Source organism: Phalangium opilio, unplaced genomic scaffold, assembly GCF_054372755.1.
Source record: "Phalangium opilio isolate 3A_F unplaced genomic scaffold, DU_Popi_V2 ptg000055l_1, whole genome shotgun sequence".
Lineage (NCBI taxonomy): Eukaryota > Metazoa > Arthropoda > Arachnida > Opiliones > Phalangiidae > Phalangium > Phalangium opilio.
This window is the reverse complement of record NW_028324174.1, coordinates 1684433-1756521: the sequence shown is the minus strand read 5'-3', so window position 1 is coordinate 1756521 and position 72089 is coordinate 1684433. Positions and strand designations below refer to the sequence as shown.

Genomic DNA, 72089 nt, shown 5'->3' with positions numbered 1-72089 from the left:
GTTTGTAAGTAGTCGTCTTGACTCGGAGAGGTAATATTTTGGTTTTCCCAACTTGTATACTCTAAAAAGGTATTAACATAATCTTTAAACAGTCCTCCCTGTTTTGTTTTGGGGTCGTATTGCGTCACTTTGTTTGACCAAGCCTCGTACATTCGTGTGATTGTGTAACCATTCTCTACTGCATGACGTAACTCGTCGACTACCCATGTACCTCTCAATTCTCTTTTTTCAGGAGTATGTTCACAATCACCTTGAAACTGGGTTTTACAACAGGTGTAGCATAATGGAAATGTTAATTTTCCATTAATACGAGCGGGCAGAACGGGATGAACTAGGTTTTGGGCCGGTAATACGTCGCATTTTAGAAGACCATCGAACGAAAATATGTCTGGAAAGTTGTCTAATATGATTTCAGGATGTCCTATAGGTATCTTGGAGGTTTTGTTAATGAAAGGGTATAAACTTGTGAAATCAACGTAATGAATTCGCTCTGATCCTGTTGTTTTATGATATAGTTTTGTTGCGCAACATCTTCCACCGAAGAATGCATCACGGGGGTCTAATCTTTTTACTATTTTAGGCTTAATATCATTACATTTTAAAAACTCTATTATTTCTGGTTTATTTACTTTTTCCTTCTGCCATTCACACTCCCATTTGACATTTACTTTATAGTTGAGTGATTCTAGCTTGGTCAACACGTTCATGCTACTAATATATCTAGAATTCAAAGTTTGCGCAGGGTCTCCATGCAAAGGCTTGTTTCTGTTTAAGGGAAAGTGTATTTTACACCCATGATAGAAACACCCCCAATACTCGAATATTTCCTTGTTGATTTCACAAAATCCGTCTACTGTAAGTTTTTGTATTCTGGTTTCTCTCCCTCCAAAGGAGGATTCGATAGATCTATTTCTTTTTTGGGCGGTCCACTCCAGCCATTCTATAGCCCCTAATGATTGATTTTCGCTAAGTCTATAATAATTAGAGGGTATGATGCCTATAGTATTTGGCTTTAGATAATTTCGGCGAAATACATAAGAGCACACGCCGGGAAGAGTAATTGCACCGCAATTAAATGGATCAACGCCTGTTGCTTTAAGCAGTAGTGTACGAAACGTTATACATCCTTGGAATAGTAAAACCGTGTCGTTCTCACAATAACTATTGAGTTCGTTCAGGAAGTAGAAACCTTTACCTTTACTATCTTCGAAGCTATGCCATTTTAAGAAGGCATCTAAATTTTTTCTTGTAAAATATTGACAACCATAAGCTTCGATAGGGGGCAGATTAGTTTCTATAACATAGTTGGTTTCAATCTGTCTCTATTACATTGAATAAAAAATGTGGAAAATACCCTTTGGCAGTATTGGGTATACCGAAAGTGGCGGGAAACTTTGCTAAAGCTATAGGGATGAAATTATAGGAGTCCAAGAATAGCAAGTTAAACAATTTCATCTCCAAAATTCGAGTTCCATTAATTTTCAAAGATGGGACAAATTTTTCATCTCGATTAATGATTTCTCTATTTAGTAGTTGATTATCATAATTGTTGCCAAAATGTGAAAGTATGATGACGTTCTTAACGGTATGCAATTGCATTAAATAATCTAAAAATAAAAATATAGGATTCCCGACTGAAAAGTTTTGTTTACGCTTACCAAACTGACTACACAAAATACAGTTGAAATTTAGGGATGTTTCGTCTATACAAAACTCACACACGGTTATACTGACTAATAGGATAGCCTGGTGTTCATAGTCTCCTAACTTTTCCTGACACACCTTCGTTTGTACGCATTCTACGTCAAAGAAAATGTACACAAGGTTAGGCTGATAAGGTCTAGTTTTTTAACGGAAGGCACTTTCAGGGGTTTATCTTTGATAACCTGGATATAACATAAGTGATTACTGGGCTGATATTTCTAACAGACCTGACAAAATATCTCCCCACACGTATGCGTTTCCGTTCTTCGGGAAAAATCAATAATTTTTAAGCAATCTTTACAGTGAAAAAGACATAGGGACTTTTTATTGCTTGAAGATGCTAAGTGGCTTTGATAGCAATCATCGCCTAAGAATTTTCGTAAACATGACCCACAAGCTATCTTGGGGCTTTGGCAGATAATGGGTCTCATGCAACTAAAACAAAAGTCATTACATTTATGAGATTGTATTCGCCAATAGGGTACGAGACATTTCTCGCAAAAATTATCATGGTTGAAAAGTGGTTTTAATTTTGTAATAACGTTATAATGATTATTATCATTCAATAAAAAGAGGCGGGGCCTAGTATCATCGGGATCGTTTTCGCCTAAAATCAAGATAGGGACGCTATTTTCGAATTTGTATACGAAAATCGAATATTGATTTAAATAAATTTTGAACTTATTAAAAGATTCAGCCGTCCCACACTCACTAACCCTTACGTCTGCCTTACGGCATAGCTCTAAAGCAGCTTCTTTTTGCGCTTTATTTGCTGGTTGTTGAATGGTTAATTTGAAAATATGCACTGAACGCCCTCCGGTGACATTAAATACGATTATGTATAGTCCATGTAGATCTTTAGTTTATGGAATATTATCGGCTGTATGAGTTGATTAATTTTGGATTTTTGTAGATTGTTGGGCGCTAGCCATGAATTAACAAATTAACTTAAATGATATAAATAAACTTAATTTATACTAACTTAAGCCACGGAATTATTATTTAATTAGAATTTCCAACAAAAATGGTAGCAGAGCGTGGTTGCGAGAAGTAAACAGTAATGGACTAAGGCTTAAGTTAGGGATACTATTAAATGCGATTATGGCGGCAGCGGAACCTGGAACGTTTTCTTTTCCGAAATTAAACCATGTAAATTATAAAAGATGGAAGGCAGATATGCGAATGGCGTTACTGGATTTTGGTTTGTGGAAATTCGCCGAAGGGACAGCGGTTCAACCTAGTGCAGAGGCAAGATCGGAGGAGATTGAAAGGTATGAGACGAGAAGTGAACGTGCGTTGTCGAAAATAACTCTTGCCCTCGATAATGAACACAAGGATATTATTGCACATTGTATTGCAAACTTTGCAAGACGTTCATGAACCGAAAACCATGGCTAGGATAGGGGCATTACGTACTGAATTTGTTAGCCTACGGTATACACCCCCGGAAACAATGGCTGGTTACATAGCAAGGGTAGCAGCGGTTGCTGAACAATTGAAGAATTCTGGAAAGACGGTCCCTGATGATGAGATTGCTCATCAGATGATCTATAAGTTACCCCCACAGTACGCGATTACGGCTAATATTCCTTATGGACTGGATAAAGCATCATTTACGTCTCAGAAAGTGAAATCCTTATTATTAGCGGAGGCTGACCGTTTAAAGCATTTAGAAGGTGATGACGTCGTGACGACGCAAGCAGGATATTCATCTACAATTAAAGAGACTCAGAACATTGCAGTACACAATAAACAAGGGCAGAAAAGGTGTTATCGTTGTAACAAGCTTGGACATTTTGCTCGAAATTGTAGAGCGAAGCCAGCCCGGAATCAGGATGATAGCAATAAAAGAGATAGGACACAAGGAGGAAGAAAAGATATATCCTTCTTATCAGCGATGCTTACGGTAGCAAAATCGGATGTATGGATTTATGATTGTGGAGCGACCCACCATTTTTGTACCAAGAAAGAATGGATGTTTAATTACCAAGAACTATCTACCACAGTTGATACGGCAGAAAAACAAGCTAAAGCGGTGGGAAAAGGAGACGTGGCTTTAATGGTTAATAGCCCCTCGGGAATAAGAAAAATATACTTGCGTAATGTTTACCACATGCCACACTACAAGAGGAATTTAATATCCGCCCGCATGATTGATGAAAAAGGCTTTCGATCTGTTTTTAATAACGGTGAAATCAGAGTTTACACACCAGAAGGGCCATTACTTATGGTATCAAAGCTTAAAGATGATAAGTTGTATGAGATAGATGCCTATGCTGAAATGGTTGAGGAGCGTCAATGTCATGTTAGCGTGTCAAAGGAAATGGGCATATGGCATCAAAGGCTTGGGCATCCCAGTATTAATCGCATGAAAAAGTTATCACAGATAGAGATGGTGTACGGGTTGCCAACGCTGAAAGGAGATTTGGGTGTCTGTGCCTCCTGCAGACTATCAAAAGCGACAAAGGCCGTCTGTAAAGAAAGAAGCTCCATTGTTACGAAGAAACCTCTCGAGCTTGTTCATAGCGATGTGTGGGGGCCATCACCGGTCACAACACGAGCCGGAGCAAAATATTTCATATCATTTATTGATGATTTCTCTCGACTGGCCATGGTGAACACAATGACGTCAAAAGGTCAAGGATTTGAGTACTACACCATTTATAAAGCATGGGCAGAACGACAAACGGGAAATCGTCTACAACGACTTCGAACAGATAATGGCATGGAATATTGCTGTAAGAATTTTGAGGACGATTGCATTAAAAATGGGATACAGATAGAAAGAACCAACATTTATACACCGGAAATGAATGGCATTGCTGAGCGATATAACAGAACAATCATGGAAGGGGTTCGTACACTCATAGAAGATGCTCATTTACCTCAAAATTTGTGGGGTGAAGCTCTCCATGCATATGCGTATTTGGCAAATCGTCTACCTCATTTGAAAGGGGAAAACAAGGTACCAGAAGAACGATGGTCCGACAGAAAACCATCCGTACGACATTTAAAGAGATATGGTTGTCTACCTTACCGAAATAAACTAGAGAGATGTGCAACACCAGGTGTTCTTGTCGGATATGTCTTAAACACTCGTGGCTACCGGATCTGGTTACCAACAGAGAAGAGAGTTCTTGAGACGAAGCATGTTAAATTTGATGAAACAAAACTGGGTATCGACAACATTAGTGGAGCGGATGACATCTTTGATCCGGTGTATAATGATCTCTGGCCTGACCCAAGCAATATTCTGGAAGACGAAGGAGTAGCAGACGAATTGGACGTAGTCGTAACAGAAGAAGATAAGATAGAGCAGGCCAAAGATATGGAAAATGTGAAGCCCCGTTGGAAGAGAATAGAAAGACCCCGGAAAAAGGGATCGGAGAAGGGAAGAATCGATGTAAATTATTATGATCAATACAGCGAAGGGGCTAAACTACGCATTCGCTCGCAGGACGAAATGAGAAGATAATTACAGGACTATGGAGAAGTATATAGTCCTGAACATTTTAATTTTAAGCCGACAGTGGAAATTGCACCAAACGTTATTGAAGCCCATTGTATAGAAATTCCATCAACCTACGAACAGGCTACAAACAGTAAAGAAAAAGCAAATTGGAAAAAGGCTATGGAAACAGAACTAACAACTATAAAGGAACGGAATGTATGGGAACTAGTGGAGAGACCAGATAATAGGAGTATTATTGGAAGCCGCTGGGTCTTTGACGTGAAGCGTATGGCATCTGGGGAGATTGTCAGATATAGAGCAAGATTGGTAGCTCGGGGATTTACGCAGAAAGCGGGACAAGACTATTACGATACCTATGCTCCAGTAGTTAACTTCACACTGGTTCGATTGTTCATTTTTATATTTGTGGTATGCTTGAGATGGGTACATATACAGGTCGATGTAAAAGGAGCATATTTATATGGCAAGCTGGACGAAGACATCTATGTAACGCAACCCATTGGATTTGTGGAACCCGGGAAGGACGATTGGGTATGGAAGTTAAAAAGAGCCTTATATGGGCTAAAACAAAGTGGCAGACAATGGTTCTCTGAATTAGACGCTACATTACTCATTTTTGGATGTACGCGACTAAACGCGTGTAATTGTATATACACCTATGGATGTGATGCACTAATTATAGTATATGTTGATGATATTATAATTTTGGCCAAAACACTAGACGTGAAGAATGATGTTACACGACTGCTCAATAACCATTATGAGCTTACGTTTCTCGGAAATTTACATTATTTCCTTGGTGTGGAATTTGAGTTCCTACAAAATGGTTCGCTACGAATACATCAAGCAAATTACATAGAGAAACTCAAGGGGGAATTCAAGATTGAAGAAACGAGTAAGAAGTTGCTAGTTCCACTTCCAAAGGACATCATCTTAACAAGGAAAGATAATCACACAACTACAGACTCGATAGAACAATTGTATCGAAGATTAATAGGATCATTGAATTACCTATCCCAACATACAAGACCTGATATAGCGTTCATTGTATCAAGCTTGTCACGGTTTACGTCAAGTCCTGGGAAGAAGCATCTAAATTATTTAGAAAATGTATTGAAATATGTCTTTGATACCGCAGAGTATAGCTTAACATATATTCCTTCGAGCAAGCTCAATTTAGAGGTATACTCCGACTCATCATGGGCCTCAGATGTTGATGACCGGAAGTCGACAAGTGGGTTATTGGTCAACATCAGCGAGAACCCCATATACTGGAAATCAGTTAAGCAAACAGTTCTAGCGCTTTCCTCAATGGAGGCAGAATATGTTGCCATGGCTGAAGCATCAAAAGAACTTGTGTGGATCAATCGTGTCATATTGGAAATAGAACAGCTCATTGGCAATGCGAGAGATGAGCATCTTCCAATTATCAAGTGTGACAACCTTTCCGCGATATATTTTTCGAAAAGTTGTATAGAAAATAACAGATCAAAACATATAGATATAAAATTTCATTATATTCGCGATTGTTTAACGAAAAGATTGTTTAATATTGGATATGTAAATACTAACGATAATTTAGCCGATTTATTTACAAAAATATTACCGAAAAGAAAGTTCCAAGAATTTTGTCTTAAACTAAAGTTATGTTAAAGAAATGCATATTTATCTAATTAAGGGGGAGTGTTGAATGGTTAATTTGAAAATATGCACTGAACGCACTCCGGTGTCATTAAATACGATTATGTATAGTCCATGTTGATCTTTAGTTTATGGAATATTATCGGCTGTATGAGTTGATTAATTTTGGATTTTTGAAGATTGTTGGGCGCTAGCCATGAATTAACAAATTAACTTAATTTATACTAACTTAACCCACGGAAGTATTATTTAATTAGAATTTCCAACACTGGTCTTGCCCTAGATATAGCTTCGTATTGAGTTTTTAAGAGCTTCTGTTGTATCGTCTGTGTAACTTCTATGCGCTTTAGCCACACAAAGGGATTTGGCTAAACACAGGTTATCTGAATTGACTATACGTGCAATACCACGTCTATCTCTACAGAAAAGATTGAAAGGTTTAATGCCTCGGGCTACCGCGAGGGTCTTGCCCTCAGGCAACCTTACAATGCTAAAAATAATTTTAACAGGACCTAGGAAAAATGCTTCCATTTCGTCATCATAGGGAATAACACTAAGTTGGTCAAAAATAATATTAGGGTCGACTTGATCTAATCGTCTAAAAGATAATTCTAGTTCGGATCTGCTAACATTTGCCGCACTCTTTAAAGTAATTTGAACGTAATCTGTAGGCCTGTACCTACTAAGAATGCATTTGGTTACGGTACAAATACTATCGACTGGATCGTCGGTAACTCTAAGAACTACCTCTCGACCATACATGTTAAAATGTTCGTAAAATTTCTCACTTTGTCCTAGTATCTCGCAAGAAGGTACGTTGTCAATAGGTATGGGCTGGTCCGTTTCTCCTCCTCCCCATTGTACGTCGATATCATAGTCAGAAAGCGCCTCTTCAGAACCGTGCTCTCTAGGTAGGGTATCGTTCAATAGTGTCTCCTCTAAGGGTGGTCCTGGGTCCGTTCGGTCTAAAAACTCGGCTATCTCTTTGTCATATTGCGAGTTGTTGAAGTCGGCGATTTGAGCTTCTTGTATACCACGCTCAATTTCTTCCTGTCCTTTCGCTAGACGATATACATATTCGGTTCTTAAGGGACCAGGAATTAGATTCCTTAGGTTTTCCAATTCTTCTAAGTTATTACAATCCTCTGGTCCTCGAGCGACTGTTTTCATATACTCAAGTAAGTCGAGGCAAGCTTGAATAGCATTTAAGTCAGCCTGTACTACGAGTTGTGGTAGAGTCTGAGGTCCGTACAACGGATCTATTCTCAGATAGGCGCATAGGAAGAAATAAAACTCGTAAATCAAACGTAACGGCCAGGGTCTATTTATAGTCAGTTCGTTAAACGTTGTACGGAGAGTTTCAGGATCCATGTTTAACTTTCGGTGTTTGAAGATCGACTGCGTATTTTGATCATTTCCTAAGCCGCTTTTATACTAAATTTCTTAATAGACACGCCCACATTCCTCAATAATATAACAATAGCCTGATTTATTGCCTCCTCAGTCACCAGATGTTTTCTCACAATGCATTTCTGACACACGCCTGTTAATAGTTTACCGATTTTATAACAAAAGAACGTTGGATTTGCTTTATGTCAAATAAATTGTCAAGAAAAGAGTGGTCTATAAATAGATTTTTGTTACAAACGCAACAAATAAGGGGCAATACTTTATTCGGGTAATAAATAAAAAACATGGTGTGTAAAAAGTTTCTAGTGAGTCTCAATTGTGAAAATATCCTTTGTTATCTTCAAGTCTGTTAAATAATAACGTTCCGAATTTCTCTAACAGGTCATAAAAACCCTTGTACACTTTTCAAAAAAATTGTACCTTAAGTTGTGTAGGCGAGAAGTCAGCCTACACAATTAAAAAAAAGCAATGAATCACAAAATAAATTCCGTTCATAACAATTCCGCACGGGTCAACCACCTCCTAAAGCCCTTGCCTTTACGTGTTTACGGAATAGGCAATAAAATATTTTTAATCAACCAGGTAGCAACTAGGCATTTAAATATAACATGGATCAAAATTAAATGTTTCTAATAAATAATTTATTTAATTTATTAAACTATTAAATTAACTTGCAAACCACAACCTGTTTATTTATTACCTATTATATCAGAGGAAGGAATACATTTTTTCGATCAACCTATACGGGCAATCCCACACGTGGTGCGGGCACCCACATCGGTAACACGTTAGATTAAATGGTGCTGCCGGGGTAGGCAACAATGCCCGACCCTGGCCAGACGGAGGAGGAGGCGTCGGCAACAATGCCCGACCCTGGCCAGACGGAGGAGGAGGCGTCGGCAACAATGCCCGACCCTGGCCAGACGGAGGAGGAGGCGTCGGCAACAATGCCCGACCCTGGCCAGACGGAGGAGGAGGCGTCGGCAACAATGCCCGACCCTGGCCAGACGGAGGAGGAGGCGTCGGCAACAATGCCCGACCTTGGCCAGACGGAGGAGGAGGCGTCGGCAACAATGCCCGACCCTGGCCAGACGGAGGAGGAGGCGTCGGCAACAATGCCCGACCCTGGCAAGACGGAGGAGGAGGCGTCGGCAATACGGCAACCGAAGAAGATGGTGTCGTCAACCGTCGCAGGAGTGCCCCTCGAGAAATACCCCGAGAAGGCACCCCAGCAAGGGTTGGAGCGACACCAGGACTAGGTTGTACATTCGGGGCGGTAGAAGTAGTTACCGACACTTTACGTGTCGAAACCGGTGGTCTTGGTGCTACCGTTAATATGTCATCATCTAAGTCCTCGTCATCATGAAGATGCAGCACGTCCTAAATTGTATAAAATATTGAATAAATAACCGACACTTCACGTGTCGAAACCGGTGGTCTTGGTGCTACCGTTAATATGTCTTTGTCATCATCTAAGTCCTCGTCATCATGAAGATGCGGCACGTCCTAAATTGTATAAAATATTGAATAAATAAGGGCAATTTAACGAGCCATCCGGGTTATTTCCCAAGGAGGCGCATAAATCGCTTTCTTGAATAGTCAAAGTCCTCAATGGCTAGTTGAGGGTTCGGGAATTTTCGTAAATGCTTCGCCACGTCGTTCCGGGATCTTAACATGATCCGGCGAGGCCGAGGTGTATAATCTATATCTATATAAATCAAAGTCCTGACTGAGTGATTGACTGACTGACTGACAGACAGACTGACAATCAACGCCCAGCCCAAACCACTTGCCCTAGAAGGCTGAAAATTTGCAGGAACGTTACTCATAAGTAGTAGGCGCGTACTAAGAAAGGTTTTTCAAATCCGCCACCATCTTAAAAAATGGCGCCCAGAAATGTAAAAAATATTTTTTATGCAACAACGTCCGCGCGTTTCAACCGATTTCGCAAATATTTAGTACACTGTTTTCCTTTAACCTATAGACGGGCTGAATGCTCTTTTGGGCTCGATTTGTTGCCATCTTTTAAAATGGCGGCCAGAAATTTAAAAACCCTTCTTTATGGAATAATGTCCGCGTGGAAAGTCATAAAAAAGGTCCCGATGGGCTGACGGGCAACGCCGAGTGCCTTCGCTCCTAGGGTGCTACAAAAAATTGGTCATCAGTAAAATCTGCCCATTCTTTGTATCATTTTGATGGAAGTTCTTATTACACGCGAGCGACGCCGCGGAAAATAGCTAGTTCTTTCATGAATTTCATCTTTAAAAAAAATGGTTAACATTTAAATTTTACAAAACATTTTTACTGTTTGGATTGAGTTTAATATTAAAACATTTATGAAAATGAATGACCTTATTTAAGATACCCACAATGCCATAATTTTCTATTTTTAATTTCATAACTGTGTTTTAAAAGTTTTATTTTACACCGAATTTACACTTTAAATTGGCCACAAAAACTCAAGGTAATAGAGCTCTCTTTTGGGTGTTTTTATGGTGTAAAAAAAGGGTTTTCTTAAATTTCACCCTTTTAACACGTTTTTAACACTTCCCTTTCTTAGAGTGTACGTAACTTGACCCCTATTCGGAGAGTTGCACTGTCAAGGCTAGGGAGCGCGTTCGACGACAGGAAATGTCAGCCACTAACTAAACTCCGCGGACAGGTTATGGCAGCGCCCACAGTAATACCTCTCGCAAATCCCGTATATCATAAGTGAACTAGATATGTTCCAAAAGTTTGTCACTAGTTACTGAGAGCTTGTCATGAAGTGACGTAGTTCATAGATTCTCGTAAAGCGACGCCTGGTGAGGTGCTGTCAAAGGCATCGTACAAACTTAATTGGAAGATGTCTAAAAACCCGCGTGTAGTCAATTCTCATGTTGTTGTAAAACAAGTTCAGCTAGCTAATTGGACCAAGTCATGTTGCGACTTATTGCCACTTATCTAACGCCTTCACAATGCATAGAGGGGTGGTGGCTAGCCCCTATGCCACAGCTAACCGACAGCGCCCTATACTAACTATTACCTTTAAACTCTCAGTAAGTCTCTAGAAGCTTTATCGGAATCTATGACGTTTCACCTTGGTCACTTCATGACAAGCTCTCAGTAACCAGTGATACTTATCGAACATATCTCGTGAAACTATGATACCATTTCATAGGTTATATTTGGCTTTGAAGTAGAATTTTACCTTCAATTACTTCACTTGCTACACTATTTCTAATTTTGCAATCTGGATGTTCAAAAATATATCTTTTACATCTTTTTCAATGAAGTCTATACCTGGAATTGAAGGCAAGGAAATTGACAGTAGACGTATAGACGAGAAACCCGATATGAGAGATTTTATGGCGAGTGTGTCGAAGGGAAAGGGGGTGTATGTTGTCTGGAATGATGAAATAGATGATGTCGAAAACTACTGCAAGGAAACTCTAACGAAAGAAGATGCTCGGCCATTGTTTTACAAGTCGCCATTTCCCATAACAACGGTTTCTGCGGCGCTTCAAATCAAAATAAATAATTCCATCGACAAGGACATGCTGGAGAACATTAATAAGATGTAAAAGCACCCAAAATTGTATTCTTTTTTCCCTAACGTGCAGCCTTTTAGTCGGCGACTAAAATCTAAAATGTAAAGGTTGAGAGATAAGGACTTGTTTTAAACTGGACATGTGACCAGTAGAGCCCAATTATTTAAATAAATGTACTGAAGACAAGCCTGGCCAGAAGGCCTGTAGATCTCCAAACATTTAATTTTTAAGCAGGCTCAACTAATTTTTAAAGTGGACATTTGTCCAAGGCCACCGCCTTATTTCTCAGCCTTATTTGATCTGTAATTAGAGATTTGCTTATAATTATATCTGAAAAGGACGATGTAGTAGATGGAAGAGGCGTATGGTGTTAAAAATTTGTCCCAAACTAAATTTAAATAAACACAAATCAAAGGCTTTGCGAGCAGTCTAGTTTTGAGGGAACATATTCCTTGCGTTACCATTTACCATAAGTTCATAAGATATGTTCCATAAGTCTGTCACTGATTAATGACACCTTGTCATGAAGTGACGTAGGTGAAACGTTATAAATTCTCGCAAAGCGACGTCTGGTGAGGCTCTGTCAAAGGCTTTATACAGACTAAATAAAAAGATGGACTGCAAAGCCGAGTGTACTCAATTCATACATCGTTCTCGAATTAGCTCTCAGTAAGTTTAAGTAGTGTCATAACTATGGAACATATCTTATAAAAGTATGATCAGGAATGTATGGAGGGGCTGGAATGGCTACGGGGGCTCTCGTTGTACCCTTGACGGTGGAAACATAAGGCGAGTCCATTTTTTCTTAGAAGTGTAGCTCCTCCCCCTACGTCTGTTTAGCTGTCTACCGAAGGCGAAAAATGTCATGACAGAAAAAGCATGGCAGAATTGACCTTTTAGATTTTTACCTCTCCGAGTGACGTATGTAACGGAGAGGCTCTGTAACGATCGTATGTGTCTGTGTGTCTGTTGTTACACCCACGTGACCGCGTTCGCAGTTTCCAAATCGGAGCAAACGTGTTCGCCATTTCCGAACTGCTTTCACAGTCACGGAAAAGGGCTCCTCTACTTGAGTTCTCACACCACCATCTTCTGGTCTTTGTCCATCCCACACGGCCCCCAGTCTGTACTTACTGGCTTCTAATCACCACCAACTTTTGGTCTTCGTTCATCCCACATGGACATCAGTCTGTACATACTGGCTTCTAATCACCACCATCTTCTGGTCTTTGTCCATCCCACTTGGTCACCAGTCTGTATATACTGGCTTCTAAACACCACCATCTTCTGGTCTTTGTCCATCCCACCTGGACACCAGTTTGTACATACTGGCTTGCAAGCACCACCATCTGCTGGTCTTCCGTCTATTCCACATAGACACCAATCTGTCTCATTGGCTTCTAAATCCATCGTCGTCGTTTGGTTTAAGACATTCGCGGCGATAAGCTAAGATTAGGAGAAACGTCTAGCCTCCCTAGGTTTTCGCAATTGCGGTTGTTCTTGCTTTTAACTGTAGTTCGACACCCTTATATACTACCTATTTGATTAAGGCGAAGCATCCGGCGAATGCTTCATTTCAAACGCCAATATTAATCAAGTCTCTCAAGAATGTTTAATTGTTCCTTATCGAAGCGATGTAACGCTCAATAAGGCGAACAACTAACGAAGAAAATATTTAATATTAATTATATTTATTTTAATATTTAAGATAATCTTGTTTCTCAACTCAAAATTAATTCGGAAAGAGTTAAAAAGCAGTCTGTGTGTGTCCGTCCATTGTTACACTAGTGCGTCGCGTTAGCATTTAGCCTTGTGTTGATGTGTTAAGAAATCATACAGAACCTTAATATTCCCTTTTTCTATAATATAAAGTGATAATGTGGAAGTAGTTTTCGTAATTACGATGCCTTTAGTAGTTTTGTAACTTGAAAGCTCTGTTTCATTTTGATATTCCAAGGACATTTTTCAATATTACTATTTGAAATGGCTGTTTATATACTACTTAATCTATACTACATCTGTAAATAGAATAATCCTTGCTTTAGTTATATCAAGAAGAACGCATATGTTTACATTCTGTCGGTTAAATCAAGTATTATCCATAATAGGCCTTGTGAACTAAAGAGTAAATAATTGAGGCCCAAGTTGTAGTAAACTATGCGTTTTGATTTTAGTGTCAGTATTGAAGAGACATTAACTGTTCAGAGTGAGCCGAAAGTTAAATACACGTTTAAATAATCAGGTGTAGATATTATATTAGAAGAAAAGATCATGGTGGCAATAAGACCAGTGAAAGGGCTAATGGTAAACGGGTATTAGCTACGGAGTTTTCATTCTTTTTATGGTGCGCAAGACTTTCAGTGCTTCTAGAAACAAATAAGCTTGATGTTATTGAACCTTAACACGCATGTTGCAAACTAAGAACAATGTTGAGGTGAGACAAGACGATAGTGTTTACACTTCAAACCAGTTGTGAATGTAGCTATGAGTATATTGGGTAAACAGATGAAGCAAAGACAATTGGGCCTTTTCAAGCACATAAAGGTTATATCTCTCCAAAATTTATACACTTCATTTCCTGTTCTTTTCCCCATTGACTGATTTCCATGTGTCCAAGATTTATCCTTATTTGATGTAAAATGTTGTCTGCTTTACTGTATATTCACAATGATTGGAATATTGCTTCAATAATTTGTAAATTTTTACTTCAAAAAAAGAGAAATATTTCCATATCTATGTAAATAAGTTTGTAGTAGTAGACCTCTTGACTAGGAGAGGTAATATTTTGGTTTTTCCAACTTGTTTAAAGTTAAATGCGCTGATTCGCCGCCGTTCGCGTTCGTATTCGATTCTCTCAGCTTAGGCAGAGGTCCTTGGGTGGAGAATTATAGCAAACAAGTTTTTTTGGCAGCCAATGAATGAATGAAAATAATTTAAGTGATAAATACGATTTTTACGTCAGGCTATGACGTCACTAGCGTAAATTAAGCCACGCCAGTTGTTTCCAAGATCATTTCACGCCGATTAGGATTTGACCTTAGCCATTCCAACCCCTCCATACATTCCTGGTATGATATACTGAAAACGAATTGATGGGTTTTATAAAGTTTTCTTAATGTCATAAAAAAATTCAAATAATTACTCTGAGAGTAGAAGGTCCTGTTTGCTTAGTTTCGAAAAAACGTTTATTCGAAAATTAGTCTTCATTAAGGCACAATTATGTGTAAGTTTCAATTATCTTATAAAAAAGAAATTATTGATTTCCCAAATATCACTCAAATATCCTGCTGAAGTAACCTTTTAAAACCTGATGCGGAACAAATTCAGTATGATGAAAAATTAAATAACTTTTGCAGAATTCGATTTGCGGCGTCAGCTTGCTTATGCGACAAAGCTTTAGAACTACATTTTTGGTGGGCGGACTCTAGATGCGTTACTTCGGAAACTAATTTGGAAGATGAAGAATTCAACGACAGTGACGACCAAACGCGTCTATTAATAATCAAATTATCAGTCAGTCTTATTCCGGCGGTGTTAGTTTTGATCCATGAAGTCATTAGGGGATTTCTACTGCTCATGTAGTAGATCACGGGAATTGCAATCATATAAGCAAGGTTGATGCTGGCCATGCTGGGATTAGTCGTAATATGAGAGAAATTAGCCTACTAACTGAGGAACAGCTCAGGGCCGGTGGGGCTCTAGAAAATGGGGGCAAATTGGCGGGCAGTCTTCCTGATTCGTCTGACGTAGACCGGCGGCCATTTTTCCGAATATTCCTTCCCTATTTCTAGCGTTCCATCGGACCTGAGTCGTTTCACAGTTTACCTCAGATTACGCATCCTTCTCATCATCAAGGATTTGGTTATAAAAATTGCACGGTTTCAATATTGAACTAAAATTTAATATCTGTTAATTATTTCTTTTGGTTTCACATGGATAAGTGATAAGACTTAAGTCAATTTATTAATGTTAATATATAAAAGTGCAGTCAACTCTTAGCTAACCCCGCACCTTCTCCACTGCTAACACGAATAAGGAAAACCTGGTCACACTTTAACTGTTCAATCCACAAATCACGACAACACTGTCTAGGTTAGCGCAGAAGTGAGATGAGACTAGAAGTACTGAGGTAACCAAATTCTTCATTTAGCGAAATTAAATAATCTTGATAACACACCAACAGTTAATCCTCTGGTGGCGGTTTCAGAATTTCCCATCGAGAACGTGAGACGCTCGCGGCGGTAGACGGCGGAACTAGGTTCAAGCACCCGCGTCCCGCCGCTTTAGGTTGAGGGGAAGGGGGTAAGAAATTTTTTTGGAACTCGACGAATTTTTTTCTCTTTAGTGTAGGCGCGATTGAAGCGGCATAAAATCCTCAAATTTGTTCACTAGTGCCAAGATTTATTACCAATGCTAGAGCCGTTCACTTCTACTCTCATCTCGCTTCTGGTTAGCGTAATAGTAGGATAACAATATATAGCAATTTATTTTTAAGCGAAAATACTTGAGCTTTATTACATGGGCTATCAAACTTTTATTATTTTTTTTGGTCAAATTTGATAGAAAGGAAAACAAATTATAAAACTCCCCTTCAGTTCGTCGGACCTTCGGTAATTTATTTAAAATCTAACTGAATCACAGGTTACGTGATAATATATGTTATTCTTTTCCTCAGCAAAAACTTGATCGATTTCGGTTAGTATTTCTTACGAAACACATGTAGTCTGTACTAAGTCTTTGACAGCGACTCACCAGGCGTCGTTTCACGAGAATCTATGTCGTTTCATCTACGTCACTTCGTGACAAGCTCTCAGTAACCAGTGACAAATTTATTGACCATATTTTATAGACTTATGGACACATCGATTTTCTTAAACTTTGTCTTTTTAAAACCGTTCAGTTTTATCATGAGTAATAATTAAGCCAAAATTCCAAAAAATATTTCTTTGAGACTAAATATTTTTAGAAATTCAACTCGAAAACCAAAACACTTTCAACTGAAAAAATGCCGCCGAAAAAACTAAAGAGGGTAGAAAGAGGGGGAGTAGATTTTTTGTTTGGAGTGTTCTCGCATTGAAAGTTTTCCTCTAAGCTTCCGGTGTGCGCGCGCAGCTTTCTCTACCCTCTTACTGGTTGAAATACGGTTAACCGGATATTAGGAGGAAAATACAAAAAATAAATAAATTGCTAGCATCAACTCCCCTCTTTCTACCCTACTTGAAAACACTTCTCGTGAGCTGACCAAAACCACGCCTATAACGTCACACACATTCGTCGCTTCCTATTGGACACCGCTTTCCTTTTTGTAAAAATCTGAGCAAAATTAGAAAACCAATTTCTTACTTAGCCGCCCAGAACACGCCAAAATATGTTGCAAGTTACATCTGAAAAAACGGCGCGAAAATCGGATTTGTGAAAACCATCTTTTAGATGGAATTATATCTAGGAACGTTTCTAAAAAAAATTCAGTTCTTCCCACTGCTTTGTTTCTGATTAGACCGGCGGAAGTGCACAACCAAAATATTTTATCTTAGACCCAATTTAAAGTGCTTGAATAAAAATGGTAGTTAAATTAAAATCGCGATTATTTCCAACATTAAAAGTCTTTGAATACGCACTTATGGAGCTGAAGGAAAAGTTCACATAACATAGCATGATACCTTAAAAGCACGGCCTTTATCTAAATATAAAAGGAAAAATATTAAAACATAAATCAATGATCTCTTATCACAAAATAATTGCCATTTAATTAGTCTTAAAAGCGAGGACTACTGCGCCATCTGCCATTGGTTTAGTGGCGTCTGCTAAATCGAACTACTTACCCCTTCAGGTTTGGTTCAATTCTGAGAGGCTGAGAGAGGCGGAGTCGTCCCTTTCAACCAAATTCCCAATGGACCGCAATCCCATTCGACCGAATATCCGGCAATGATTTTAGATTTCCAGACCAATGGCTATATTCCCGATGGACCGAAATCCCAATCGTCCGAATATGCCCCTAAAAATACATGAATATAACTTGAAACACTGTAGCCGTCAGCGATTCGGTGGTGTAGTGGATACGAAGTTGGACTGCGAAGCGATAGGTTGTTGGTTCGAATCTCCGAAAGGTATGTTAATAATATTAAAAGTAAATGTTTCATGATACTAAATAAAACGCTCACTTTCATTCCTTTCAAGGCAAGAGATATATAGAATTAATAAACAAATTGTGCTTAAAATGAAGTACAGTCTTAATGGTAGTTCCATCAATGTCTTTAAGTTCTAAATTAAAATTTTAATATTTTGGTTTCGGGTGGGTTAGGTTAGGTTAGGTTCGGTTCAGTCAGGTTAGGTTAGGTTAGGTTTGGTTTGGTTCCAATAATTCGTTAACACCTTTTCCAAAACATTCTCCTATTAATTAGCTACCACCTTTTCCAAAAGATTTTCCTATTAATTAGCTGCAACCTTTTCCAAAACATTCTCCTATTAATTAGCTGCCGCCTTTTCCAAAATATTCTCCTATTAATTTGCTGCAACCTTTTCCAAAATATTCTCCTATTAATTTGCTGCAACCTTTTCCAAAACATTCTCCTACTAATTAGCTGCCACATTTTCCAAAATATTCTCCTTTTAATTAGCTACCACCTTTTCTAAAATATTCCTCTATTAATTAGTTGCCACCTTTTCCAAAAGATTTTCCTATTAATTAAAAATATATTTAATGCAAAACCATACAGTATGTCTTCTTCCAGTTCAATAGAGTTTCGGTCCAATGGGACTATAATAAAATCGCACCTTTTGGCTACGTTCGGTTGAATGGGACACCACAAAAAAGCCGTTCTGTCGAATGGGAATTCGGTTTAATGGGACCAAAGCAGAGAGGCAAGGGGGCATAACTCACTCGATCACGCGTGTAACAGGTTCGATTTAGCGGACACCACTATACCAATGGCGGATGGCGCCGTAGTCCTCGTTTTTGCAAATAATTAAATGCTCATTTTTTGGTTTTTAAAATTTTTCCTTTCATATTTAGAAAAAGGCAGTTCATTTAAGGTATAATGTAACGTTAGCTGAATGTTTCCTTTAATAAAAGTAATGCTGGCTTCTTTAACGTCATTAACCAATAAAAAATTAGGTTTTTATTAAAAGAATTCAAATATTTGGCATTTATTTATCATACAATGAATGAAGCAACACCCAAATTCTAACATTCCTTAAATTTTCATTTTAGTTTATGGATAATGTATCTCACGAACTTTATTGGGAATATTTATTAATTCTAACATAAATTAACATACAAAGTTTGATATATATATCAAATTAATATTTATTTTTCAAGAAGTATTGAATATGTACGATCAAAATTTACAAGCTTAATCCACTTTATTCCCTATGGCCGGAATTTAGGCTAATCTCGGGAATAATATAGGGGTGTTATGCAAAGAAACGCGTCTGTCGTCTACTAAAAAGCCCAAAAATACCTTCTGTAGCAGACGACAGACGGAATTTCTTCCCGTTACTCCTCTCCACAAATCCCGAGATAAGCCTAACTTCCGGCAATACAGAATAAGCTTAATTGTTGCATTAAATGTTTTTAAAACATTTAAAGCGTTAATTTTACAAAAATTATATGTCCCAGTGCAAATTAAAACTGATCATATTACGAATTTAAAGGTTACGTCGGCGCCGTTTATTACCGATCTGGTACGCTAGATGGCGCCAGGAGAAGACAGTGTTGTATAGGATTTCCAAAAAAGTCCATACCCCACGATTGGCTGAATTATATGACGTCATACAAAGACCCTATTCTGGACTGTCCAATACAATATCAATCATGGCTTGCTAGAACCCGCGCGTAGAGCGTCCGTTTAGGGTATATTGTAGGACTGTTCACGAGCCGAGCTGAGCGAGCTTTTTAAAAGCTCGGCTCGGCTCGAGTCAAAAAAACGGCGGCTCGGCTCGAGTCGAGCCGAGCTGGGTCTTGGCTCGGCTCGAGCTCGGCTCGGCTCAAAAATGATCGAGCCGAGCCGAGCTGGCTCGATTAACATATACATGTTTTAAAAAAATTGCTACTACCAACGCCAAACTTGAGAATGACTATAAATGCCATCCCATGTTTAGGAATGTAGTGGTTCAGTAAAACCCGCTCTTTAAAATATGCTCAAGGTTAGAGACGAGAGATTTTTCCCACGCTTTATTTCCTGTAAAAATACAACGGAACGCTAATGGTGGAGAGAATAAAGACTAAAAGGAAAGCACTATATCAGTGACTAAGCTCGCGAGCCGGCTCGCGAGTCGGCTCGGCTCGATGCCTATTGGCTCGGCTCGGCTCGACCATAAAAAAGCTCGCTCGTTAATTAATCGAGCCGCAAAGGTGGCGGCTCGGCTCGGCTCGAACTCGGCTCGCTCGTCACGAGCCCGAGCTGGCTCGAGCTCGTGAACAGTCCTAGTATATTGTCGCGTCTTTTTCTTTCAGGATTCGGCTTCATCCGGTTTTCGCAACGGTTTTCTAAGTTTGAAATTCATTCTAACTTTGCTGTCGTAGAGAGCTGTACTAGACTAGTTCGTTACGATTTGAATATAAAGTTGACACGAATTTGTTGCTGTTTTTATAATTTTTTGTTACATTTATTATAATTTTCATAACATAATTTAAGAATTAATAGTACTAGTAACTGAAATATTAGAAAAATTTTTGTAGTTAAGGAAAATATCACAGTGAGTGAAACGTTTGTTTTGACCAAGGCTTAGGAAACTTGGAAATTTTGGCTTTGGAAATTGATTTATAACTTATATATAAGTAAACTTACTATGAAGACTAAAGGTAAAAAATTTAACTAAACCAACTACTGTCTGACAAATTAGAAATCCATTATGTTTTGCAGAACCTATCCATAGAATAAAGCTTAGTAAAGCAGTTTTTGAAAGATGGACAACGGAGAAGAATCGGTGGGGTATGGGAATCGGATCACAAAATGATAAATTTGTGACATTCCTACTTGACAAACTGCAGTAAGTTTATTAGGCCCCCAACCCTCTTTTTCACAGTAATTATTATGCTGTTAGCTAATATATATTTATATGTTTATTGAAAACAAGCCAGGGGGAAATGTGTCATAAATGGACCCAAAGTGTGTTTGATACCACTGAGAAAAATACTCAACGGACCCCATTACCACATTTGAGATGATGACCTCTCCAGGGTTTCCTCCTCAAAGACATTATCGGCGTGTGACACCAAAAGGTAGATATTCAATGCTTTATTCACCTAACTAAGCCCGGGAGTTTATTTTTTCTTTTATTTGCAGATAAACCAGAGACTCCTACCTATAAGAGGCTAGGTTTGGCTATGGAGTCACCATTGGCTAATACGCCTGTTAAAAGAACTCCAACAAAACGGGCAAAACGTACCTTATTTGAAGTGGAAATGGAAGAGGAGGAAGAGCTTGAAAAGTAAACATGCCCTTTTCATTTGTGTTAAACTTAAAAGAATCCTACAGTCTTGGTTCTTTCTAATTTGGGCAACCTTAATTCAGGGAGGAAGATGGAGATGAAATGGAAAGAGACGCTGATGAACTAGAGCAGGAGGCATTGGGAGACGATCTTGAAAATCTAGAGTAATATTTTTTGGAATATTGTTTAATTAATTTGTTAGAAATTTTCCTAAATCTCCGCAAACACTTATAGTAATGAAGGAGAATGTGATGATCTCAATTTTGAAAATGATTTTACGGAAGATGACGATAAAGATGCTGATTATGAAGAATTAATAATTGAGTACAATGAAGTAAGTTCTCCCACTTTAATTCTTCAATCTTCTTATAATTTCAAATTAATACTTATATGTTACTCTTTTTAGCCTGTGCCGCAAAAACCTAAACATCTAACGGCTGAAGAAATAATAAGGGAGCCTATGTGTTTTGTGTTTACTCCTTTTCTGACATCTCTTGTTCAAAAAGCTTTTGGAACAAAGTGCCAATATTGCAAATCAGCCATCACCTACAAAGTTCATAGGCGAGCTACCGCCTTCATTTATACGTGGAATTGTTGCGAAGGATCAGGTGGAAAACATGCTAAGGTAATTAGTAGATTTCCATTGTTTTCTTTTAACCACAAATGCCTAAGGTATATCTCAACACTTATAGGGCAAATGGGAAAGCCAACCCAATTTTCACGGCCTCTATGCTGGAAATTTATCACTTGCAAGTTCAATAGTTCTTTCTGGTAACCAGTATGGAAAAGTGGCGTTATTTATGCAACATTCCAATGTACATTTTTTTGGAAAAGACACCTTTTTCAGGTAATTCACTCTTTTTCTTTATGGTGCTGGGCCCCATTCTGTAACGTCCATTCAGAGAAGCTACTCTGTTAGAGCCCTATCCTATTATAAGGAGAGAAATACCCCATAGAGTACTTTTCATCATGCCTACAAACATATCCCTAGTAAAGATTCTGCCCAAAAACTATTCTTCCCTTTTTTTTTATTATGATCTACATCCTGTCACAGCCCTCCTCCTCTTTTGCTGTTTATAGTTTTGAAGAGAATTACAAAATAAGCGTCCTTCAAGATAGAAATTCAATTTCCTTTTATAGTTTTTTACAAATTTTTAAAAACAATGGCTTACCCCACACCCGCGCTTACGATTTTCTAGTGGTACCGCAGGGTTTGTACACGACCTGGAAAAGTCTAGGAAATTAGAAGTAGTAATGGATAGGCGGGTACATTAGCCATACAGTCTCTAGGTAACGTAGCTTTGCGCGTGCTGACAAGAGACAAAATCTTGAGGATCATCAGGATTTAAAATATCCGCGAGTTTTTTAGCTCGAGTGCACGGACCTCTAGGCCTTAGTTTCAAATACGTGTAAAAGGCTGTAGGCAATTTCACACGTATTTGAAACTAGGGCCTAGAGTGCACTGGAGCTAAAAAACTGGCGGATATTTTAGATCCTGAAGTTTTTGTCTCTTGACAGCACGTACAAAGCTACGTCACATACAGACGTGGGTTTGCGCGTGCTGACAACCGATGTTGTAACAGAGTATATACAGAATAGGGTCTTTGCGCGTGACGTCAAATTACCTTCCCCCTTTCCTCTCCCCTTGCCGGCTGCCCGCTCTGGCCACGTTAGGACGCCATGTTGACATCCCCTGAAAACCGGTTTTCGCCCCCTATTTCTTCTCCCTTTTTACTCTCGCGGAAACACCCTATAAGCTGCCGTCGGAGATAGGGAGTTGCCTATCCTGTAGAGTGAAAACAAATTTCCTCACGCGCATTCTTTATCCATGGTAATAGTTTCGAAAAGAGGGCTAAAAAAATTGGGAATTTAATTTTTGTTAAAAGGATTCTTTTCATGAACTCCTTCGGTGGAAAGGTAAGAACACCCTTCATCTCTACCCCCCCCCCGCAAAATATTCTCTTCGCGGGAGGGATGAACACCCTTCGGCCACGCTTTCCTCCCCCAGCAACATAGGGATTTTATTTAAAGGCCAATTTCAAAAAGGGACCGGCAGACTAAGCCCCCCCCCATCATTTTTTGACAGCCACGCTTTTGATGGAATCTGATGGGGTAGAACTACAATACTTTGGTCTCAGGCTCTAAACCCAGTGACACACTGAGACATTTCGTGAATTTCAAGGTCGTCCGCCAAACACCAATGTATCACTTGTGTGTAAAATGCATATGCTTTTTGGCTTGAAAGGCTAAATTTTCAGTCGGCACTCTAAATTAAAGGGATGCACAATCCGTTATGTATGGGCGTGTCAATAAGACTCAAGAACTATATTTTGGAGTAGTAGTGTTACTATTTCCTGGAGTAGTGATTAGGCTGTCGTCTGCTTGAACGTCTGTTCACAGTTTCGGCGGTATTGAACAAGCGAGCTCGGGAGTCTAGACGCGTTGTTGTGATAGTTACCGCGTTTATGTAGAGTAATTCAAGCAATGTCTACATGCAACTGCAAATCAAAATGCTTGTCTAGTAGTGGTAGAAATGGTTGTATTTGCCGCAGGTCTGGAACAAAATGCAATAACTTGCGCACATGTGCATCAAGTTTAATAGGGTGTATGAACAAACTGGGTAATGATGAGGACTGTGCATATGGTAAGATAAACAATTACAGTTAATTACTGAAGTTGAAGAATTTATAATTATTACTTTGCCTTGTGATAAACGGTCCAGAAAAGTGATACTTGGTTCATGAATGTCGTAACACACAATTGTTAAATAGATTTTATTTTTATAGCAATACTGGTTGTATTACATATACAGAAAGGTTTCACTTTTTCGTGCTCGACCAAGAACAGCTTAGAATACATCTGGACAATGCAGTTGACGTGTCTGGCATTGAGTTACAATATGAAACTGATAATTTTCGCCATGCAGCGTACAAACAATATGTATTGTGGCGCCACGGCCAATTGGGAAGAAACCATCGTCGCGTTGTACCATCATGCGCTGTTTTACAAATAAGAAACTTGTAACCAAGTCCTGACGGTACATACACAGGATGCAAGCCACCTGCAAGAGGACGTGGGAGAAGAGGCAATGTAAAAAACTAAAGCCTGTAAGTACTAAGCATTTTATTAAAGTTGTCGAAAACAAAATACACGTAATTTATATCTTTATTATTTCATTCCTGGAACGTTCTAAAACGACTATATTTCAATCTCAGACATTTCAAAAGCTCTCTGTCAGGGCAGGGTTGTTTGGCAATGGTTTTCCTTATGTTTTGTGGGTTTTCGGGAAACATGTCAATCGATTTTCTCTTAACTTCTCCTGACATTGTCAGTTCAAGTAAATTCCTACTAAATCGTGAAGATTTGACAGGTTTTACTGGTACCAAGGTCCATCTTGAACTGAAATTAGAGTACTTCACCCTTGACCTATACCATTGAAAGTTTGAAACAATTTTATGCTTTATCATACAAATGTCATGAACTAGGACAAATTTATAATAATTATATACATTTCTGTTCCATCTTTTTTCAAAGAATATGGCCGAAAATTATTATCATTATAATCAAGCACCGCCAAGATGTTTTTCGCTATATATCCATTCCAACTACAGTACAAACAATACGTTTACTTTGATACGCTCTAGGATTTATTGTTCATTTCGATCTTACGTAAAGGCAATTCGTTTTGGAGCGTATTTCAAAATCAGGTTATGGAAAGATTCCATAGGGCCGCCTTCAAAACCAATTCGTTATTAAAAAACAAACCAAATATAAATCATTTGCGACACGGTTCTACGATTAGTACCTAAAATTTGCATAAAAGTGAAAGTCTTTCAGAAAATTTAAATCTTTAACAAGTCCTCGCAACTTCTGATAAGCCACACTCTTATTCTCGAGCCACGGCTTATCAGAGTTTCGCTCAGCTTCACTTAATGCTTCGTGATCACATGCACCAGTATACCATTAGTGATTATTACGAATATGATGCAATAAAGTCAACCATAGTAGCTAAACATACAATCTTATTTTTCCAAGAATTGGTTCTTTAACAATTTGTTTGTTCATTCTACAAACCCGCATTCTGTTGGCATCTCCTTCACAATTTTCAGACACCACCAAAAATGGTTAATAATGTCATTGATCCAAGGTTTGATTGTATAGCATTCAGGTTCATCACACAGCCAAGAAAGCAAAGAATGTTTTAGTCATGTTGCTCATGAGTCTCATCCAGTCATTATCGAAATATTGTTTTTACACTTCCAAGCCTTTTGCGCAAATTTTTTGAAACGTGCCATATGTCCAAAGAATGTTTCACGTTCGGATAATCTTTTCCTAAATATTATTTTATTAAATACCTTTCAACACTGGCTTAGTAGTCGTAACACTAGACAATACTCAAAATGCAACGAATTTGGGGATGAACATCCGTTATAACTTCTTTTACTTTGCAATGTTGTCGCAACTGCTCCATAAGTTTACGGAAACAATACGGCTCCATGTTTGAACTCTGCAATCAGCAAACACAATGGCGATAATTTTATTTGTATCAATATCTACGGCGGTTAAGGTACAGTTCTTAGCAGAATAGCCAGGAGAGTCACACCGTGCGTCAACAATAATTGTTAGGGGTTCTTTGTGTTTTGTGAGCAACGCAACTTAAAACAATATTAAATTAAACATAAATGCTGTATGGGGCATTTTCAGACAAAAACGTTAAGAATTTGGCACCTGCTCCGAGTCCCAATATTGCAAAATCACAGGATAACATAGCTCAGTTTGAGACTTATAAAGGCTTGTTCTTTTATGGAGTTAATATTCAGCAAGGAGAGAAAAGAATCCAGCTAAAAGGGAAAAGCATTACACTGTTTAAATTCCAGACACTAGTTTAAATCAAAAGATAAGTCACCATTGCAAATGATGTCCCAGAATAGAGAACACTGGCAGCAAAACGGTCATTAAACATTGGAGCAGTTGAACACCATTTGTCAGAGTGTTATTTCCTTTTACCACATCTCCATGAAATAATATAAGTGCCACCGTTGAAGTATGTAGTATAAGTTGAGAGCCACGGTCATTCACTTGGCATACTAGTCCGTTAACTTGTTTAATTAAAGACAACAGTTTCTTTGTTGAAGCAAAACATGTTTTCTCCTCGTTTCTTTCTAATGGCGTTGGAATTTCATGATCCCAATTCATTGACAGTTCAGATAACGCTGGACTTGAGAAAGACCCAAACGTAGCGCTATAATCAAATAGTAACGTTCTAGTGATTACGGTAAAGCTTCATATGACCCCTAATTTACTTTGAATTAAACGACACGTTTAGCTTGTCAGGAGTTGAAGGTAATTCAAGCTCAATACTAATACAAATACTTCATAATTAATATAAATTATGAATTCCATGGTTACATACTGATCATACTCAAGAATGGATGGGAATAATGCCTTCTTTGGTGTTGCTTGTTTTGATGTTTCCGAGGTTTCTAACATAGTTGGTATAGTGCAGGTTTCAAGGAGCCTGTCAATACTTTGGATTAGTATCTATCTTCTTACTTTTAAGAATAATATAAGTAACAATACCTTTTCTTTAGATATGGGCTACAACTGTTGTCTCCACCATCAAGGTTATCAAAACCATCACATAATTTTGACTGTTTCAAGCTTCGCTTACTTTTACCATGCACGAAACCTTTTGTACTTTCCCTCTTTCGAGTGCTCATAACAGTTTTCTCTTGCATAAATTGCTCGTATTGAACTGGGGGTTCTAATATCTCTTTAGAAGTATTTAAATCATCAGTCAATTGTCCAGAAACAAAAACTGAACCCGCGACAATTTCCTCAACACCACTGACAACAGTTATTACTGAATCTAGAAGGTTCTGGCAATCATTGCGCGTTCTTCAGAGTGTTGCTGCCTCAATTAAATCTACACAAGGATCCAAAGCTCCCATTATCCGGTTTGAATTAATAACTTCAATAGTGTTATCTTCTGGTTCTGCCGCAACTTGAAAACCAGTCCCTTCTACCACATCCTCAAGAACAGTTTCTTTGCAGCCCTGATGGTTATTGCAAACATAACAATCCGTGCAATATTGTTTGTGAATTTCCAAAAGATGGTTTGCAAAGAAACTGTTATCGTTATTTACAAATTGAGTTGTTGTTGCACCTTGATCAACTCTTACAGAGCTTCCAGCTACAGGTAAAGGCCTAGCATCAGGAAGGGTTTTCTGGGACTTCTCACTAAGCCATAACGATTTCTCCTTTTCCCACTCGTTAAAAACTAGTGTTAAACAGACTCTTGTCTTATTGCTTTTCTGCAGCGCTACCTTACGCTGCTCTTTCTTTAAATCGTTGTAAATTTTATTTTCCTCATCGATATCTAAAACACCGTTACCGCTCGCCATCGCCATTATTGATTTGCCAGTTGGCAAGATTTATAAGGATGCGATCATCATAACTCAACATAATGACGGTTAAACTAATCTGGTTTCTACGGTAGTAAGCGTCGAACGACCCGGCGGATAATCTAAACAAAACGCCGATGCCCATTCCCAATGCACTGATAATGCTACGAACTTCACGCATGCTCCGTAGAGCTATATTTGATGGAAGATAAGTTTGATATAGGCCCTGCCCATACATAACGGATTTTACATCCCTTTAAGACCCAAACTTGGGAATAATCCCAATCAGAAATATGTTTTGAAGGTGGAGAACCAAGTTCATGTGACCCTTCTATTTTAAGGTTCCGATAGCTTTCTGCATGTGCTCGCCAGTAACTACGAGCACGGCATGAGTTAGCCATCTGGGAGCCGAGCCATAAAGAATGTTACCGAGGCAATCGTTGTTTCCATGAAGGAGCTCGTAAACTTTCCGACTGGTGAAGCTGAAGTGGCTGCGGTATAGGTTGGTATTATGTGATACGAGAAACCTTCCAAAGTGTTAGCACGGTTTTGGCGGGCATGCGGGGTTTCAACTTTACTTTTGTATTAAAATCAGAAGCATAGCCGTTTAAAGTATTCTTCGATCGTAGCTTCTCCCCCAGCATAGACATTTGTTTGAAAACTACGTTGATTATAAAAAACCGTCTTGGTTTGGACCAAGGCCGAAAAAACAAACGATATGTGTGGGGTTTATCAATTGACTGAAGTTTCAGATATTGAAATTTTTTTTCTAGTTATTTTTATCCACTCAATCCTTAATCAATATTTAATTCAATCAACTGATTTTACTGTTAATCGATCTAGTCCCTCTAAATTAATTGAAAAAATTACATATCTACGCTTTTTCAAGAACAATTACATTTTCCGAAAACATTTTATCATGAAATTAATTATTTTGAAGGGAGTACGTGTTGAGGGATCAGTATTGAATATTTGAAATGTTCTTCTGGATGTCTAAAAAGAGCAAGCGAACTTTGGCATAACTCGAATGGAAAATGGAAATATTTAATTGATGCCAAACCAGGGTGTTGCGCGAATTTATACATTAAATTTCGTATATCGAAATGCTACATTTCTATTGTCGCCTCTATGAAGGTAAAGTTGCACTGGAACTTCCATTTCCATACTTTAGAATTTCTTGGTCATAACTCAGTCTTCATTTGAAACGTCACCCCCCTACTTTACACCGGTTACGTATTACGCGTAATCATTTTAGCAAGCGTAAAGATCATTTCGGAAAACACAGGGGCGAGGCCACCATTGGGGTGTATTCTCCCTCGCACCAAGGGTCATCGCCAGACGGTGCCAAAGTTCACTACGGGCAGGACGCTAGTCAACTAGCACTGCCTATAGCGGTGCTTCTAAGCGAGCGAGAAAATGAAAGAGAGAAAACACCCCAATGGCGGGATCACACCTGTGTTTTAGTTTCTCTGTATGTAATTTCCAAACTCACTTACAAATGTACTGTACACCGATTAAACTGAGTGATCGGTCGTTCGGGCGCTAGCGAGTGTCAAGCCATAACCATAACCATTCATGTACACGAATGTTTTATAGTGTTAGGTTAACAAGGTTGGCGGGCAAGTCCGGAGTGTCATGTACCGTTTACTAATGTGAAAAGGTTTCGATCTATATGGTAATATAATATAGTGTGTTGCGACGGCTCAGATGACCCATACACTGGAACCACTGGTGATTATAAAATGCAATATATTGGGAAAATAGAGGAAGGGAGGGGGTGTCGGAGTTAAATGTGACCTTCTTGGCATAACTAGTAATGAATGATATGTTTAACCATATTATCTCCGCGGGAAATGAATATAACAAGTCATTGGTACTGAGAAGTATTTCTGTTTATGTGATCTTTACCCTTAACCACGCAGGATAAACTTTGTTGCTTTGTCTTAAGTAGACGACATTCACTGTAAACGACAGTCTTACCAACAACTTAAAACAGATTTAAACTTCTTTTGGTGCAAACTTGAAAATTTGTCAAGCCAGCAACAATTAAAACTATGTTGGTCAAGGTGCTTACAAGTTAGTGAACATCGACACGAAATCCCTTCAAAATAATTAATTTCATGATAAAATGTTTTCGGAAAATGTAATTGTTCTTGAAAAAGCGTAGATATGTAACTTTTTCAATTAATTTAGAGGGACTAGATCGATTAACAGTAAAATCAGTTGATTGAATTAAATATTGATTAAGGATTGAGTGGATAAAAATAACTAGAAAAAAAAATTTCAATATCTGAAACTTCAGTCAATTGATAAACCCCACACATATCGTTTGTTTTTTCGGCCTTGGTCCAAACCAAGACGGTTTTTTATAATATCTGTCACTTCAGTCTTAATGTAATTAAATTTTGAATAATCATGTTTGCTTCACCGTCATACATTTGCACTCTAAAATATAACGGTGCATTCAAACACCATATATGCTGTTTTTTCCGGTGCCAAAAAGACATCATTTAGGGTGTACTTTAACCCCATTTTTATGATCAATTCACGCCATTTGCTAAAATTATTTGCAAGTATTAAGGAAATATTAGGCATTTATGCACCATTTACAGTGGTTTTTAACATCTTTGTTAGGCAATCTGTTGAACTTCTAATATTACTTAGTTTAATGGTGTTAAAAGTATGGAAAAAGTACGCTACCTCTGTCACATTATTAAACCAAGTGAAGTGAAATGTTGTTAAATATTTATTTTTTCCATATTTAGCACCACGTTTATGGTGTAAAACAAACCGGTCAATACACCATTTCAAGTCCCTGTTTACCCATTTAAAGACCTGTTTAGCCATTTAAAGACCCTATTTCCCCCGTTTTAAGGCCCTATTGACCCATTTCAAGTTAATTGTACTATGGTAATTAACCGCTTGCCTGCCTTACTACCAAATTCCAACTCGGCTGAAAACTACCGCAATTTGGCGGTTTTGGATTTGGTCTAATGGGACAAACATCTTGGCTTAAATTAAAATTCTATCTACGCCCGTTAACATCTGAGTAACTTGAGTGGTTATGTAAAATGAGCAATAATCCCATCTATTTTGTAAAACATTAAGCAAAATTTATAGTTTAGAAGAATGAAATATTTTTAAATCGCAGAAATGCACCGTTATAAAGCGATTCGCTTATTTTAATTTTTAAGTCAAATTACGTAACACTGTAACGAACTTAAACGAAGTTTGAACATAGAATGAGTTCCCAAAAATAATTTTCTAACGTAATATAGTGCCTATGAAAAACCACATATTATTAAAAGCAAATATTTTTATTTTTAAACGCTGTCAACGATAAAACGTTTGTTATTATTGAACTTTTTTTTATTAAATTTATAACATTTATAGGATAAATACGTCTACTATTAAGAGGTACAATGCTTGAAATTTGTGTCTCAATGACACGTAACCTAACTAGCATATGCCTTACCTAACCCGACCTATAAAACAAGCAATATTTTCAACGTTTTTTGTCGAGGGACCTTGAAAAATAACCGATTTTTTGGAAAAGGCCCGAGTTGATTAGTAATGACCTAATATTAATCTCGGTATGTAAAATAAAAATAAAATTCTTATGCCATGAAATATTTTCCAATAAGCATGTATTTCTAAAAAATTGTGCATACAGGCCTCAGAAAGGTTTTTAAGTGATGTTTTAAAAAGTAAAACATGCTCATTATTAAAACCAATCTGACTCCATTACATTAGTTGTTGCCCAAAAGAGTTCATTTGGATAATTTTAACGGCATTAACTTTTTTACTTAAAATCGTGTTCAGTCAGGATTGATATAATAAGAGAGCCTTCAACGTGTACAAACACAATAGGAAAGGTAGTGAAGTCCCACTGAACAAGACTATAAATATTCCTGTAAATCAGGCGCATGGTCCTGAAATGGGGTGAACAGGGGTTTGATATGAGATTAATAGGGGTTTTAAATTGGGACATGAAATGGGGGTAAATTGGGACATGAAATGGGGGTAAATTGGGACATGAAATGGGGGTAAATATGGACATGAAATGGGGGTAAATATGGACATGAAATGGGGGTAAATATGGACTTGAAATGGGGGTAAATATGGACTTGAAATGGGGGTAAATATGGACTTGAAATGGGGGTAAATATGGACTTGAAATGGGGGTAAATATGGACTTGAAATGGGGGTAAATATGGACTTGAAATGGGGGTAAATATGGACTTGAAATGGGGGTAAATATGGACTTGAAATGGGGGTAAATATGGACTTGAAATGGGGGTAAATATGGACATGAAATGGGGGTAAATATGGACTTGAAATGGGGGTAAATATGGACTTGAAATGGGGGTAAATATGGACTTGAAATGGGGGTAAATATGGACTTGAAATGGGTCTAAATATGGACTTGAAATGGGGGTAAATATGGACTTGAAATGGGTCTAAATATGGACTTGAAATGGGTCTAAATATGGACTTGAAATGGGTCTAAATATGGACTTGAAATGGGTCTAAATATGGACTTGAAATGGGTCTAAATATGGACTTGAAATGGGTCTAAATATGGACTTGAAATGGGGGTAAATATGGACTTGAAATGGGGGTAAATATGGACTTGAAATGGGGGTAAATATGGACTTGAAATGGGTCCAAATATCGACTTGAAATGGGTCCAAATATCGACTTGAAAAGGGTCCAAATATCGACTTGAAAAGGGTCCAAATATCGACTTGAAATGGGTCCAAATATCGACTTGAAATGGGTCCAAATATCGACTTGAAATGGGTCCAAATATCGACTTGAAATGGGTCCAAATATCGACTTGAAATGGGTCCAAATATCGACTTGAAATGGGTCCAAATATCGACTTGAAATGGGTCCAAATATCGACTTGAAATGGGTCTAAATATCGACTTGAAATGGGTCTAAATATCGACTTGAAATGGGTCTAAATATCGACTTGAAATGGGTCTAAATATCGACTTGAAATGGGTCTAAATATCGACTTGAAATGGGTCTAAATATCGACTTGAAATGGGTCTAAATATCGACTTGAAATGGGTCTAAATATCGACTTGAAATGGGTCTAAATATGCACTTGAAATGGGTCTAAATATGGACTTAAGTGCTCCTAAATAGGAAAATTGAGACTGGGTGAAAGATAAGTGTAGTTTTAATTTTAATTTTATAAGGTATCCAAGAATTTAACCAAAACAATCGTGTTTTGGGTTAATTTCACCTTAATTTTACTTACGTTTAAAGGTTTATCTCGATTAAGCTTAGTTTAAAGGCTTATCTCGATTAAGTTTAGTTTAAAGGCTTATCTCGATTAAGTCTAATCTAAAGGCTTATCTCGATTAAGTCTAATTTAAAGGCTTATCTCGATTAAGTCTAATTTAAAGGCTTATCTCGATTAAGTTTAGTTTTTTAAAGGCTTATCTCGATTAAGTTTAGTTTAAAGGCTTATCTCGATTAAGTCTAATTTAAAGGCTTATCTCGATTAAGTCTAATTTAAAGGCTTATCTCGATTAAGTCTAATTTAAAGGCTTATCTCGATTAAGTTTAGTTTAAAGGCTTATCTCGATTAAGTTTAGTTTAAAGGTTTATCTCGATTAAGTTTAGTTTAAAGGTTTATCTCGATTAAGTTTAGTTTAAAGGCTTATCTCGATTAAGTTTAGTTTAAAGGCTTATCTCGATTAAGTTTAGTTTAAAGGCTTATCTCGATTAAGTTTAGTTTAAAGGCTTATCTCGATTAAGTTTAGTTTAAAGGCTTATCTCGATTAAGTTTAGTTTAAAGGCTTATCTCGATTAAGTTTAGTTTAAAGGCTTATCTCGATTAAGTTTAGTTTAAAGGCTTACCTAGATTAAGTTTAGTTTAAAGGCTTATCTCGATTAAGTTTAGTTTAAAGGCTTATCTCGATTAAGTTTAGTTTAAAGGCTTATCTCGATTAAGTTTAGTTTAAAGGCTTATCTCGATTAAGTTTAGTTTAAAGGCTTATCTCGATTAAGTTTAGTTTAAAGGCTTATCTCGATTAAGTTTAGTTTAAAGGCTTATCTCGATTAAGTTTAGTTTAAAGGCTTATCTCGATTAAGTTTAGTTTAAAGGTTTAACTCGATTAAGCTTAGTTTAAAGGTTTATCTCGATTCAGTTTAGTTTAAAGGTTTATCTCGATTCAGTTTAGTTTAAAGGTTTATCTCGATTAAGTTTAATTTAAAGGTTTATCTCGATTAAGTTTAGTTTAAAGGTTTATCTCGATTAAGTTTAGTTTAAAGGTTTATCTCGATTAAGTTTAGTTTAAAGGTTTATCTCGATTAAGTTTAGTTTAAAGGTTTATCTCGATTAAGTTTAGTTTAAAGGTTTATCTCGATTAAGTTTAGTTTAAAGGTTTATCTCGATTAAGTTTAGTTCAAAGGTTTATCTCGATTAAGTTTAGTTTAAAGGTTTATCTCGATTAAGTTTAGTTCAAAGGTTAATCTCGATTAAGTTTAGTTCAAAGGTTAATCTCGATTAAGTTTAGTTCAAAGGTTAATCTCGATTAAGTTTAGTTCAAAGGTTAATCTCGATTAAGTTTAGTTCAAAGGTTAATCTCGATTAAGTTTAGTTCAAAGGTTAATCTCGATTAAGTTTAGTTCAAAGGTTAATCTCGATTAAGTTTAGTTCAAAGGTTAATCTCGATTAAGTTTAGTTTAAAGGTTTATCTCGATTAATTTAATTTAAAGGTTTATCCGGATTAAGTTTAATTAAAGGTTTATCCGGATTAAGTTTAATTTAAAGGTTTATCCGGATTAAGTTTAATTTAAAGGTTTATCCGGATTAAGTTTAATTTAAAGGTTTATCCGGATTAAGTTTAATTAAAGGTTTATCCGGATTAAGTTTAATTAAAGGTTTATCCGGATTAAGTTTAATTAAAGGTTTATCCGGATTAAGTTTAATTAAAGGTTTATCCGGATTAAGTTTAATTAAAGGTTTATCCGGATTAAGTTTAATTAAAGGTTTATCCGGATTAAGTTTAATTAAAGGTTTATCCGGATTAAGTTTAATTAAAGGTTTATCCGAATTAAGTATGATTAAAGGTTTATCCTAATTAAGTATAATTTAAAGGTTTATCCTGATTAAGTTTAATTTAAAGGTTTATCTTGATTAAGTGTGAAATAGAAATACGAGGCTTTATCAACAGCTATACAGTTTAAATATTAATTAAGTAGTCCATTTAAAATTTATTCGTGTTTTTATCCAAAATATGTATATTTTATGTTTAAATTCACCCTAATTATACTTAATTAGTTTGAAATTAATGAAGGATTGTGGTTTGGCAGTATTGATTTAGCTATAATTGAGCTTCAAAAAATTATTAACCTTAATTTTAATGTTTAGATGAGTTTTTGATTAGTTCCAATGCATTGCGTTCAATTTTTATCATGCCCCGTCCTAAATTTGCGGTAACGTGAAGATTAACAATTAAATATGTTGTACCGGGGAGCCCGCTACAACGGATCACTACAAAGGTTACAATTTTAATGAATGATGTGATTCCATAGTTTCGCTTAAATACCAGAAATTAAATCAAATACCTAAACAATTCATAGCAATTCTGACATATAAACAAACGGCAATAAGGACTGTGGAAATAGCGAACGCAACCCTCTGTTTACGTTGAAAAAATCTGCACATGGAATTTATTTGACTAAACGTAAAGACAATGTTCTCCTGGATTAACCAGCACCACTGTTACTTATATTTCTAAATTAAACAATCCACTCTTTGTAACAAATAATTTATAAAACGTAATATCATATACGGACTGTTTCTCCAGGAAAAAAATTGTTTTAACGAATCGTTTCCAACGTGGTTACGTTGAGAGAATCTGTGCTGATGTAAACATGGAAATTCCTCTACATAGTATTGGTCCATTTGAGCGCCGCATAGTTCTCAAGAATCTCGCGGCGTTTTCCGCGGGAAAAATAAAATCACGTGATCGGCCGCCATTTACGGAGAGAGGGATTTTTATTCGCATAGCTAACTCGATCACGTCCGTGAGCGGGTGGGCCATGGTTTTGGTAACTGATTATCGTCTGCTTCATAATTGAGAGAACTGCAGGGCACAATTATAAAATGGCAGCGTCCTAGCCTTATTCTTTAATTTTTTACTATATTTTGTTCCACATTTAGAAATTGAGGTTTCCAATTTAATTAAATAGCATTGAAATTAAGCCAATTAAAGTTTCCGTGAACAAAAATTAACCTTTAGGGATGTTCTGTGTCCAAATACGGAATGAATAGCAGCCGACGACAATCAGTCCAAAAAATACTAGGGAAATGTGTCTGGCAGCATTGCACCTCCGAAAATGGCGCTAGGTTTCGCCGCCGAAAATGAGCGACCGCCGTATCGGCGGCGTTACTTCAACATGGACCAGGACTATTGGTTCAGTTTAAGGAAATATAATATCACACATCTTCACAATTAGTAGCATTTTAGTGAGATTAACAAATAATGAAACCCTGTATACCTTTTTTTTTTTTTTTTTTTTTTTTTTTCCACCTACTAGCACTAGTGCTTAGCCGTTAGGCCTTGAGCACCAGGAAGAATTGAGCGGGAGACCCTACGCGGCCCAGCACTGACGGGGGCCGCTAGGTCGTATGTGTGTAAGCAGGGAAGGAAATGAGGTTTACTTGGGAGGTGACGGAAGGTGGCATTGGGGCAAGTCACCTCCGGCGGACACGGGACAGTCGGCACCTATAGGGTAGGAACGCCGACATGTGTCGTATTCCCTCAAACTTTGCCGCCCAGAAGCTTGGCTTACAGGAGTGCGCCACACTCCCGGCACCCTGTATACCTCCTATATTTGTTGGTAGCAGAAAACGAAGCAGACTGCGTATTTTTGAAATACAGAGCTGGAAATTAGCTTTTTTATCTTTAAAGGGGAAAGACACTATAAAGACTATATTACATAGACAAACTAAAATACAAATTAAGCCTTGGCCGTAAAGAACGTTCCAAAAACTTACTTTAAATGATATAAAAACCTCTGTTAACTGCAATTATTTACCTGAATTACTTTTCTAGACGAAAATTCGACCTGATAACGACGTATTTCTTATTAAGGGTGCTACAGTTAATTAAAAAATATATATAAAGGTGCTCAAGTTCGGATGAAATACCAAAGTAATTTGTCAGCGTCTACTGCTAGATAGTCTGACCCAAAAGTAATTTTTGACGTACTTTCAGAATTAACTAAAATTAACATACTTAGAGTTAATTGATTTAAATTAAACTAGCCGATAGCACACCTTGAATACTTAATTGTTAATTCAAGAGTATTCCGAAAAGTAACTTCGCTGTAGTTTTTCTGTGCGCGGTGGGGGTAAATCACGAAAAACCCCATGTTAATCTCCATAGGAAATTTAGTAAAAGCATGTGAATTTTGCTTTAACGTTACAAAAGGGTGTCAAGTCATATCTACAAGGGCCTACCGGCCCTGTAGAATATTCATGTTAAACAACCTCGAATTGGTCAGAGGCAATCAAAATGTTTTTTCGGAAATGTGATTTGGTTTAGTTTTGGTGATATTTGCTTATGTACTTTCATGCATTTTAAATGGGGTTTTTAGCGTTACATTCATCATGCCAAGTTAAGTTTGCAAGAAAGTTTTTATGGAGCCAAAAATTTTAACTTCAATTCAGAGTTCCATTTTTCTTGAACATAGAGACAATATTGAAAATTAAGTATCTCCTATGGTTTTTACAGGCATCATTTAGAGCCAAGTGCTTTTTCCCAGATGTTTTGGGTGCAATTGATTGCACTCATGTGCTAATCAAAGCACCAGTTGTTGAACCAAATGCCCACATGGATAGGAAAGGAAATTACTCCCTTAATGGCCAATTGGTAAATGGTGTCCTCCTTGAATGACAATGTGCATACTGACAGTCCTTTTTCTGTACCAGATTTGCGATAATGAAATGCGTATCACCGATGTTGTGGCAAAACATGCTGGTGTGACGCATGACTCAATTTTTTGGCGTTTCAGCGACATATTTGGACGTTTTAAGGCTGGAACAATGCCACAAGGGTATCTTTTGGGCGATAGTGGTTACCCGTTACAGCCATTCCTAATGACACCCATACTCCACCCTGAAACACCAAATGAACAACGCTATAATCAGCGTCGTATGTCAGGTAATTGCATTTTGATTAGTTCTGTAATTGATAAATAACATAGACCATTCTGGCCAATTTTCTGACCAATTACGCAAGTGATAGCTATTGACTGACATTAACTATTTAAGAGATAGTTGTCACTTGTGATATTTTCAAAAATATTTTAAACAATTGGTCACGTTGATACCTCACATAATCAAAGCTAGTGTTGCTGTATTAACTTAGTAAATGAATTGTTATTAACATTTAGGTCGGAATGTTATTGAACCCGTCAATGGCATTTTGGAGATGCCTAGACATATCAGGAGGTGCCCTTTGCTATAACCCTAGAATGGTCACTGACATAATTGATGCTTGCTGCATCTTACACAACTTCTGTTTGGATGAGCCAATGCCTAGGGAGCAAGGTAAATTATAGTTATATATGTTGAATGTTAAATTTATTCATGTGCATGGATATATTATTTTTAGGATGATGGGGGGAGTATGCGTAATCTGAGAGAAACCGGCACGCTTAATGTGTCACAGCTCAGGTTGGATGGGTAGCCAAAAATGGGGAAGAAAGAGTAGGATTCAATAGTAATTGCCTCATCTGTAGCCCTTAGTGTTGAGTCCGGCGATTCCTCCCCCCTTTTTGGGGTCCTATCCGACCTGAGCTATGATACATTAAGCGTGCGCTTTTCTCTCAGATTACGCATCATCCTGTAATCTAACTGTTAACCCCATGGTCAGTAAAGGGTGTGTACTAATCTAAATTAGGTACAACAGCTTCATGACTCCATTTGATAAGAACCAGTTTTAATCTAAGGTTTTTGTTTTAGCTGCACCAGTTGCATTAAATCAGCAACCAAATACCGATGACACCGATGACGAACTTGAAGCAGTTCAATTATGAACTGAAGAAATAATGATCATCAGATTTTGTAGAATATCACATTACATTGGATGATTCATCTCACAGAAATGGTAAACTTATCACTCGCAGCAGCTTAGTTTCCATCCCGGTTTGAGACTACATGTTGAGGCGAATGTAACCGAAAGGCGTCTTATGCGTCTCTTTAACTAATGTGACGTCATCATCCAAATTAAACACAATGCGAATCGCCACGTCAAATTCTCAGGCATTGGTCCAGCCTATCACTCTGTCCATACGTCTATGGTTCCACTCTCCTGACTAGGGTTCAGTTCAAGCCTTTGATGGCGCCAAAAATGTGTCATTACAACCAGAGATGGTTCCCATATCGCTCAAGCTTTCTCTGTAGAGCCTGGTAACGCTGAAAAGGAAATGTATTAATTTATGGACGTAAATATATTAGCATTTACGACCAAATAAAATAGATATCTGTTAAATGAGTGTAGCTCGTTGCTGATGACGTTAAGCGTATCTTCGATGAACCTATGTGATTGGACGATGGTCAAAATGATGTAAACTGAACCTGTGAAGAAAGTGAGTGCTTATTGTTCTCGCTCCATATATTTAGGACGAGGCTGAATTTGCAATGGTGAAAAGATGTTTTTTAACAATTACGCAACGCAAGAAACGTGAGAAGCATGAACCTCCTACAGACTATAAAGGTGCGTGGCACACCATGAAATCAAGAACTTGCCATAGAAAATAATGAGAGTAATCGTTTTTAAATATAGCATGAGCATGCTTAATAAAAACATTAAATTACAATAAAAGCGCATGCCAGACTAAGCGTGAAAAACATTAAGTTAAATGAAATTACAATAAAAGCGCATGCCAGACTAAGCATGTAAAACATTAAATTACAATAAAAGCGCATGCCCGACTAAGCATGTAAAACATTAAATTAAATGAAATTACAATAAAAGCGCATGCCAGACTAAGCGTGTAAAACATTAAATTAAATGAAATTACAATAAAAGCGCATGCCAGACTAAGCGTGTAAAACATTAAATGAAATGAAATTACAATAAAAGCGCATGCCAGACTAAGCGTGTAAAACATTAAATGAAATGAAATTACAATAAACCAGTGGCCATATCTTCACATGAGGAAAATTTAAAGTTTCATACCACAATTGTATTGTTGATTTATACATATATTTATGCAATATTAAAGGCTCAATGCATTGATTCTGTGGTGGACGTGTATTCAGAACATTACAGTTAACATCACTGCCCTTTTACAGGAATTTCATTCGGTTATTTGGACTAGCTATGTTCAACTGTTCACCTTATCTTTAAAACCATAACAATGATTCAAAACCCCCTATTTAGCAGTGGGAAATGGGAAGTGGGGACTCTAAAAAAATCGCTTTAAAAACTATATTGAAACGGCCAAAATAGCAACGCCCAAAATAATATGCCTTTTCCAAAATACTGTTGTTAATCTTTATTGACTTCCCAAAATAATATGCCTTTTCCAAAATAATATGCCATTTCCAAAATATTATTTGTTATATTCATTGACTTCCCAAAATAATATGCCGTTTTCAAAATATTGTTGTTTATCTTCATTCACTTTCCAAAATAATATGCTTTTTCCAAAAAATTACCTTTTAAATTTACTTCCGATATAACAATACTCCTTTTTGCAAAATATTTTTCTGTATTTTGTATACTTAATATAATAGAGATTTTCCTCCCTATCAATTGCCGTTTGGGGGGAATTTGACCTGGGGCTGGGGGGATTGGACCTGGGGCCGGGGGGAATTTGTCCTAGACATTCATTCGGGGGAAATTGTCCGGGGGATTTTATCGCATACGTGATTGGATTATGTCCATTTCTTCCCTGATGGGGGATTTTGGCCGGGGGATTATGTCCAGGGGGATTATGTCCTACATTCAAATTCAACACAGTAGAAAACTTACGCCCCTTAGCGTTAGCAAAACTAATCCTTTAAGGATGCTAACCTTGCTGGGCAAAAATTTTACTACAAAAAGGAACTGGATGCCTTCTTCGCCGATTTAAATTGGAGTCTCGGAGCTTGAGTTTCTACCAAATTGGCTAGATCTCGAGCCTGGTTGTCCCTCTTTGAAGGGGTGAACACCATGCTTCCTTCGTGGTCTAGTTCTTCTTCTTAAGTGTGTGTTCTTTTTCTTTTTGGACCATGACCCTTGACTGTCCTTTTCGCAGGACTATTCTCGTAAACCAATAAGGTAGCTGGTCCCTGTCTGATTTGTATAAGTTCGCCGAACTCAAGTAAGGACGAAGGTCACGCGCGAGAGAGCTATTTCATCGGCTCAAAGGCGACCCGAGAGAGCAATAAGGGAATAGTATTCTCGATGCCATTAAGTGGCGACCCTAGGACGCAAATAGTCTGGAACCGTTAAGTGGCGACCTTATGACGCAAATAGTCTGGTACCAATGCCATCAAGTGGCGACCTTAAGTTGCGAACCGTCTGAACACAATAAATGTTTAGAATATAACAAAATATAAAAATCAAAGTTCAAATGGCCTAAGCCGCCTAAATACAAAAATAGTTTCTTAACCCTTATATACCCAAAACCCTTCACTTGGACATTTTTGTAATACAAAGAGATAGGAGGATGATAAATGACTGTCAGATGCGGGGCTTTACAAGTAGCCAAAACCTACAGAACCACCGGTAACCTTTTGGGAATAATTAACCAAAAATCGGAGAATTGATAGAGATAAAGCTTAAAGAAAGTTCTTATTCAGAAAAATATTAAGGATCTAACAATCTGCTCCAACAGAAAGGATACTCGTGCGTGATATGCAAGATAATAAAAAAGTGAAACAATAGGGGCTATATTAGCGAGCATGAGATAAAAATTTCTTACCTTGACGCCAAACCTCCAGTAATGAGCGAGACCAAAGAATTTGGAACGTATAAGCCCCCTAGAATTACACAGCCACGCTCGAATTTTTCACTTTCCAAGCCCACTTTTTTTAAACGATGACTTTATCATTCGTTGGTGGCGCCATCTATAATGCTTGAGACCAAATAATTATCAGTCGTCTGCTTTGCTGAAGCTGAATTTGTTTCATTTTCTTATGAATTTAGGCGCATAGAGGCGGTAATGAAAATGTTTTTAAATATCGTGTTTCTACAAATTATTTATTGTGAATAATATTAAGACTCGTTCCTATTTATAGTGGGAAATGTTTTAGTAGGATAGAAGTAAAATAGTAGTATTCCCCCTACGTGGAAAGCCAAAACCTATTCTGGAGAAAATAGTATGAATTGCTACATTGTGCCCACTAACCATAAATTACCGCCTTTTCCATAATATTGCTATTTTACTCTTTTATCCGTGAAAAGAGGCGCATGCTTAGCCTTTCGTGAATAAACAGGAAAATATAAATGGGGTGATACATTGATCTTTTATCAAGGCGTTTTAAGTGGCCTAATTGCGAGGCCAGTTCAGATATAATAATAATAATCTAAGCTTTGTCTACGAAGGGATTTCCACACTACGCCTGTGGCTTATTTACAGGTGGGTCCCTTTACAATGCATAGAGGGGTGGTGGCTAGCCCCTACACTACAGGTAACCTACAGCGCCCTATACTAACTATTACCGTTAACCTCTGCAAGTTTTAATGGAAAGGAGAAACCGGGTTAGACCGCGGAGGAAAACTCCTCTCAACAAGCGGGGAGAGAACTTGCAAACTCTACGCAGAAGGATTTGTACCGAGATTCTCACCCGGTGCCACAGTCCGGGATCCTCTTGCTGCGAGGCGAAAGCGCTAACCGCTACGCCATCCCAACATACGACACGAAACCATGGACAATTACACGGGCCTCTTGTGGTGGCCTACTTGAGACTCCAGTAGAGAATACATATGCAAAAATAAACTAGGGATAAATGAAAACAAGAAGTGGAGCTGTGAAAAGAAACTAATTAAAGCAATGTATAAAAGAAGAATTAGTAAAATATATTTACTATAAGAGATATACTGGAAATATTAAAATAGATATTCCAACTGATCACATTTGAATGGTTTTTCCCCAGTGTGAATGCGTTGATTCACTTTTCAAAGTTCAGGAATATGTGATATTGCTATAATGCATTGATAACTGAGAGTCTTATATAGTACAACATGACAGTAATGGCGGCAGACGGGGTATGCTCGGATTCAAACCATAATATTAATTAATGCGCGATTCAAATCAGAACGGTATTGGTTTATTACGGTGTAACGTATCTTATTCCATACATTTGTTGAGCAAAATATATAATTTTAATCATATCAATTTAAATATTCAAGAAGAGGTGGTCAAAATAATGCCCCAAAAATTATTTATTTGCATCCTTATCCGTACCATAAGAAATTTTTTTACCTCTCCGAGTGACGTATGTCACGGAAAGGTTCTAATTTCGACGTATCTGTTACTAGTTACAACCCAGGGGACCGCGTTCGCAGTTTGCGTATCGGAGCAAATGTGTTCTAAATTTCCGTACAGCATTTACAGTTCCCGGAAATTTGAAAAATTGTATTCCTTTTACAATGGATATTGGTCCAATGTCTGTCTATCATCACCATCCTCTGGTCTATCCCAAGCGGACACGAGTCAGTATATACTTGCTAATTAATACCACCATCATCATGTTTTTGTCCATCCCACATTGACACCATGCTCGTCAATTGAATGGAGCGCAAAAAAAGAAAAAATATTTTTATTTTTCCGTGTATTTTTACATTCCTCAATTGAACATTTTTGCCCATTTTGTACTTGCACACTTTGAAATTAGCACAAGAAAGTGTTTTTCTCAACAAAAAAATATAGAAAATTCTAGTTATGCGCCACAAACATAGATGGCACCACCGACGAAAGATAAAGTACACTTGTTGAAAAAACCGGGTGCGCGAAGCGTAGATTTGATGTGTAATTCTAGGGGGCTTATATGTTCCAAGTTTTTTGAGCGAGACTAGTTAATATTAACAGTAGAACTCGCAGCATACAACTTTCCTTCTAAAGACTTAAGCAGAGTGAGAAATAAGGAAAAAGGCCAAAAATTGCGCTAAGTTTGCTACGTTCGCTACGCTCGCCAATCAAGCCGAGAAAACCAGCTGTACGCACTTCAAAATTTTCCGCGCTCAGCGTACTCGACGAAGCTGGCGAGAGAGAGAGAACGAAGTTGAAAATGTTCAACTTTTTGCGTCGGTCTCGCAAGCGAACGCGACGCACATCCAATCAGCGACCTTATCTTGGTCACGTAACTGATGTCGTAGAAGTCCTTCCTAAAAATGGCGTCTGACATGGAAAAACACCATTTACCACGAGAAATTAACGATCAATTATTAATTAATGAGGTTAGGAAAAGGCCCGAATTGCGGAATATTTCTCTCCAAAGCTACAGGATGACGAAAATGAAAGAAATCTCCTGGATGAAAATAAAAATAACGATGGGATGCTCCAGTACGTTTATACATTTAAGCCTTGGCTCTGTTTACATTATCCATAATCGGAAATTATCCACAGTAGTTTTCATATTATATCCATAATCAGGTAATAAAGCAAAGAATCGTTGGAAATCAATTCGAGATAAGTACACAAGAGAGAAAAGCAGATAAATAAAATTAAAACTAGTGGATCTGGGAGGACGAACAAAAAGGTTTGGGAATTAATGGATTCCCTATCGTTTTTGAGCGACAATGTTCAACTTAGAGCGTAAGAAAAGTTTAATCATGCATCATTGCTACTTAGTTACCATCGTGATTTTTTACATAGGACCACAAGCAGTCTGTCAAGTAAAACGTGCTTAGTTGCTGAACAAGTGACCAACACAACCGAAGACAATTTGACAAATACTAGTGGAGAAAACGTAAAAATAACTACGGATGCTCGGGAGTTTATCATTAGCACCGAGGACATATGTGATGCATCAACATCTAGTTCTACCAAGACAAACATGTCAGAAAGAGCCTCTGACAAAGATACTGACGCCGACCTCCAACCTAAAGAATAGAGGAAGGTCGTAGAGATACCACTGAAGCTGCGCTTCTTCAGATGATGAAGACCAATAATGAAATAATAGCTTAAATTGAATGTTGTGATACCAAAAAATACTGAAAACTTTGGTCTGTTTTCGAATACTTTCCCATCTATCTGTAATTTAACATTCTTTTGATCCGACCAAGGTTGGGTCAATAAGTTAATGATATTTTTTCTTTTCGAAAATAATTCTTTACTTGACGTTGAAGCCACATCGCATAAGGTCTTTACGTAAGGGAAAAGTTCCGAATATCTTTGTTGACATCCACGTGATTTTGGTGCTGTATTTTGCTTGTTCTTTTATAAGAAAACTTGTTAGCTTACTAGAATAGCTGCTTTCGATGCAATTCCCTCTACCCATCTCTTTTTGCAAAGGCAAGGAGTAACCATTTCTTGACTAAACAGCTCTTTGTTTTGTTGTTTTCTCACGCAAAATATATGAATACATGGTATTTGTAGCATCGTGAAACTTGAACACGAACAAGTATTACCGTCAGAGACAGCATCAGCGTGGCCTTTGCTTTTAACGATGAAGTTTCTACTATTGTCAATTGAGTAGCAATCGGCAATAGTGACGCCTTTTAATAATTTTTTTTGTTCTTCTATCCACCATCTGCGGTACACACAATTCAGCAATTACTTTACTGGCGTGGCGGACGTCTTTGTCGTTCGTGTCTATTTCTTGAAATTTTGTCTTGGTTTTAGCTTTGAATTTTTCGAAATCATGCTGGTTTTCAATAAAATGATACAGGAGTTTCAGATCGCTGTAGAACTCGTCTAGGGGTGCGTTTCTACGGCGTACGCTTTTAATTTTCAGATTAAGCGATTCCCGGCTTTTATTTGTAGTATCTCCGAAATTAAAGTGTTGTCTTCGGTAGAACATCACCCACATTTCCTTTATAGACAACAAGTTGTCCTGAAGATACTTGACGAACGCTGATACAGTTGCAAACCGTTCATCACGGAGCATGCACTCAACGTTTTCTCTGTAAATGTTTGCTGTGAATGAATAAGCAATTAACAGATTGTGACGTTTCCCTATCCAGACCCACAATTTCACTCACTGGATTCCCATCCACAATCACGATTATGTACAACAGCATTTTACAAAGGTTCAGAGAATATGTGGCGTCGCAAAGGAGAAGTTCTGGGTATCTTTCAAAAGTGTCGAGCATTCTTCCGGTTTGCCAATATACAAAGTCAAGTTCGTTTGAGTCGCAATCAACACTAACTCCAACAACCTATAAATATATAATTGATTTGTTACTATCAATAAGCTAGGGATACCAATATGTAACGGTTAAAGAACCAAAATGGAAGTATTGTTACGCAAGCATTGTCAGTTAAAGGTGACTAACTTTGTACCATAATGGGTAATCGAGAAATACCAGTGATATTGTTATCTTAATCGCAGAGTAGAAAGCAAAATATAATGATTTTTTTAAAGATTGCTATAGCAATTATTCTAGAGCGTAAAAAGAATTCACTCTCCATACATAAGCGCAAATCTCGGCGTAGCTCCCGAATTACTTCAAAAACGCATACCGTTTAAAACAAGAGCGACTCGTGACGAAATTTTGCTTTGAAACCGTGACTTACAATAAAACTATGAGTCGCATTCGTTAAATAAACGGAACCGTGGGAAGTGGTGGCTAGATCTTTAATGAAGCTATACCCAAGCTGCGTGCCGAGGGATAGGACAATAGATATTGATCGGCGAATTCGAGCTCAGTGGCGGCTTAAGTCAAGTGGAGGCCCCAAGCGGTAACCATTTTGGGGCCCCCAAACTCAAGATATTAAAATTAAATAGTAGTTGTAAGATGGAATTTATATAAGAAGGCCTAAAATAGCGTCCGGTGCGCGCGTGATAGTCGACAATCCCCCCTTAATGGGTGGGGGGTGGAAAAGGAGCCTGGACTTAGAATTTTGTCTTATATCGTTTTTTTGGGTCACCTGAGAGCGATCCGAGATAGCTTCAAATTTACGTGTTACGTCATCGCTCTAGCTCGGATGACCGAATGTGGTTGCTCCGAATGAAAGACAAAAGTTTTTTCAGAGCGGTTTTGTGACGTCTTCAGGCGCTCCGTCTCTAGACTCGAAGCGGTTGGGATCAATCCGGAAGTGAGCGACTGGGTCATTGTAAGACGCGCCTGTTGTAATATTAGTAATTATAATAAATAATCACGAATACACTTCTTTAAGTTTAAAAATGAAAATTTTAATGTTTCGTGAGGAAGTACATCCTTCCACTCGCGCTCTTCTTTTTCTTCTGCCTTTCTTTCTTCAAAAATAAAAACTAGCTTCAATACAAAAAAGGGGTATGGGGAGAGCGTGACTCAGGAAACTTTCCATTCCATAAGAGAGAACGTTTTAATCTCCAAAACCCCGCGACCTTCGTGAAGTGGGGTTTTTGGTCCTTTCGACCACTCTACACGTTTTTCAGGAGTCTTAAAATCCATCTACACTCTTATGGTTGCAACAGCGCCGCCGTCTCGGAGCAGCTCGTTTTTACCGCAAAGAAAAACGCTACATGTTTTCCACCATCTATTTCTTTTACCTTTTCGTTAAGCCTTGGTTTGGTTTTTGGAACTCACGAAGGGGTGGGCTTACTTGGCCACTGACACCGGCGTAAGAGCAGAAGCGTAAAATCTCGCGACTTGGGTCTTATATAAATCTCTTCTTGGTAAATACTGAAAGGGAAAATATTCGTCATTTATTTCCTTTTAAAACTATTAGTCTCTTCCATTTTTTACTTTGAAAAAAAATATTATTAATGGAAAAAAAATAATTCTGCTCAATTCAGGGCCCCATGGCATCCCGGGGCCCCAAGCGGCCGCTTAGTCCGCTTACCGTTAAACCCGCCACTGTTCGAGCTACAAGTATTTATATTCCTAATTTTTAGAGTCTAGTCCCACATAAACCTTTTATGTCAACCCTTGACTCATGCTGACAAACTAGCGAAAAATTTAATAAGTATCCCTTCCCGCAAATATCATTTGTAAAGGCCAAATTTTACGATGCTCAAGGTTCAAGTGTGTGTATTAAAACAGTGCTGATTAAATTCTGTTCAACTGATCAAAAGGGCACACTAAGTATAAAACGTTAAGAACAGTGAAATTTTATTTTCATTCTCGCTACAATACACGGTGTTTGAGCGGTTCCGAAATAATGGAATAAAATTAAATATTCATAAAAATTTACATTAACTGTTATTTAGAGCAAACCCATATTGTACGTACACTAAACAATAAGCTATGAAATATAGCTTTCACGTAATCTTATTTTAATTAAAAAATAGAAACTTCAGTTCCCCTTACAGATTGACCTCGCTTTATTTGTTCGTTTAGTTCCCCTTTCGATTTCGACTTATAAATTGTTTTCAGACTAGGAGGATACATACAATTTGCACAGAAGGTCATGTGACTTTCTGGAAAAAAGCGCTGCATTGACAACTCTATTGGTCTGTAAACGTGGAACCAATTTTTTTTAAACTCAATGAAACTGAAATATCAATCAATCATCTACTGAAAGAGGTATTAACCTATTTTTTTTCAAAAGAAGGTAAATATGGATTAGATGGCTTGCTGCTTCAAACAAGATTTTTAATCATGAGGAGAATATTTTGTTAATTTTAGTCAAATTTAGATAATCGGTAATCGTGTTGATATGAATAAAACCCTTTTTGCCCATGTCAATTTTAAACTTTGATCACAGGTTTCGCTTACCATTTCACAAGCATACTAAACACTACTGAAGGACGCAAATCTATCTGTGATCGGTAACGGTGACAATATAGCAATTTTCCCAATTAATCGGTTTCAACTTCATTTGCACATTTCTATTCGTTAATTTGAAATGTTTCGAGAAATTTGAATGGAATATTAGTAGATATCTCTTTTAGTAGATAATTTTTGATGTATGTATCTCAATTAAGCTTTGATATCAACATCGATTTATTTACGATATGGGCTCATGATGATAGTCTGTTTATAAGATTAAATCGTTACTTCAAGTGTCACTAGACAGTATCTACCTCCAAAAAAGGTAGTAACTTTAAAACAATCTCCTCGTCACAGGATATCCAAGGGTTAATTTATTATATCATTGATATGTGATAATCTGACGAAGGCTCACTATAGATGAGTCGACCAATTCCTTTTAAAGCATAGATCATAAGTGTTCACCCTTGATTTTTATTTCGCAAAACACGTTGCATTTGTAGACCTCGACGCGCACCACGAGTAGAAGCATAAAAATGCAAAAACAACACATTGAAGACATACATTTTTAGTAAGTAGCATTTCTCACTACAGCTGTTTTCGGGGCTGAAGCGACCTAAAACAAATAGAGGGCGATAAAGAAAAAACCACCGGCCGGTTAAAGGGGGTAGTTTTGAGGGAAGCAAATTCAGATGCAAGGCGCGTCCCTTCAACAAGGAAACAATGAATTCGTATATACGTACGTTTTGCGCAATTGTAATATTGAAATTTTCTACAATTATGTAATATTTGAGAAAACAAGGCACTCATTTTAAAGTCTAAATTTTAAAAATACGACGCAACGAAATGGCCAAGTAACGGAGCTTAAAAAGAGGGGAAAAATTATTTTTTAATAAATGCCAAAAATCAACGGTAAGGCTTAGCGTAATTTCACCTTCTTAAAAAAAGTGCCAAGTTTAGAAATAGATTGTGGGACGATGAAAAGGTGGAAAATTATGAAATTAGGCTTGAAACCTACAATTATATTTAAAATCCAGCCATGTGCAATTCCTCAAAAAATATGAAAATTACAACGAAAAAGGACCCACTCTCAAATTTTTTTTCCCTCAAATAGAAACGGGGTGAAAAAGGCGAAAAGTGACGATTTGGCCGGTAATAAAAATATTTGGGAACAGGACAATTTGGTCTCGCCGATTTGGTCGCGGAACTAATTGGTCTCACCGATTTGGTCTCGGGACTATTTGGTATCGTGATTTTTTGGTCTCGGGACTATTTGGTATCGTGATTTTTTGGTCTCGGGACTATTTGGTATCGTGATTTTTTGGTCTCGGGACTATTTGGTATCGTGATTTTTTGGTCTCGGGACTATTTGGTATCGTGATTTTTTGGTCTCGGGACTATTTGGTATCGTGATTTTTTGGTCTCGGGACTATTTGGTATCGGGACTATTTGGTATCGGGACTATTAGGTATCGTGATTATTTGGTCTCGGGACTATTTGGTATCGGGACTATTTGGTATCGGGACTATTTGGTCTCGGGACTGTTTGGTCTCGGGACTGTTTGGTCTCGGGACTGTTTGGTCTCGGGACTATTTGGTGTCGGGACTGTTTGGTCTCGAGACTATTTGGTCTCGGGACCATTTGGTATCGGGACTATTTGGTCTCGGGACTATTTGGTCTCGGGACTATTTGGTATCGTGAATATTTGGTATCGGGACTATTTGGTCTCGGGACTATTTGGTCTCGGGACTATTTGGTATCGTGATTATTTGGTCACCTAATTAGTTGCCTCCTTTTCCAAAGCAATGGTCCCAATAATTCGTTGCCTCCTTTTCCAAAGCAATGGTCCCAATAATTTGTTGCCACCTTTTCCAAAACAATGGTTCTGATAATTCGTTGCCACTTTTTCCAAAATATTCTCCTATTAATTAGTTGCCACCTTTTCCTAAATATTCCCCTATTAATTACCTGCCTCTTTTTCCAAAATATTCTGCTATTAATTAGCTGCCACCTTTTCCAAAATATTCTCCGACTAATTAGTTACCACCTTTTCCAAAATATTCTCCCATTAATTTCTGACACCTTTTCCAATATATTTCTATTATTGCTAATAAATTGTTCGTGGCAAGAGGCGGGCTTTTAATACTCATATAAATAATCTTCTTACCTCCAAACAAGGTTGGGTTGGGTTAGGTCCCGAGACCCAATTGTCCCGAGACCCAATTGCCTCGAGACCCAATTGCCTTGAGACCCAATTGCTTCGAGACCCAATTGTCCCGAGACCCATTTGTCCCGAGACCAAATCGGCAAGACCATAACGGCGAGACCAAATCGTCGCGGACCGAAATATTTCAGGATACTTAAAAATAAGTTAGGATTTATAAAAATTATTTACGATTTTTAACAATAATTCAGGAATTATAATTCAAAATTTTTAAAAATAAATAAATTAATTAAATTATAAATCCCGATTTGATTTATTTTATAAATCTTGAATTATTTTTATCAACCCTGAAAACGTTTTATAAATCCTGAATTGTATTTAAATGTTAAAGCTGAATTATGTCCTGTTCGGCGTGCCATACACTTGATTTAATGAAATACGTTTAAACATTCATTTCAATGAGATGCTTTGAAAAGGTTTATGAAAAATGAGAACCATTTTTTATTATGGAAAACACTGTTGTCTTTCAACATTGTAAATTATTTCAATAAAATGAATGTTTTGAGGTGTGAAGTAGATACACATTCGAACGTAGGCACCTCAATGGTTAAATTGCACTGGAAGGTATCCAGAAGCCTTGACACACAAACCCAACCTAAAAGGTAAAAGAATATATGTCCTTTACTTTAGGATACCTCAAAGAAAAACAAACAAAGGAAAAGTGTACAAATTGGTAATCAAATCAAGTTTAAACATTAAACTTCATATTTTTTTTCAAAAATCATTTGCATGATTTGACATCGGAGTATGTCGGCATCTTTTGATTCCAAAAGTCTCATTTGGCTTGCCACAAAAGTTCCAAAAATATCATGCTCGTCATTAACCTTTGCCTTTTCAATAGGCTGCGGCGGTGTTTTAAGGCACGACAGTGCTTCTCCCAAAAAATCATCAGTAATGGGTTTGAGGGTAGTTTGTTTCCTTTTCTTTCATTCAAAAGTGGCGTACTCAGAATGCATACTTGCTCGTGAACTTTCTCCACCAATTTGTAATTAGCAAGGGAGTCTTGTGGTGCTTTCGTTATCAGGTTCATCATAATCAGAATCTATTTCAAGAGGCCCAATAATTTCATCACTAGAAAATGTTGGCCTGTTGTTTTCTTCCGTGCGAACTGGTTTCACACCCTTCGGAAGAAGTACGTCGAGACTAGAACGAGCTTTTCTGGGTTGCAAAGATGATTTTAAAAACAACAAGCCCGAAGAACATAAAATATCCATAACGCCAACAATATACACGTTTTAACAAACAAATGTATAAATACAGAATGAAAAAAACAGAACAGCCGAATAAAGTAGATGCGTCTTCAAAACCTTTATCTCTCAGGCCCGTTTTCTTATAGTCCGGAGCTACCCCAAGTAAACTTCTACAAATAATTAAACGCATTATAATATGCATGCACAACAAATAAATATCGTAACATTACCGTTTTATTCTTCGTAGCCATCATCACACTCGTTAAGCCTAGGTCTAAACTCGAGGAGTGTCGTCTGCGAGCCAAAAGCTCGTTAGTCACGTGATTCTGACGACATAATCTGTCGTGCTGTGATTTGTTATTGAGCTACCCGGTTTTTGTCAGCCCGAATTTAATTAGGTCCCAGCCGGGAGTGTGGCACACTCCTGTAAGCCAAGCTTCTGGGCGGCAAAGTTTGAGGGAATAAGACACATGTCGGCGATCCTACCCTATAGGTGCCGACTGCCCCGTGTCCGTCGGAGGTGACTTGACCCCCACACCCCGTCCGTCACCTCCCAAGTTAACCTCATTTCCTTCCCCTGCTTACACATATATTGAAACCTGAATAATCACATCCTTGCCGCGGTCCTCAGACCCACTTCGCATTGAAACCTCAAAAAAATATTAATTAGGTCCCTAGGTGATTAAAAACGGGTCCTCGACATGACTAAAATCAGGTCATACGGTATATTCACACCAACAGTTTTGTCCGACAGACTAGTCGGAGCACAATTGTCAGAGGACAAAAGTTGGGTAATCTGAATGCGCCTTAACCGAGTTCAGGGTGGGTTGAGGTACTAAACAGTTCCTTTTAAGCTAAAATCTGACGGTAACGAAGTGAAAACTCCTGCCACAACTACTACTTATTCTATTACGGCTCGGGTCAAACTAAAAGCCTCTCGTATAATACGATGTGGCTGAAAATGAATAAAAAAGCGGGAACGGCCAAGGTCGTTAATTTTTTTCAATAGGTTTATTAATAATCACAAAAGACCGAATGGCCTCGAGTGTTCCCAAATTCGCAGTCCCCATTTCTCCCCCCGATGCTATTACTTAACGAGACTCGGTTTGAACAGCGTAGGACTGGCGTTTTCCGGTGTCTTTAGAGATCCAGCGTTCATGCACAGACTAACCATGAAAATTTATAAGGTAATTCTCGCAGAGATGGAAACTAAAAGGAACAAGCTTGTCCAGCAAAACCGTAAAATTTTTGAACACCTAATAAATTTATAGGACATTGGTCCAGTAAGGCAGTGACCCGGCCCTATAGGTGTCTCAAAGTTATCTTATTTCCGTCCTTGCTAAGAAGAAAACCAACATAATAGGCAGGGTTCATACAACATTTGGAAAACAAATTTCCCTGAGATTTCCAGGTTTTTCCCGTATATGGAGTATCCTATGGAGCAAATATTAACGAAGCAGGAGGGGTAAATAGAACTATTACATAATCAAAGGGCATCCCCGTATCTCTAATATAACCAGAGTTATGAGCCTCCAAAGTATAGTGTAATGTTATTTCTACGGAGGGGATGTTTATGAACATTTTGCATAATTACTTGGCACTATTTTTACGCAAACGTCTCTGATTTCCCTGAATTTTACTAAAAATTCTAAATTTCCCTGAGTTTTCCCTGTTTCCAGGTTTGTATGAACCCTGATAACTCTCAGCAAGACAAAGTTGAAAAGGGGCGAAATACTTTCAGCCTCCAGGAAATTCACGAGAGTGGAAATAAGGAAAACACGTCAAAACTATCCAGGGACACTATTCTCTAAAATTTTAAATGATTAGAAACCCAAATTTATACAATAGGGTTGGGTCCATTTGGAGAGGGTGCTTTTCTAACCCGAATCCAAATCGACATTTTAATCCCCCGCCAAACATTTGTACGTCACTTCCTCTTTCATTGCGTAATTTTATTTCAGCATAGATTACTCTAAGGTAATAAATTAATTATCTACGATAAATTAATTAAAAATAAGAATTTTACTCATTATAAAACTAAGCTTTTCCTAAAGGTTTTGAACCGTTTAATTGAAATTATTTAAACTATTAGTGATGATCAATTGGCCAATATCGTAAAAATTAACCGATGTCAATAACAATTTGTTTAAAATCAATGAAACTAAAATATCAATATCAAACAATTATCTACTGGGAAACATATCAAGCTATTCTTTAACTTTAATATCTCATGTTAGAATTTAAATAAAGATAAATTTTACTATTTTCTGACACAAAAATTGGCAGCTTCTTTAAATATATAAAGTTCAACGTTTTGTGATATTAAAGTAGAAATATATAATTTTCGTTTTATTTGAACTAGTTTCTATAGAGGAACTTAAATCAAATGGCCTTTTGTACGAGTACTCTTGCCGACAATTGATTTTACTAATCGAGACAATTACTGCGTCTTTTAATTAATATTTCATAAATACTACCTGAATATTTTTTAAATTAATATTATATTGTTATTCATTCATTGAGTTAAAATTATTGGTTAAGCTTTGATATTGACATCGGTTAATTTACAATATCGGCTAATGATGCTAATCTGTTTATAAAATTATATCGGAACTTCAAGTGTGACAAGACATTAGATAACTTCAAAACAATCTCAACAGAAGATCCGAGTTATCATAACATGTGATAATGTAAGATAATGTGACTAAGCGGCTCAGTGGACGTTGTGCAATGGCCTCATACTATTTGCTTGACCATCGTCAATGGTCAAGCTAAAATTCATCTTAAAGTAGTAAATAAACAACACTTGACGCAACCTTCTAAGGAGCTATTAGTAAAACAATATATTACGAACAAAATGGTCTCACTTATATCACAAAAATTATACTCAGCTTGAAAATTTAATATTTAAATCAAAGTAGAAAATTCAGTTTAGCAAAGGCTTAGAGCATTGCCGTCGTCAGTCGGCAATGAAAATATTAGCTTCCCGCGTACATTAATATAAGACTCCCGTCTCCCTGTAAAGGTGAGGCGCCCCCTAATAGCGCGCGGTCTTCTTCAAAGCTGCAATCTCCCCTTAGTTTATTCTCAGTAATCATCTTAAGCTTAAAATACGAGGTTACCTACGTACATAATATCGAATCGCCGTGATAGCGAGGCGCCTAGACGAAGGTCGAACATTGCGAGCCCAGAACATCGATCGAGGGATCAGGCAACTAGCGTAATACACCCTCAGAAACACTTTATTACGGAGTGGCTTTCCTCTCGTCAACGAGAAAACAACGTCGTCGTCCGAGGGATCAGCCACTGGCGTATTCTCCCAGTATTACCTCTTTGGAAGTTTTAATGCCGTAAATTCGGGCGATAAGCCTACAATCCGTTCTAATATTGAAATAATATTATTTCACAACAGTTATTAAACACTGGCTACTTACGACTCTCGCCACGGGAAGGCTGGTATGATTGTTACGGAACAAATCCGTTGGGAGTCATTAGATAGGTTGAATAAGTACTAGAGATAGTGTCATCATACCGTATATGAACTTCTGGGTCAATGTAAATCTATTGTGCTTCATCTGTTATTCTATTTAAATTTTAGGCACATTGACCCCTCTCTCTTATTCAACCTTCCTAACCATGGAATATCACTATGTAAATCGTCGCTGCCCAAATTCAAATGACGTTATTCCGTGTACCAAATGCCGTTGTTATAAATTATACCAATTTGATTTCTATTTTACAAAAACATTTGAAAAAATTAATTTTATTTCAGATTTATTTAAATTTCTAGAATTTTCAGTAATACTTGATGTCAAAGAATTAGATGCATTTAGGCAACGTGTTTTTAATACCGGACTACTTAAAATGAATCACTTTCCCAAACAAAAACTTGGTACATTTTAAACATTTTCATGTTGAAATTATACCACTCTCAATTTCACTTTTATAAATTTCTTAACATTGCAGAATGTCTTTTTCTGCCTTTTTTCTACCCGGATAGTTGACGATGACCCACGTAGCGTACAAACATGTAATTGGACTGGAGTCCCACAGGTTTCTTTCTGGTTGTGGTGGAAAATCGTCGCCAGCCTGTTTAATACTCCATTCTTGTTTACAATTACCAGAAGCTAGTCTCAAAGCGTTTGCAATTTCGTTTGCTTCTTTCATGTGTCGTACGATTTGCGATTTTATCGTCATGGAGTCGTACACAGTGAGCTCAAATAGTACTGACTCATCTCGTACTCCTAAATATTTTATAGCAAACATGAAGAAATGCAAATCTCTTGTCTTGATAATTAATAACCTTTTGCATGATAGTATTTTTTCTTACACTCGCTCCAACCACTGTACATTGAAAAAGGAACTTGATTTAACACGCGAAATAAGTGTCTGTAAAAGTCGTTAGATTCATACTCAAAGCACGGATAATTTGATTTTAGCAAAAAGAAATAATGTATCAACATTTTATCGGCCAAAAATTGTTTCCCTAATAAAATTTTCGTATGTGACTCTGTCAACTTATTATAAGCATTCGAATTGGAGTTGATTTTACTACTTTCCTGATTCCCCCTAACTCCAGCTGGTTGGAACAGTGTACGTTTCAATTGGTTCGACGCTTAAACTTTTGGCGTTACTTTGGGACTGAATTTTATTTTTTTTTAAACGGAGGTTGTTGGTATATCCCCCTGGTTCTAATAGACGCATCTTCCTGGACTAGAGGTTTGGTTTTCTTAAATTTCTCTTCAAGTAATTTTAATTGTTTTTGTCTTTTTTGATTTGGTATATGCTTATGAGCGTTAAGCAAAGCTCGTTTAAACAACTTCTTGTTTAATTCGTACAAATGTTTTATGGCTAAATCTAACCTAGGTTTTTTGTCGTATAGGGCTTGTTCTTTAACGAGTCTGTTGAAACTTTCAACATGACCCTGAGTCGGTGCCTCTTGATCAAAATAATTCACTAATCCGTCTTTAAAATTAACCCTAGGCTGGTAAGATGCTGGAACCACTTCAAAATGTCTGCTTAAATCACCCGAGAGAAGCCTAGTCCACAGAGGCTATGTGGGATAATAGTTTTTTTGCCTGTATGCTAGAAGGTTGGGACCATATAATTCGTTTCTAGAAAGCAATGAAGGAAAGTATTCTTCGCGGGCTACATCTTGTTTAACTTTATCAATAATTCTATCTGCGATGTCTTTAAAAAAAGTATTACCATCCCCAGCTATGCTTCAATTCTTCTAACAGTGAACTGTTTATTAGAACACTTACCATAAACATTCCAAATTTATGTTTATTGGGTGAAGTACTATAAATTTTTTTCATAAGTCTGCTACCATCTTTCATCATGTGGCAAATGCCACACTGAATAAGAGTAAAATTTAAGACATCTCCACTAGCAACTCCCTCCGTAATTCTCCGGCAAACGCCCACGTACTGATTTAAACTCATTCCATTAAATACCTTCAAAGCAGCAGTGATCAGAACGAGACTTTGATCGCTGGAAATAACTGCTGGGTATACAACATTACGTTTCCCCGCTATTGTTTTTTGCGCTTGAAAGAAGTGATAAAGAAAATTGGTTCATGTCTCCGCGCTTTGATCCTCCGTTATTAACTCCGCAACTGGCACAGGTATAGATTTCTTATCAATTTCTGGACACCTCATGACTATGGGGTAATACATAAAACGTTTAACGTTTTCAGTGGCCACTACCGAGCCAGTTCCATCCCAAAATAAAATATCGCGCTTAGCATGGTCACGAATGTAATTAACCGACCCTTTGGAATAGAGGGAAACATAACGTGGTTTGGTTGATATTTTCTGTACATAACCACTATACTCAGGGTCTTCTCCGAGCAAAGTTAAAGATTCGTTGAGATCTTTCGATCTGCATTGTTTTTGATAAGCCTCGTATCTAATTTGCCGCATCGTACCTGTTTTAAGTGCAGAATTAGTTAAGCTCCCATACTAATATCAGTTGAGTTTTTAGAATCGAGATCCCATACAGCCTCCAACGGTCTTAATCTGGGGTTTTTTAGGAACTCTTGCCGCAAAATTTGCTTTGGTCCCATTGAACCGAATTCCCATTCGACAGAAGGGGGTTTTTTGGGGTCCCATTCGATCGAACGTAGCCAAAGGTGCGATTTTATTATAGTCCCATTGGACCGAAATTCTATTGAACTGGAAGAAGACATACTGTGTGGTTTTGCATTAAATATATTTTTAATTTCAAAACTTATTATTGTTAAAATAAATGTGAGTTGAAAATGTATTACTGCACTCCTCACCTCACCTACCCTAGCCTAACCTAACCTAACCTAACCTAACCAAACGTAACCTAACTTAACCTAACCTAACCCAACCCAACCTTGTTTTGAGGTAAAAAGATTATTTATATGAGTATTAAAACAATTTATTAGCAATAATAGAAATATTTTGGAAAAGGTGGCAGCTAATTAATAGGAGAATATTTTGGAAAAGGTGGCAGCTAATTAATAGGAAAATCTTTTGGAAAAGGTGGCAGCTAATTAATAGGAAAATCTTTTGGAAAAGGTGGCAGCTTATTAATAAAAGAATATTTTAGAAAAGGTGGTAGCTAACTAAAAGGAGAATATTTTGGAAAATGTGGCAGCTAATTAGTAGGAGAATGTTTTGGAAAAGGTTGCAGCTAATTAATAGGAGAATGTTTTGGAAAAGGTGGTAGCTAATTAATAGGAGAATATTTTGAAAAAGGTGGGAGCTATTTAGTAGGAAAATCTTTTGGAAAAGGTGGCAGCTAATTAATAAGAGAATGTTTTGGAAAAGGTGGTAGCTATTTAATGGGAGAATATTTTGGAAAAGGTGGTAGCTAATTAAAAGGAGCATATTTTGGAAAAGGTGTCAACGTTTTATTGGAACCAAACCTAACCTAACCTAAGCTAAGCTAAGCTAACCTAAGCTAACCTAACCTAACCTAACCTAACTTAACCTAAGCTAAGCTAACCTAACCTAACCTAACCTAACTTAACCTAAGCTAAGCTAAGCTAACCTAACCTAACCTAACCTAACCTAACCTAACCTAAGCTAAGCTAAGCTAAGCTAAGCTAACCTAACCTAACCTAACCTAAGCTAAGCTAAGCTAACCTAACCTAACCTAACCCACCCGAAACCAAATTATTAAAATTTTAATTTAAAATTTAAAGACATTGATGGAACTACCATTAAGACTGCACTTCATTATAAGCACAATTTGTTTATTAATTCTATATATCTCTTGCCTTGAAAGGAATGAAAGTGAGCGTTTTAATTAGTATCACGAAACATTTACTTTTAATATTATTAACATACCTTTCGGAGATTCGAACCAACAACCTATCGCTTCGCAGTCCAACTTCGTATCCACTACACCACCGAATCGCTGACGGCTACAGTGTTTCAAGTTATATTCATGTATTTTTTAGGGGCATATTCGGACGATTGGGATTTCGGTCCATCGGGAATATAGCCATTGGGCTGGAAATCTAAAATCATTGCGGGATATTCGGTCGAATGGGATTTCGGTCCATTGGGAATTCGGTTGAAAGGAACGATACCCAAAATTTCTCTTTTAGCGCCTCTAATCTGAGGAAACTCCGTCGCTCATGATAACGGTTACCTCTATTAGTAATTATGCCTTGATAATTTTTAAAAATTTTAATATCGCATTTAGCTTGGCAAGGTCTTGGTGTCGCGTTAATTCTTGAACAGTATAAATTACAGGAAAAGAGCAAATCTGAATAGATACTATTATCTGGCGCGTAATGGTTAAGAACATTCCATATACATTGCGGATTATTTTGTTTCAAAATATCATCTAGGAGAACTTTATAATTATTACAATCAAGAGTTTTAGGTGCACGGCGATGGGTGCTCATTTTATCCCAAGTATCTTTTGCAATAGAAAATTTTACTTTCTCAGGAACGCGTTTCATAACCTCAGGCTGTTCAAATCCGTCAGTGCTGGATAGAATGTCCTTGCGAACTTCCTCGGACATGGAGAGTAAACCAACGTCTCTAATGTTTAAGGACGGATCATAACCACTATGTATAGAATCTAATCCGGGACTAACTGATAGTATTTCCGATTTTGAGGTATCCTCAGAATCACTCCTGTTAAATCTAAACTAGACCCGCTCGACCTGAATTCTCTTTCTCTATCTGGGTTTGGAGATTCAAGAGTATGCGAGTTTCTCGCGTAATCATCCGAAATGGATTCATCCGAAACGGAAATACTCCAGGATAGAGGACTGTGCATAAGAGAGAGATCTTCTTGCTCCAAGGGATCGAAATTGGGTCTGTCATGAAGCCATTATTGTTCGGAGACTGCTTTAATGGCTTGTCTTCAAAGCGAGGACAATATTTAGTATCAAAAATGTTCTTTTCCTGTAATTTGTAAAACGCTATAACCCAATCCTCGTGAATTTCAGGGTTATCAACCGTTTTAACTTCGGAGTCATTGTAATGAACCCAGGTATTTGCAATTAGCCTAGCGAAAGCCACATAGTGACTGCTACTTCTATTAACTTCTCCACAGTAGACTACGCAACTTTTCAATTCATACTGAGCTCCTAAATATTTAATATGGGTCTCAAGGAAACAAGTTTGCTGATTTTTCGAGCGTTCATCCGCTGTTCTTGGACAACAAAATATCAAGATTTTAGGAAGATTATGTACTTCCACAGTTAGTCTCATTTGTTTCATTCTACCTACGCAAGGAGAAATAAGTCCGTTTCTATCTACACCTAAACAATTTTGAGTTGGGGTTGGTTCTATTTCAGATGTGTATTCTGAAATAGCTAATTTAGCTGCGTCTAAAACAATATAGATCATGGCTGCTTCTTCAAAAGATCTTGTGGCTTGACATTCTTCGCAACTGTAGACTACAGGAAACTCATTTTGGTAAGTATTGCCTAAAAGTGGAACTATATAATGCAAAAGTTTCTGAGGATCTTGCATAGTGCAAAATCTCAAAGCATTTCTCGAAATTGTATCAATTTTTTTCAGAAATGGAACAACATCTTGAGATTTTACGGGGATAGTTGTATCCTCACATATTTTGGAAAGTAACTCAGATAGAATGTCATTAGAAATGTTGGTCTCATTAAATGGAATGATTTCTAAGAGCCCTTGCAAAAGAGAAGACACCCAACAATTTTGATAAGTATTTTGAATACCTCTTCTCATGAAAGACTTTTGGCATAGAGGACATTTAAAATTCTTATCTTTTCTTACGTTTTCAGTCGTATTGGGACTATCGCATAAGCCGGCACATCTAAAATGAAACCACTTTTCACATCTTGTACACAAACAATAAGATGTATCATCGGGGGGCTTAAGACATACACAAAATATTTTAGTTGGGTTTTTAAGAGGAAAATAAAGCATTCCGTCTTCTCTTTTGGGTTTTATTTGGCGCTCTGTTTTTCTAAGGCATTGCTCTAAATGCGCAGAATTCTCCTTTGCCTTTAGCGGTTTGGCAGAATTCTCCTTTGCCTTTAGCGGTTCGGCAGAATACTCCTTAGCCTTTAGCGGTTCGGCAGAATTCTCCTTAGCCTTTAAGGGTTCGGCAGAATTCTCCTTAGCCTTTAAGGGTTCGGCAGAATTCTCCTTAGCCTTTAAGGGTTCGGCATAATTCTCCTTAGCCTTTAAGGGTTCGGCAGAATTCTCCTTAGCCTTTAAGGGTTCGGCAGAATTCTCCTTAGCCTTTAAGGGTTCGGCAGAATTCTCCTTAGCCTTTAAGGGTTCGGCAGAATTCTCCTTAGCCTTTAGGGGTTCGGCAGAACTCTCCTTCGCCTTGGTGTTTTCATTTAGGTTAACTGTCAGATTGTCGGTTAACACAATTGGTTCATTCTCAAGAGGTTAAATCGATTGGTAATCATCTGATTGAACAGTTCTTTAACTCCTCTTAATGTTTGTTTCTCCAATTGCGATTGAACTCCAGCATGACGGTAAACCGATTGGTCAACGCAAGGATGTACCGATGGGCCTACCGGGATTGATTCATCCCAAGGGTAGTACCATCTTGGCTCATAATCAAGGCATTGAAATACGTTTTAAATCCTTTCAAATCTTTAGTGTACCTCATATAGAAGCAATTAGATGCATTCCGAAAACTCTTTGACTTCATGTCAATACTTCTAACGCAACCCAAAGTTTGCACCACATCGAGCCATATTTTTCCCAGTTTACGCTTAAACTCACCTACCCTGTTTAAATTGTGGCCAATTACTGCAAGCATTGCATTTCCTAGTTCTTCATTGGTCACATTTCTGTAACTTACGCTAAAACGACCCTTATCCCTTACTTGCCCCTTCTCAAAGGTTCGTCCTTCCATTGTAGTGTCAAAAGACTAGCGACAATTAAGATCTATAAAAAGTTACTAATAATAATTTTCGGTTTGCAAAATCGCTTAAAAACACAATTTACACTTTCCATAGAGAAAATTTTAAATGTACAACCTAACTATATGCATAGGGGAAAAAAATTTAAATATTTTTGTTTCATTCAAGGAATAAATAAAAATAGATATAATAATAAAAAGTTATCTTCAAGAGATAGTGGGGTCTTTGAGCAGCTTGGAACATACAAAATTTAAAATTTCAAAGGGTTACTTCTGGATTAATGTATCACCTAATTTCTCTTACTTTTTCCATTACCGAATGAAACATTTTATATGGTAAGCCGACTCATAGGGGCAAAATTTAATATTAAGTTTCCGTAGAACGCCTGTAGAGATGTTTACCCTGCGGTACACCGGGGTTAACATTTTCTAATTTCCCTATTATTGAAAGGGCCACATTTCGTTAATGTTAAAAATAGTTATGAAAACCATAGTTTATATACTTCTGGTTGTAAAACCCTATTTTTTTTTCTTTATATAATTCTAAAGAAAGATTCACGCGGAGATGCTACGGGTGGTACGAGGTCAAGGGTTGTGTATAGAAATTCCCTTGACTCGCTCCTATCTCTCTATCATCCACGTGTTCATCAATGGATTAGTTAGCGAGTTAACATAAAATCTAAGGAAGGATTTGGCAGCGCTTTTATTTTTATTCTAAGCACGTAGTTTAATTGCAAAATTATTTTAAACGCGCGAAATTAAAAACCTAAATAACTATCTGTCAGTTTCTCACTTCAATTTAAGGGGTCGTCCATAGGTAATAAAGACAAGGATCAGAATGCAGGAGGAGAGCTCGCTGAGCTTTAAACTGGGTAGGTTCTACTTCCGGAAATCTGTCTACTTCGTCCCGCGCATAAGCGGAAGTCAACTGCAGAAGTTTGGCGTGCGAAGGCCTTCCTTCCGATCCTTCTCTTTATTATCTATGGGTCGTCCGTTAAACACCTAGAAATTAGCACTGTCAAGGGTAAAGTTCCCCTAATCTATAGGTGTAATCGCCAAGGAAAGCAGCAGCAGGTGGGTGAAATAAGGCAGAGGCAGGTGACCTTTGTTCGTTTTACTTCTAAAATAAGCATTTTGGAGAATTGGCGCTACAATCTCGCGAAAACATGGAATAATTGTTCACTGTTCAGTCCTACTTCATACCGACTGCCGAGTTTTTGGATCTTGGCGTAATGTGGTGTCTGCGACGTATTTCAAATAATTTTACTCACCGGCCGCTGACTCCTCTAGAGTCCCTATAATTAACTAAAGTGAAAATTACACCGACTTTTAAGAGTGGCTGATCCCTCGGTAATGGCTCAGATTATTTCTAAACACGCTGCATATTGAACTATACCTCGACACAGGCATTTTAAATGCCGTGCTGAAATATATAGCCGTAAAACACTAATCATAACTCGGTGGATCTTTTGGCAAAATTTCATTTACATTTCCATAGAATGCAGCGTCCTTCGGTACTTAATTGGTATAGTACCTTTGGTTTAGAAATAACCTGCCTCCTTTTATCCCCGTAATATGCTCACTACTTTCCCCAAAATCAACAAAACGAAAGAAGAAGAAAAAAAAAGAATTATAACGTAAAACGTACCTTAATTTTTAAGCTATTTCATGTGGGGAAACGGCTTACAGTCAAGCGATTGCTTGTTAACTTTTGACTTATTCTCTGTTCGAGATTTTAATTGAACTCCAAACCGACTATAACCAAATACCTATTTAAGATATTAACTAAACTCCAAAGCAACTAATAACAAAATATCTATTAAAGATATTAATTAAACTCCAAGCCTCCAAAGCAACTAAAAACAAAATATCTATTAACGATATTAATTAAACTCTAAGCCGACTAAAAATCAAGTAGCTTTTCAAGATATCAATTAAACTCCAAAACAAGAATCAATTATTTCTTCGAGATACAAAAAAACTCAAAAACGTATTGGTCGCAACTCGCAAATCACAGAGAAAAAAAAGTGGACTTATTGCCAAAACAAATTGTCACTTTATGGAAAACGGGTCCAACATACATCACCCGATCATTTTAGAGGTAGGGCAAAAAAAGGTCAAACGACAACTGTCAATCTAAATTCTACCTATTGGGGAGCAGAGAAACAAGTACTGGAATAGAAGGTCCTTGTTACTTATTTTTCTTTATATATTTCTAAAGATAGATGCACGTGGAGATGCTAGGGTTGGTACGAGGTCAAGGGTTGTGTATAGAAATTCCTTTGACTCGTTCCTATCTCTCTATCATCCACGTGTTCATCAATGGATTAGTCATGGGGCAGGGGAGTGGAGCGAGCTGATGACCTGTATTTGTATAAACCCAGCTCGTTTCCATTCCTTACAGTACATAATAGTGCGTTTTTAGGGAAATGGTTTAAATGAAACATAAGCCGCAAATTATTTATTCAAAAATATCACATAAAAATATATGATTAACTCATGACTTCAAATATAATACTTCTGATAATTTGATTTTATGTAACCAGAATTGATAAAAATCAGTTGATTTTCCACTTCACCCTCCCTTTAAGGAACACTCTTATTATGACGGTTCATACGAAATTAGCAAAAAACAAGTTGGGAAAACCAAAATATTACCTCTCCGAGTCAAGACGATTACTTACAAACTTATTTACCCAGATATGGAAATGTTTCTTAAGTTAAAATTTATGAAATATTAAAGCAGTATACAAAGCATAGCAAATATACTGTAAATCAGACGACATTTTACATCCAATAATGATATACTTGTACACATTAAAATCATCCGATGGGGGAGAAACGGGAAATGAAGAGATAAAACTTTGGAGAGATACTACCTTTACGTGTTTGTAAAGGCCCAATTTTCTACTCCTCAACTGTATGCCCTCTATGTTCAAAGCCATATTCACAACAGGGTTGCCATATAAACACTATCCTCTCGTTTCACCTCAACGATTTTCTTAGTTTGTCAACATGACTGTTAACGTTACATAACACCAAAGCTTATTTGTGGCTTCACACACTGAAAGTAAATGCGTACCATAAAAAGCATGAAAACACGAAGCTATTATCCGATTACGATCAGACCTTACACTGATCTGGGCTGCGTTCACCAGAGCTCACCAAAAAAGACAGCGGATTTTGGAAATGTTTACCGGTGAGCTCTGTCGTCATAGCTTTTCTCCGGTCATCGGCGTTTTATAAATGACGCTAGCGCAATAAAGCGTGCAAGGTACCAAGGCTTAACAAAAATTGTATGATAACATATTAATAGAGATAGATAACAACTTTTATAATTAAAATTAGAAACTAACATATCTCTTAAAATTCTCGCGTGATCAACTGGTTTCACGCCATTAAATAGCTATAGTCCCATAGAGCTCTTTGTATTAATTCATCCATGGTTTTTTCGCCAAGCTGAGAACTACACGTTTTACGTCACGTTATCCAAAAAGCCGACTGTTTTCTTTGAAGACCGCGCTAGCTCAGCGCTAAGCACCGTGACGTCATAATTCAAAAACAAAATCCCGTTATGTAGGACACTGCTAACACCGCTGGTCTCTGCTGAGCGCGGCCCAGATTTCCACCATGATTATAAAATCTAAGCCTAATTATTTAATAGTGTATTTAACTTTCGGCTCACTCTGAACCGTTAATGTCTCTGCATTACAGAAACGAAAACCAAACCCAAGCGTTTACTTTTTGGTTCACTAGGCCTATTGACAAATAAAAGATCATTTGACCACCATTGTAGCGTTGCGCTTGTATTCACTTTAGGAAGGATTATGCTATAAACAGATGTAGTATAGCTTAAGTAATATATAAACATCCATTTTAAATAATAATATTAAAAAAAATCTTTGGAATATCAAAATGAAATAGAGCTTTAAAGCTACAAAAGTACTAAATGCATCATAATTACGAAAAATATCTCCACATATTCATTTTATATTATGGAAAACGGGAATATTAAGGTTCTGAAGGATTTCTTTACACATCAAAACAAAAACGAACTTGTAACGCAGCGCACTAGTGTAACAACGGACGGACACATATAGACAAACACATAGACTGCTGTTTTACCCTTTCCGTATTAATTTTGAGTTTAGAGACATGATTATCTTAAATATTAAAATAAATATAATTAATATTAAATATTTTCTTCGATAGTTGTTCGCCTTATTGAGCGTTACATCGTTTTTAAAAAGAATAATTAAACATTCTTGAGAGACTTGACTAATATTGGCGTTTGAAATGAAGCACACGCCGGTTGCGTCGCCTTACTCACATAGGTAGTATATAAGGGTGTCGAATCGCAGCTATGGATAAGAACAGCGCAATTGCGTGAACATTTGGTGGAAGCCCCGCCATTGGAAGGCCAGACGTTTCTCGTAACCCTGGCCGATCGCCGCGTATGTCTTAACCTTAACGATGATGATGGAGTAGAAGCAAGGTGTACAGACTGGTGTCCATGTGGGATGGACAAAAACAAAGACCAGAAGATGGTGGTGTTAGAAGCCAGGTGTACAGACTGGTGTCCATGTGGGATGGACAAAGAGCAGATGACGGTGGTGATTAGAAGCCAGTGTGTACAGACTGGTGTCCATGTGGGATGGACAAAGACCACAAGAGGGTGGGGATTAGAAGCCAGTGTGTGCAGAATGGTGTCCATGTGGGATGGACAAAGAGCAGATGAAAGTGGATTATAGAAGTCAGTAAGATGGACAAATGGCCTGAGGATAGTGGTGTTGGATAGGTAATGGATAATAGCCATTGTAAGTGGAATTCAGCTTTCCAAATTTCCGGGAACTGTAAATGCGGTCCGGAATTTGGGAAAACGTTTGCTCCGATTTGAAAACTGCGAACGCGGTCCCCTGGGGTGTAAGTCAATAACAACAGACACACAGACAGACAGACAGACACGTCGAAATTAGAACCTCTCCGTGACATACGTCACTCGGAGAGGTAAAAAAATCCAGGTTTTATAGAGTATGTCTCTTAAAGGGGCTGACCGACCCCCTCTCCTTTTCTACCCACCCGCTATGCTAAGCTCTATGTGGAAGATCGTCGTTTGTCCCATGGTCTGAACACCCCCTTTAAATTTAAAGTTGTATAATTTTACATTGAAGGGGTCTTTGTAATCTAAAACAGGTGTACTCTCAACTGATGGGATGTTTAAATTTATAGGCACGGCGTACCTCAATTCATCTGTAATAAAATTCGGCTATAGGTCTAGATTTTTTTTAAATATTTAGGAATTTCTCTCATATTTTCCTCTATGGACGGTCATTTATGAAAAACCAGGGTTTGAACGGTACCAGGACGCTACCTAGCAATCTAGGTAATTCCTCATGACTATGGATTGTGAAGCTTTTAGTGTTGGGTACCTTCTACTCCAGAATTCTCTCTGATTACTATCGTCGTTTTTCATGGTAAAAAGGGGGTAGGCAACGGTATTGAAAAGGTCCTTAGAAAAGCCCTACTCCTGACACGAGCTTACAATCACTTACTGAAATTGCTTCAGCTAGAGAAGTTCCTTTTTTTTTTAATCAAACTACGGCGATACGCTTTCGAAAATGTAAGTTATTTTATATTTTGTATAAGTGTTGCTAAGTGTGGGTTTTTTATAGTCTCCTTTCGGAATGTGCTATAGGGATTTTGAATAAAATTCAAGGCGTTTTGTGAAATTTTTAAGTAGTATGAAAATTTTAATGGCGTTCAACAATTTTTCATTGAAAATTGTTGGCTTTATTAAAAATTTTAATTGTAAACTCCAAATTTCAAAGTATAAGATTTCTCTCGAAATTAGGAAATGAGTAAATAAGTGCTATAATTTTCCTGCGGAAAGCATATTGGGTTTTGGGCGATGTTTGTGAAATTTTGGAATCTCTTAAAAAGAAAATGCTAATGAAAATGACCACCATTTTAATTTGTTATTTATTATTTTTGTTAAGGGCTTTTCAAATCCAAGTCGGTATGATCTGGACAAAAGCCAAAATAGGTACATATAACGAAGTGTCCCTTGGGTTTTGGAAATCGCAAAAAAAACGATTTGAAACATTTTCCGATATCTGAAGATATTACCCACATCGGAAATTCCGATTTTCCAGTGCTATATCCGGGTGGGAGTCACATTTGGGCCAATTTTATGGTAAACCATAATTGGGAAATGGAACCTTTAACCATAAGTACGTGAGACGCAATTTTTCTCCAGTTTGAACTGACGGGTTTTGCATACACATATTATTACTTTCATTAATTATAAAAATAATTCCAACAGCTGCGGAGTTATATGATGCCGTTAAAGGTTCTATTTTTGCGCCACCAATCATCCAGTCTGTGGAACACGTGTCCCGGGAAACTTTCGACAATTACGAAAATCCCTGTAAACAATTTAGCCGAGGCAGCAGAAGCCAAAGAAACAATACCAGAACCGTACGCCAAATCAGAGTCATCTCAACGAAAAGAAGGTAAAAATCATACAATTTTAGCAAGCAATAATTACAGCTTTAAACCAAACATTCCTGAATAATTCTACCCTTACATTCCCTAAATTTTTAGTTCTCATTTTTGAAATCTATTTATTTACCATGTTGAATTACACTATAATTTAGGACGAATTTTCTAACCAATTTAACATTGTACTAATATGTTGCAGAATATGATCCTCAAACGTTAACTATGGGGAAAAATATTCTTGGCCGAGGTGCAACCATTGAGTTTTAAACAGGTTTCCACCCAAACGTCAATTTCGAAACACTCAGGCGGACATTGGAGGCAATGTTAGAAAACAGAAAAACAACGAATAGGAAAGTCCAATACATTTGCACCAATGCAGATTTTAAAGAATACGGTTACGGAAGGGGCGTGACTCACGAAGCGCTTAACGAGTGGCCAAGAGAGTTATACGATATGAAAGTAAAGGTGGAACGAGAAACAAAGTTTCAATTCAAGGCGGCGGTGATAAATATGTAATGACAGTGTTGGGTGGCACAATGACGATGAAAAGAAGGTTCATTCCGTCATAGCTTCTTTATCTTTTGGAGCAACTAGAAAGTTTCAAATGAAGCCTATTGGGGCAAAGCACGCAGTTAGATCAGTTGACCTAAAAGAAGGGTCCTTGCTTTTGATGAAAGGGACCCGCCAGCGTACTTGGTTGCACCGCATCCCAGTGCAAGCAGATCCCGATCAACGATTAATATCACCTTCCTTTACATGGGAGATATGAGTAACTTTAAAGTTAAAAACAATCCTCCATGTTATTGAAGGTATTTCAAATGAAATAACAGTGTGCATAGCTACTAGCTTCACCTGAAACTTTCTAGTCGCGAAAAAAAAGATAAAGAAGAGGTGACTGAATGAACACTTTTTTCACCTGATCTGCCATAAAATATTGTTATCATTGCGGTACTGATTTACGCTTGTATTTTTCTATTAATGCGAAAAAAATAAGTTTAAATCTTGTTAAATTAAAATAAATTAAAACTTGAAAAACCAAAAAAAAAATTTAAAACTTGTAAGTTCAATTAGAATGTGTATGCTTAGTTACAAGAAAATTCACCGTTCGTGGGGGAAGATACAAGGCTTTTTCCCGGAAAAAATCCGTTTTTACTTAATTTCAATTAGAATGACCGAGTTGCAATTAAAGAGACCGGGTTAATTCGATAGAGTAGTTCAATTAGAATGTGTATGCTTAGTTTCAAGAAAATTCACCGTTCGTGGGGGAAGATACGAGGTTTTTAATTTAAGTTTACTTTGGCCTGAAAATGGTTATAGGTATATTTTGCTTTTTTGGTTTGGCAGAATTTCCGACATGTTCCCAACTTGATTCTGCCAGAACCATTCTGGCAAACTGACAGCGATGTTGAGATGGTTAAAACTAGGCCTGTGCGAGTCCTTTAAAATCTTCACCACTGGACTCGAGGAGGACTCGAACCGAGACTGGACACCTTATCAAGTCCAAAAATATTTTCTCGGTGACACAGAATTTTAAGTAGAGTGCCGCATCTAGTGGGGTTTAATCGATTTAAAGTTTAGAATAGACCGGTGATTGGACAAAACTTTGATTTCAGCTAACCAGAACCAAAAGTTAAAATTATTGTTACTCCGCGTCATTTTCGTCGTGAAATTTATACTTTGCTTGTAAAATTTATCCTTACTAGAAATTAATTTATTATAATTCTTAAAAATAGTATTAATAGAAATTATTTAATAGGACTCGAGCGGGACTTGAAACCTAGTTCTTAAGCTGACTTAAGGACTCGAGGACACGATACCAATTAAAAGACTCGACTCGAGATTCTATGAGAGCTTTTTTAAGGACTCGAGACTCGACTCGAACCCTAAAAAACTGGACTCGCACAGGCCTAGTTAAAACACCTAACACGAAGAGAAAGGCCAAAGAAGAATTAGAAATGGAAATTCCGAAAAGCGTTGCGGAAAGAAAACGAGTGGTGCCTATCCAAGCAGCAATGAAGTCCCAATCTTCAGTAGAGGAAATTTGTTTGTTTTTAGTACAAATAATTTAGGCATTGGAGCCCGAGAAACAAGCTATGGCTCGTAAAAATATTGAAACACTTCTATTTGAGCTAGAATATGAGTGCATGTTAAGTTCATTAAAAATTAAAAACTTTGTTATTTTGATCCTAGTGTTTGTGTTTATTCATAGAATTCACTATATTTGATTATCTTGCCAAGCAATCATTCCTATTTCGGAATTGAAATACTGACAAAGTTTTTCTTGAATTTTCTCGCATTGTCGGGTATTATTTCTACTACCTTGTCGACCCAATTGTCTGAGCTGCGTAGAACCTGCATCATTTGTCCATTCACCTGGTTTTCTCTGCCCATAGAACTGGGAGGGAAGTATCTGTTCTTGCAATCAATGGTCTTCTTTATCATAATTTGCCTCAATAAATTGAGAAGAAAACATATGTTTTTAACTATTTTCAGTGTTGTTTCTTTTGATGCAATAATGGGTCGAAGCAAAATCTTCAATCTTCGAAATTTAACTACTCGAAAAACTATACTTGCTAGATACTAATTTCGTTTCCGCACCCTGCTGATAAAATACCAAATGTGTTTTGCACTATTTGCCTTGCCTATGGTAAATGATAGCTAAAAATTCTTTGGGTTTTTTGCAAACGAGGTAGATTGTAAATTCACATCAAATTTCTAAAGGTGCATTTTCATGTATTGTAACGTAATATAATTTTCTGCTCGAGATTAAAGTTTACTTATTGAGTGGAAATCCCCCATCTACGATGATCATGTGGGTTATGACTTCATTTGAACCTGGTAAAATGGCGGGTTCAGGGATTGGTATTTTATCCGTTGTCATAGCTTTCCAAAATGCTGAATTCGTCAGAATTCCTGGATCACTCTGGTGTCCACTATCACCGTTATTAATATTAATTATGGCTCGAGCTCTTGAACAGTCCTAAAAATCAGTATCAACCAAAAACTTTACTGCATTTTCTGTAAAACACCCTCTCATGCCACCATCGACTGCACCAACTACACTGTAGACGAAAAGAAGAGACTAGTACAAACCCAAGGAAGATGCTACGTATGCATAAGAATAGGCCACAACGCTACAAGATGTAATTCAAGGTACAAGGATTGCAAAATCTGTAGAGGTGGACATAATTCAGCCGTTTGCGAAAAAAATAAAGCCCATAAAATAATCGCGGGAAATAGAAGAGAGGGGGTGAAGCCGAATCAAGAGGAGATCGAAAACCAAACGGAGATAATAACTACGCCTCTAGTAAGATGCCCCCAGCCGACAACCGTGCTATTGCAAATCGCTATGGCAAACGCTAGAAGCCCAAACGAACCGAGAAACAGCGAGAAAGTACGTTTT

General features: G+C 37.4%; 1 protein-coding gene and 4 long non-coding RNA genes across 5 annotated transcripts; 3 read left to right on the top strand and 2 right to left on the bottom strand.

Annotated features, from left to right (window-relative positions):
- Window positions 1-20932: 20932 nt before the first annotated feature.
- Window positions 20933-21308, top strand: LOC149668599 (uncharacterized). Its single transcript, XR_016367896.1, has 3 exons — window positions 20933-20980; window positions 21045-21189; window positions 21273-21308. It is a non-coding gene; the product is annotated as an uncharacterized LOC149668599 (long non-coding RNA).
- Window positions 21309-21345: 37 nt separating this feature from the next.
- On the top strand, window positions 21346-22047 carry LOC149668598 (uncharacterized). The gene is made up of 4 exons (XM_089840828.1): window positions 21346-21353; window positions 21424-21523; window positions 21596-21814; window positions 21882-22047. Exons 3-4 carry the CDS (start codon window positions 21650-21652, stop codon window positions 22038-22040), a joined length of 324 nt encoding a protein of 107 aa, XP_089696954.1. The 5' UTR covers window positions 21346-21353; window positions 21424-21523; window positions 21596-21649; the 3' UTR covers window positions 22041-22047.
- Window positions 22048-31223: 9176 nt separating this feature from the next.
- LOC149668597 (uncharacterized) lies at window positions 31224-35039 on the bottom strand. The gene is made up of 2 exons (XR_016367862.1): window positions 34969-35039; window positions 31224-31525 (listed from the first exon to the last, which is right to left on the bottom strand). It is a non-coding gene; the product is annotated as an uncharacterized LOC149668597 (long non-coding RNA).
- A 991-nt stretch (window positions 35040-36030) lies between these two features.
- On the bottom strand, window positions 36031-37082 carry LOC149668596 (uncharacterized). The gene is made up of 3 exons (XR_016367861.1): window positions 36660-37082; window positions 36447-36524; window positions 36031-36119 (listed from the first exon to the last, which is right to left on the bottom strand). It is a non-coding gene; the product is annotated as an uncharacterized LOC149668596 (long non-coding RNA).
- Window positions 37083-60134: 23052 nt separating this feature from the next.
- Window positions 60135-61307, top strand: LOC149668595 (uncharacterized). Its single transcript, XR_016367895.1, has 3 exons — window positions 60135-60526; window positions 60624-60744; window positions 60850-61307. It is a non-coding gene; the product is annotated as an uncharacterized LOC149668595 (long non-coding RNA).
- The last annotated feature ends 10782 nt before the right edge of the window (window positions 61308-72089 follow it).

What these genes read in the sequence shown, in the direction of transcription:
- LOC149668598 (XM_089840828.1), top strand. Translation starts at nt 21,650, where the DNA reads ATGTGTTTTGTGTTTACTCCTTTTCTGACATCTCTTGTTCAAAAAGCT. An exon ending in CAGGTGGAAAACATGCTAAG is followed by an intron (nt 21,815 to 21,881) that starts GTAATTAGTAGA and finishes CAACACTTATAG; the next exon opens with GGCAAATGGGAAAGCCAACC.